Source organism: Manihot esculenta, chromosome 6 (genome assembly GCF_001659605.2).
Source record: "Manihot esculenta cultivar AM560-2 chromosome 6, M.esculenta_v8, whole genome shotgun sequence".
NCBI classification, from domain to species: domain Eukaryota; kingdom Viridiplantae; phylum Streptophyta; class Magnoliopsida; order Malpighiales; family Euphorbiaceae; genus Manihot; species Manihot esculenta.
Genome location: NC_035166.2, coordinates 150207 through 212864, shown reverse-complemented (window position 1 = coordinate 212864; position 62658 = coordinate 150207). Strand labels below are relative to the sequence as shown.

At 37.8% G+C, this 62658-nt stretch overlaps 2 protein-coding genes across 2 annotated transcripts; one reads left to right on the top strand and one right to left on the bottom strand.

The window, feature by feature from the left end:
• The first annotated feature begins 6464 nt into the window (after positions 1-6464).
• Positions 6465-7897, top strand: LOC110616644 (homeobox-leucine zipper protein HAT22). Its single transcript, XM_021759079.2, has 3 exons — positions 6465-6958; positions 7395-7474; positions 7557-7897. Exons 1-3 carry the CDS (start codon positions 6482-6484, stop codon positions 7765-7767), a joined length of 768 nt encoding a protein of 255 aa, XP_021614771.2. The 5' UTR covers positions 6465-6481; the 3' UTR covers positions 7768-7897.
• Positions 7898-13690: 5793 nt separating this feature from the next.
• LOC110617490 (nucleotide-sugar uncharacterized transporter 1) lies at positions 13691-29289 on the bottom strand. The gene is made up of 7 exons (XM_021760304.2): positions 28922-29289; positions 28676-28827; positions 28379-28584; positions 28156-28249; positions 27317-27483; positions 27030-27200; positions 13691-14060 (listed from the first exon to the last, which is right to left on the bottom strand). Exons 1-7 carry the CDS (start codon positions 29007-29009, stop codon positions 13784-13786), a joined length of 1155 nt encoding a protein of 384 aa, XP_021615996.1. The 5' UTR covers positions 29010-29289; the 3' UTR covers positions 13691-13783.
• Positions 29290-62658: the final 33369 nt, after the last annotated feature.

Sequence of the window (62658 nt, the reverse complement as noted above, 5' to 3'; positions counted from 1 at the left end):
AGAAGGAGCCAAGACTCGAAAAGACTCTCGAGAAATGTGATAAGCATCATATAAAAGGTCTACATCACGCTTTGAGAGGACAGACATGGTCTTACTAATTAAGCTACCCTCTTTTTCTAGAGCCTCCCTCAATGGAACGATAAGGGCTGGTACTCGAATGGGACCATCAGAGGAGGAGCTAGAGGAAGAACTCCCGCTAAGAGAAAGAGAAGAAGAAGTATTCTTATTCATATCAAAGAAAAAGAAACAGAATTACCGTAAGAAGAATAAGTCCATAAGGAGCAAAGAAGGAAAAAGAGTTGCGGAGCAAGTTTCTCTGAAAATAAAGGTTTGCAGAAGAGAGTAAAAATGGTACTTGGAGAAGATAAAGGGCTTTTACATGATGGTTTTGAAAGCAGGCTTTAAATGCGGTACGATAAGCATTACAGTCATCATTGATGGGCTAGATAGGTGAAATAGCGTGAGCAATAAGAAATCAATCTCAGGAAGTCATGTACCTCAGACCTCGATAATAGCGATCTCTTCCGAATTTGAAGAATTGGAGACCAGCGGGTGGACCTCTAAAGCTACATAACAATCATCCAAAGTAAGTTGTGAGCTATCATCACAGAACAAGGCCACATAGTAGGAATCTAATAAATGAGAAACACGGTCCAGCATGAGAAAAGGAAGATCTAGACACCTTAACATTCAGATCATCATCAAAAGACTCACCATTCCCTTGATAGCGCGAGTCTCGACACGAAATTACCGTTATCAAGCACATCCCAGTATATTCCCATTATGCCTATGATTGCGGGATTCCCACCTATTAGCTGGCGATATCCCTTATCAAGCAAACGACCACATTACTGTTGAATTATCGAAAAATACTATATTCATCTCTACCTCTTACAGTATAAAAGGAGAAGAATCACAAAGATAAAGGTACGTTATTCTCTAATACTACTCAACCTCTAAGCAATTCATCACATTCTCTTTATTTTTTTATGATACTGACTTGAGTATCGTAGTGATTGTTGTAGGCACCCACCACCACCTCATGTTCTTTTCCTTGCAGGTTCTAACAAATCATAGCGCAGCTCTATTCTGATCACGTCATCAATCTAATGTCAATAATATCACTTATCCAATTACTTAGAGACTTGAATGTGTCAAAAGGGTCCTTTTATTGATTGAAATCTTTATGCATATCATTATGTGTCATAACGCTTTCTCTCATACTGTAATTATAATTTCACACACACGCACTCTCTCTTTTTAAATTCAATTGAATACTCTGTTTTATCCTTCTTTTTTCATACAAAATACATTGGTCATATTATTGAAAATTTATCATAAAAAAATAAAATTGATCATATATACTACTTACTATACTCAAAATTTGTTTATTGCATTCTGAATTTTAAGTTGACAAAATTATATGAAAGTAATTATTATTATTTTATGAAAATTTAAAATTATATCAATCAAATTTCGAGTGCAATTAGCAATAGGTCGAACTATTTCTAATTACTTTTGACAAGTTATCAATAATATGATTAATTTATGTTTAATTATTATAATTTATGTAAATATAGGTGTTTAATAGATTAAAATTTAATTTAAGTTTTTAATGAAATAATCTAAAATAATACATAAGTGTAATTATATACTTGATATTTTTTTTATAAATTAAAACGATGAAATAAGTTGAGAAATAATCGAAGCAAATAAGAAAAAACATAAAATAAACAATAAAGCAAATAAATATAGATGAAAAAAGAATTTTATCTATCACTATGTTTTATTACCAATTGATGGAACTTTAAGATCAACTTGTGATCAAGAACCCCAGCACACAACTTGATATTGAAATACACTAAAAATAACTTCAAAGATTTTTCTTTTATTACGGCCCTAACCAGCTAATGTAATTAGAAATGTGGGCAATCAAGTGATAAACTCATTAGAAACACTGTAAATGGAAAATCCTTGATAAATTTGCTAAATGGAAAATCCTTGATAAATTTGCTAAACAGTGTGAATTACACACACAAAAAAAAAACTCATCTTTGTATCAAAATTAGAAGGATAAAAGTATCCATTGTCATAAACATAATACTAGAATCATCTATTCTTTTTCCAACATCTATTTAGTGTTTTGAAAGTCTAATCCTAATAGAAAAAGGTAAACAATTAATAAATCCTACTCATATAAGGAATCATATTTAAACTAGGAAAATTAAATTTAATCCAACTGAAACATGTAAAATAATCCTACTCTAATAATATAGATGAGTTTACATGATTTAATGGGCCTAAAAATATTAAATAATATTAAAATTCAAAATAATTCAAAGTTTAAAATTGTCACAATAGAAAAAATATGGGATAATATAAGAAAACACATGTTTAGGCCATATTCTGAGTCTATAGGCCATGTTATTAGTTGTTTTTCACATCCATGCTTTCTCATTCAATATGAAATGCGAGGCAAATCTCTAAAGCACAGGGTAGATTCGTGTGAAGCAAGATGATCTATATTCCTTTTCATCTTTTATGTTATGATGTGCTTTGTTAGAGATATGCACAAATACTTTTTCTTATACATTTTCTTGTTTTCTACGCATAATGTTCACCATAAATGACTCGAACACTTCTTAATTTTTTATGATTTGGAGGCTTTAAATTTGAATCCTTAAATATTGTCAGTCCTATATGCATCATGAAAATGTATATTCAATTTAAAAGAAGTTTAGTAAAAATTTTCAATTTTAGATAACTTTTCAATTCACTAGATTCGCTTTGTTAAAAATAGCCAATATGTATAATTTATCCCTCACGTTTACATGAAAAGTTATTTTATCCCTCAACTTTAACTTTGTTCTATTTACTCTTTCAACTTTCAAATGGTGAAATAATTTAATTTTTACGATTGACACATGATATTGACGTGCTACTACATCATAAAAATTAAATTATTCAATAATTAAAAGTTGAAGAAGTGATATATATATTCTCTTACTTTGTAGAAATTAAATTATTCAAAATTTAAAAATTAAAAGAGTAAATAAGATAAAAATAAAATTTTAAGAGATAAAATGACTTTTTATAAAAAGATGAGGAATCAAATTATGCATTTATGAATACTAATGACAATCATTCCATGTGCTTTGCAGAATAATGTTGATAGTGAGGATATATATAAAAAACTGTCTACTTCACTCATTTATATATTATTATTACTACTACATTATACAAATATTTTACAATTACATAGTTAATACTTATAGTATGAGAAATAATAATTCATGAAGTGTTTTAAAATTTCTACTTAAATAATTTTTTAAAACATTTTATTTAATTAAATATATATAAAATCGATCCTTTTATATTAAATATAATGAAATTTAAAATTTCAGTGATCGAAATTATTTTATATATTATATATAAAATACGAGTTTTTAAAAAATCAAGATACATGTATTAGCTCTATTAATTATGAATCAAAGGACTTATTAACTCTATCGGGCGAATAAAATGCATGACTCGCAGGAGTATATAGCCTCGCACCGAGCCCAATAGACTTTCAAAGTTCCAACTCTTTAAGCATTAAACCTTCGACCTCTAGTACGATACCTTAAATCCGTGTGCCATGACAACCTTGACATAACGTGTGTTAGAGATAATATTATTTTAGTCGGTTGAGTATTAAATGAGTCAACTGTTTATCATTAATAAACCGTTTGAAAATCCTGAAAAACATTGTTATCTTTACCAAAAAGACATATAACAGGGGAGTCTTGAACATATTCGAATATAAATACCTCTCTTATTCTCGAGGATGGAGATTTCACATTGTCTTCTCTAGACTTTCATAACTCCTCTGTTACTTCAACATATATGTAAAGAAAATACTAGCTCCTTATTACCTTCATTTACTAAGTCAAAAACATTACTATTCCAAACCTTAAAAGTCATGATCAACGTGTCTATATCTTATACGCCCTAGATCTCACGATCACCAATTATGTATTACATTATTTCCAAATATCGTTTATCATTTGTAGCTGATGAAATCAAATACGCCTCAACGATTAATAAAGCCTTTAAATTCACAGATTTGTTCAAAAACACAAGTAAATAAAGGATCTCATGCATGAATGTCTTTAAATGACAAATCGAGCGCAATTCGCTATATGTATTTAAATTTGATTAGAAAACATTTTAAATTTAAATACTTAATATTTAGAGAATATTGAGATTCTATTTGGATTGTAATTGACAGGAAAAAAAAATTAGAGAAATTAATATTTATTTTAAATATTTTCTTCAAAAAAGTTGTTAAATTGTTTTTGAAATTTGTATGCTATTAAAAATACATTTTCAATTAATATAATTGAAGGGTTGATTTTTATCAAGAGTAGAGAATAATAATATATCTCATTTTAGATATATTCAACATAGAATATTGAATATTCAATAAGCTAAGTGTCGTATTATCAATGGAAGAAATTAATGAGAAGAAAGAGGGAAAGTAATGTTAAAAAATTGACATTAATATTGAATTTATTTTAAAATTAAAAGATAAAAGGATTTATATAATTAATCTTAATTAATTTAAAATAAATATTTAGTTATTATATTGCAATCCCAAATACATAGACTCTTAACGTTGTGGGAATAAATAGAAAGAGATGGCAATTAAATGAGGAAACTGTACAGGTACTGTTAAATATGAGCTTCTACTTTACTTTGGGTTACCTATTTATAGGATGAAGTTGTACGTAGCTGATCATATATTTAGCTTCATTGGTGGCCATGTATCAAAATGTCTTACTTTATCTTTTTTTAATAAATTTATTATTTTGATTAATTAATTAAGAAAATGCAATTAGGGTTAGTATTTAGTCAGTTCGGTTTAAAACTGACTAGAACAAATTAAAAATTAAAATTTTAGTATTTATAAAAATCAAATCGAATCGATTTTGGTCAGAAACTGAATTCAGTTCTATTTGATAAATTTGAATTTTTAATAAATTTTTTATTTTTAACATTTTATTTTTAATATTTTAAAATTTAATTAAAATATTTTAATTTTAATATGATTTAATATTTTTATATTATTAAAAATAATATACTATTATTACTAAATTAATTTGATTTGATTTTTTTATTTTTTTTATTAAAATCGAACTGAATCAAAATAATTAAAATTTTTAAAATTAAAAATCAAATCAAACTGAAATAAATAAAAAATTAAATTAAAATTTTAAATTAATTCAATAAAAAAATTAAATCGAATAAAAAAAATTAAAATTTTTAAAATTAAAAATCAAATTGAACTGAAATAAATAAAAAATTAAATCAAAATTTTAAATTAATTAAATTTAATTAATTTTTCGATTTGAATATACAATAAAATTATTTTATTATGTCATTTAATTAGGAAGTCCTTGAAAATGATAAAGTCAAATATGAAAATTAATTACAGCTTTTTAAATGACTGTAATACCCACTTGTGAAAATTCATTAACTATAGTTATTTATTATTAACTTTTTATGTTTAATATAATAAATTATATAATATTACATTAAAAATACGATATCACAGAAAAAATATATAATTTGATACCTATGTAAAGTTAATAATAAAAAAATTGTATTTAACAAAATTAACAAATATAATATTGTACTTATTAGAAAAATAAAATTATAATAGCAGGGTAAAATTATGGAGAGAAATTAATTTTACTATTATTAAATTATATATATATTCGTGCAATCATTATGTACTTTTTAATTAATTATATACAAATTTTGATATAAAATATTTAATTTAATATAAACTCAATATTATATAAGGATAAATTTAATAACCGTTATATTAAATAATCATATCGAGATTTATAAAAAATTAAATAAAAATATGTATAAATATGTAAATAATGTTATTTTATCTTTTTATATGCATGTTATAATTAAATTGTCATTATTATTAGTGTACAGAATTAATTAAATAAATATTATTGTTTCATAATTTTTATTTATTTTATTATATATATATATTAAAAAATATAATTTTTTAAATTTTTTTAAATATATTAAATTTTATTAAATATTAAAAAATTTTAAAAAGTTTTTTTTTAAATAAAATAAATTAAATAGGATTATAATAATTTCTATTCTATAATTTTTATTTATTTTATTTTTTACACGTATTAAAAAAATATAGTTTTTTATTAATTTTTTAAATATATTTATTTTAAATATATTAAATTTTATTAGAAAAAAATTTTTTAGAAAAGAAATAAAATAAAATAATATAAAATAATTACAATGATAAATTTATATATTATTATAGTTTAAAAAAAAGTAAATAATAATTTTAGAATAATAAAAAAGTGAATAAAAATTATGGGAAATACTAAATATTAATTAACTGATTGAATTATTTATCCTGAATTATTGTATGGTCGCACCCCTTTCCATCTCTTATATGTATATCCATCTTTCTTTTTTATTTTTCGTTTCTCTCCATCTGTTCTCCTTTTCAATTCCTCCAAAAATATTATTACTACAGTTGGCATTGACCATGGAAGATCATGAAGATGAATACTGCAACACAGGGCTCGGTCTTAAACTGGGCATGACTCACTATGTGCCAAAAGGGCCAAAGAGGCGCAATAACGACAAGTCTAGGGTGTGCTTGGACCTCTCCTTTACCCTTTGCCCTAAGGAACAAGAAGGAAAAGGAAAAGACGAAGACGAAGAAGAAGAAGAAGAAAAGTCCATCAGCATACGAGGGTCAAGTTTCAAATCAGTTCATCATCAAGACGATGAAGAGCATGCAAATGATAAAGGAAACGACTTCATTAGCATAAACAAGAACAGTAGCAGAAAAAAACTGAAGCTGACTAAAGAACAATCCACTTTGCTCGAGGACAGCTTCAAGCTGCATACCACTCTCAATCCCGTATGCGTTATTATTATATATATATTATTTTATTTTCATTCCATTTTTTTGTATATAAATTATTTCATTAACACCTTGATTATTAAAATAAATTCTTAACTGCACTTTTAACCTCTAAATTATTTATTTATAGAACACTTCAATTACTCAGAATTATTATATGTATCTATCACCTAGGATTTGTTATGAATGAAAAAGGAGAGAAATTAAATGCAATATATTTTTATCTGATTCATGTTATATTTAAAATCTATAATTGTTTAAAATTTAACTATTTTAAATTAAAGAATAAATTATTTTAAAGAAATGAAATCACGTAAGAAAATATTTTATTTCATTTCTTAAAAAAAAAAAAAACTTCACTTAAAGATTTCTTTATATAGTGAAGCTAAAACGAGAAAAAGCATAATTTTTTTATTTTAATTTTTAAATGCAGATACAGAAGCTTGAACTTGCTGAGCAGTTGAATTTGACAGCAAGACAAGTTGAAGTTTGGTTTCAGAATAGGAGAGCAAGGTCAAGCTTTATAAATGTTATATATATATATATATATATTAGTGGTAGATTGGTTAATAACAAAGAAATAATGTTGGTGCAGGATCAAACTGAAGCAAACAGAGGTAGACTGCGAATTCTTGAAAAGATGTTGCGAGAGTTTAAGAGACGAAAATACTAGATTGAAGAAAGAATTGCAACAATTACGCTCTCTAGAACTCACCCGAGGATCTCCTTTGTGTCTCCATCTTCCAATGTGCCCGTCCTGTGAGAAAGCCGCTGCTTTTGGACGTGGTCCTCACCGCCAGCAATAAATATCGTAGCCCTCTAAATTAAAGATTTTATTAATAATGGGGTTTGCATTATAACCTAATAGTTAAGTTCCAAACTTTAATCGTAATTCAATCTTTATATTTAGAACTAGTATTTGAAAGGTGTGTTACACGTTATTTTACTCGTTACTGTTTATTTAATCTATTCTTTTATTTTACACGTTACTTTACATGTATGAATAGGACGAACCATCCGTAGACATTTTTCTTCGGAACAAAACAATTAGAATTAGATCCGGTCAAAACTTTATGGCCATCCTTCCACTATTTGACTCCATCATTTTGTAACTCCATTTATATATTTTAGCTTGTTTAAAGACGATTAAAACCTACAAACATTCGGTGACGGAGAATAAAAAATTTATATTTCAGTGTTTTAAAAATGAGGGAATCCAGTCGAAAAGTGTGACGTTTTCTCCCACTACAGTACCAAAATTTTTTGTTCTCTAGGATACCTAACTGGTAGCTAAGAGAACAACACACATTTTATTATTATATATTTTATTTAATTAACAAAAACTTTAGTTATTAATTTAATAGTTAAAAATAGCAGAAAAATTAATTAATTAGTAAATTTTTACAATATTAAACATGTTTTAATGTAGTCGAAAAATCAATTAATGAGTTCTTCGGGATTAAATAATAAATTTCTTTTAATCGAATGAATATGCATTTAAGGAAAAGAATAGAATTTGAGTGATGGATAAAATTTTAAAATTGTTAATTATAATATGATAAAAGTTGAAAAAAAAGGAAAAAATGGTAAAATGCAATCTATAATAAAAAAATCAATATTTATATTTTTAGTTTTGATCAGTTTTTTTTTATTTTAAAAACGTTTTCTGTAAATACTAATAATAAAAACATGACACTAATGGCCGTACGAATTATTTTTTTTATCAAATATAAAATAGAAAAACCTAATATATTGAAATGTTGAATATAAATGTAAAATTAGCTGACCTTTGAGATGCAAAGTCGAATTGAAATTGAAATTGGAAGAAAAAATGATTGGATGTTGGATTATAATAGAAAACAAATGTGTAATTGAACTGGACTAATAAAATACTACCTGAATGGAAATTGAATTGAGATTGCAATATGCAAGAATCGATTGCTGCTTTGAAATAAAACATGTTGTATGTTGCTGTATTTGTTGGAGTGGCTGGTTAACTAATTGGATTGGTGATTATATTGCATCTTAGTGATTAATAATTTATTTTAATAGTTAGGATCATTAGTTAATTTTGACATAGTTAAATTATATTAAGCGGAATACATATTTAAATCTATAATTAAACATTATCATAAAATTTTTGTGGCATTCTAAATTTTGAAATAATTTAATTACATAGTTTAATTATTTAAAAATAGAATTAATATAACTTCGAATTTCAATCAATAGGCAACACAAATTTTTATAGTATTTTTTATAGTATTTCTAGATCAATATGAATTCAAATAGAATATTTTTTAAATATAAATAATATGGAGCGAGTTTTAATTTCAAAATTTATACATTGTTTATAATTATTATTATTAAATTATTTATTTTAAATAGTGAAACAATGCAATAATTTAAATTTTATGAATATATCTCAGCGCATATTATTTTATACTAAAATTGTATGGTTATTTTAATTATAATTTTTAATAGTTTAGATCTATAATAAGACGTTTCAAAATTTAGGATGGTATATAATTTTTTTTAATAAAATTCATGAGCCTAAATATTATATATTATAAACAAATTCTTAGATCGTACATTATCAAATTGATTTTATATGAAAAAAAAAAAAGAATAAACATTAGATGAAATGTTTATATTAAAATTTTGCATACTCATTGCACATTAACTAATATATATATTACAAAACTAACTTTGATAAGAAATCATGTTTATTTTCAACATTCAATTTTTTTTGTTATTGATGTTACACAGCAATCACAAAGTAGGTAATAAGGTTGTTACCATAAGATAGAGCACGTGATAAAAATCTGATAAACTGATATATTGTCCCATCCATAGAAAGGAAGACCCGAGCGCTTCAGAACATATCAGCTTCAGGTCAGACAAACTCGCCCTCTCAACTTCAAAACGAGTCTCCATAAGGAAGTTATTGTTAGACAACTACAATCCAGCTGATTTTCTTTACACTTATGATCACGGGATTCTCTACCAATTATCCGGTGAATATCCCTTACCAATAAGCTGACCATATCATCGCCGGATTATTAAGAAATGCTATATTATCTCACTCTTCTCACAATATAAAAGAGAAAAAATCACAGAGGCAAAAGTACGCTATTCTCTCATACAAAAATTCTAAGCGAATCATTGCATTCACTCTCTTATTCAGTATACTGACTTGAGCATCGAAGTGGCTGTTGTGGATACTCACCACCTCACCTTAGCCAATCATAGCACAGCCCCATTTCAGCCACCTCATCAATTTGATTTCAGTAACATCATTTGGTTCTATTGTAGAGAGATCTGTTGAATTCTCTCTGTTCATTTGGATTAAAACCGGTCTATTATCCATTTTCTCTTAAAAAGAAATATCTCTTTTATCTTTAGAAATGGCCAACAATTTACGAATTGCTGCTAAGGTTGCTATCAATAAGGATGCTATCGTTTCTTCCGCTCCTAGCAATGAACAAGACACACCCCATGGTCAATGAAGTAGATCTTAACAATCTGAGCATTGAGCAAATATTGCAGTATGTTAGAAAGTTGCAGGTTATTTTCGAGCAATACAAAGTTCGAGAAGATGTGTTACTCATGACTCTTAGAGGGAGGGAGGAAGTTTCCTTAGAGACCTCAACAAAGACAATCCAAACTCAGTTCAAAGGGAAGAACAAGTCTGAGGAAGGGGAGCCATCAGATGATGTTCCCAAGGACGCTAGCTGAAAGCTGGTACGGGCTGCCCAAAGGTTCCATGAAGGATGGGAAGAGAACAAAAGGACGGGTTAGAAGTAAGGCCAAAAGCCGGAGAAACAACGGTATGAGGGAAACCATAAAAGTTACTCAGTCTTCCGAGGAAGGAATGGCCGAGGTAAGTATAAGAAATATATCCCATTAAATGACTCACGAACGCATATTCTAATGTGAATTAGAAAAAATAACAAAAAGATCAGGTGTCCTAAATTCAATCCTAAGAAAGCCAAAAAATGAGATAGGACTAGATACTGCTATTTTCATGAAAATCACGGACATGTAACAGAGGAGTGCCGGCAATTGAAAGATGAGATTGAAAGGTTAGTAGGGAATAACACACTTCGCAAGTTCATCAAAAAAAGGTAGAAAACATAGGAGGCCCCAGCTCAAGGTAACAATTCCCGAAAACACCATTGACAGTGAACTTGTGGGGATTATTCATGTGATTGCAGGAGGGCCGAGTGTTAATAGGGGTGACAATAAGAAGAATATTACAGATTTTCAGCTCCTGAGTCAAACTCTAAGTTTTGAAATCGGTCAAGTTAGATTACCGAGTTTGTTATTTTATCCTTAGAGAAATATTTGAGATTTTTTGAAATATTATAAAACTATGATGCATTCTTCAAGCTTCTTTTTTTATAGGAAAAATCAAAGTCATTGGATGGATGAAAGCGTGAAAACAAGAACAAATGCCATAAGGCAATTGCCAGGCCATCCGAACATGAGTCCTGTATATAATCCGGGCATTGGTCCATGGAAATAAACAAATTTATAAAAGGCATTAGTCCCGCCTCACAAGAATTTTCTAAGGCATTTGATACCAGACCTTAAGGCAAAAATACACCAGGGCGATCTTTCGGGTGTTAGGCGCTTCACAAAAAAATTCCAAGGCATTTGATAGTAGGCCTTAAGGCGGGTGCACGCTAAGCCAACCTTTCAGGTATTAGTCCCACTTCACAAAAAGATTTTAAGGCATTTCATGTTAAGCCGCAAGGCGGATATGAGCATAAGACGGGTATGAGTCAGGCCACACGAATGAGAGCATTGATTCTATCTCACAAAGAGAATCACAGGTATGTGTCGCTACTCTTACAAAATACTTTTGAAAATCTAAAACTTTTTATGAAAGAGGAAGGCCCATTATAGGCAAGCGAGACTTATTGACGATCGAAGGAGGCAGGACGGCTTGCCAAGTGAGTAAATGAAGTTTGCAAGAAGCTCGTCAGGACTGGAAAAATATCCGGAAGCTTGACAAGGCTAAAAAATACTTAGAAACTCGTCAAGGCATTACTATATCGCTGGGACCAATTCTTGCAAGATAATACCTTAGACCTGACTGGTCGGCAGGACATGTAAGAAGAAAGTAAGGATACCGTGCGCTTAATCTAGACAAACAAGCCACATGCCCTAGATCATGAAGATAACTGACACCTTTGAATCTAAATAATGAAAGACCAACGGGGAACCTCTGATGTTCAATACAATATTCATCCAAATTAGGCATGTCACCATAAAATAGGGTCACGTGGCAAAAATTTGATAAACCAATATGTAGTCTCACCCGTAGAAAAAAAGACCCAGACGCTTTAGGACAAATTGGCCTCGGGTGGGATAGACTCACCCTCTCAGCTTCAGGGTGAGTCTTCATGCGGAAGTTACTATTAGACAGTTACAATCCAATAGATCCCGTTTATGCTTGCAATCACGGGATTCCCGACCAATTAGCTAGTGAATATTCTTTACCAGTAAACCGACCACATTATTGTTGAATTATTAAAAAATGTTATATTTATCTCACTCTTCTTACAATATAAAAGAAGAAGGATCACAAAAATAAAAATACGCTATTATCTCATACAAAAAATCTAGGTGAATTATTACATTCACTCTCTTTTACAATATACTGACTTAAATGTCAGAGTGACTATCGTGGGATTCACTACCTCACCTTCTCAGTCTTGCATAACACAACTCCTTTCGACCACTCATTAATTTAGTTTTTCCAATGTCAATTATGCATGATTTAACTTATCTGATTGAAAAAAAAAATTCTTACATTTATGTTATTTTACATTTTAATTTAAATATTTAAATTTTAAATGAATTACCTCAATATTTATATTTAAATATAATTTTAATAAATTTTAAAAAATTTAAATGTGAGAGTTTAAATGATATGACATATGTAATATTTCATTATTTTTTAAATATAAACTAATTACATATATAAAAATAATATTAACACAATTAAAATTAATTGATATATTTAATTCAAAAATAATAGTAATAAATCATTGTTAAAAGTGTAAATTGTATATATAATAATTGAATTGTTTATTTTTAATTTTAATTTTAAAATTAAATTAAAATTATACTTAAATATAAATATCAAATCAATTCATCTAAAATTTTAACATAAACTAAAATTTAAATATGTTTATATTAAAATGTAAAATGTCGCAAATTGAGGCAGACATTGAACTTTTTGTCTCCAAATTAAACTATTTAATTTCCTCAACTAATCAATTTACATTCACATATTAAGGTAAATATTTTAAATGAATATTACCATATATTTTAATATTTTCATCGCACAAATTCTCATCTGTGGAAGTGATTTTTCTTTAAATGTTTGTTTGGTAGGAAAACAAATTGATTATTAATTTCTTCTTGTTAGAAGAGACACTCAAACTTGGACCAGTTACTAACTTCAATGTTTAGAAATATATAAATAGTTTTTAGTAACTTATTGCCCATAATTATAGCAAAACCATTAGTTCAAACTGCAATTTTTTTGTACCTCATCGACTCTTCTATATATATAACGTTCACTCACATTCAAGAGAGTAGAAATTAGCAAAGCACTGGTCAGTATCTACAGAATTAGTAGAGTTTTGCTTCAGATTTGCAGTACGCGGGTGGATATTCCTGTAACTGCCCTATGGACGTAGAAATTGATAAGCCCTAATCATAAAATTTAGACATCCACTTGTAAGCCAAAAAAATATATATTTGATGAAACAATACCTAGTTTAACAAAGAACTGTTTGACAAAGACAACTACACAGATTCCCCACCATATCCATCGTGGCTATCTCCATTTTCTCTACTCAACCTAGATTTTGCTGCTGCTGTTTTTCGGGGAGATGTTTTCCCTGCTTGTGATTTCATGCTGAACAAATTAAGGTATGTGTAAGCAGACATACCAGCAATAGCTGTGAACGCACCAAAGATGCTGGTCACCCCTGGATTGGAGCCAAACAGATAAAAATTTCCAAGGAGCACAACACATGTTTTGAATTGACCAAGAACAACATGTGAAATGGCAGATGTTGCCCTGAAAATTAAAATGAACAAATTCATTGAGAACCAAATATAAATTGACATCAAGACAATATTACTTTTGACTAATAAAATTTTTGTAATGCTTGGTTCATATGATTTTTAAAATCAGCAACATGGCATTGCTTTTAAACAGCAACTAAAAGATGCATCAGCCCATATGCGGTGCTCACCACACATCGTGCATTTTAGATCCACAGTGGACTAGGCCTATATAAGAATTTCTCACACGTTCACCTCATCTCATGGATACCAATTAATGTGCAGAAACACACCATGAAGAAGCTTGACTACTCTTGGCCGTGAAATTGGACAACATAAGGTGATTAATGAATGGCTAAATATACATTTGCACTCCTGTACTATTTAAAATTAACCCATAAACACTTGAAATAAAATAGTAACCTCGTAAACCCTAAACTTATAAAAACCATAACAATTAAATACAAATTAGTCATATCATTAATTAATTGCCAAAAAAATTATACATTATTGTTGATTGTAACTAATTTTCGTTGACTCTATTCTAAATTTTTATGAAATGACAAAGTTACTCTGTATACAAAGAGAATAACTTTGTCATTTCATGAAAATTTAGAGCATAATTAACAAAATTAAAGCACATTTGGGCATAAATATGATCATTTCTAACTTGTTTTAATAAATTATCAATAAAATGACTAATTTGTACTTAATTGTTATAATTCACAAGTACATGAGTTTAATAGGTTTTAGTTTTTATAATGGGCTAATCCAAATAGTACAAGGGTCTGTGTACGATTTGGCCATCAATGAATCCTGGAATGCATTAGATCATAGATGGCAACAATCTTCTTAGATCATGGGATTGTAACCCAATAAATTAATTTGAAAACCATTTCCAATACTGAATTTTCTCTCATCTTAATGGCAACAATCTTCTCAGAAGAGGGGAATGGAATTCTTTTGTGTTTTTATGTGATCCTACAGCAGAGGCATTAGATTTCTGCAAGGACTTCCAGGCAAAAATAGTAATAGGTCGGTTTTGTGGAAGATAAGTTATTGAAATCCATGGTCACAAAAGATGAAGAAAAAAAAATTAGCTAAAAATAATCTTCACATTTACCACCACTATAGAACAGGCAAATCAATTAATTTCACATAACTAACCAACTTGTAATGTTGACAAGAAAAATGAAGTAAATCATGGAAAAAATTCAATACAGGAAAACCAGATCATTCGTTTTAGTTGACATTTTACTTCCCATTTAAAATCGTGTCATCTATTGATTGTCAAAGCTATGGAATTTCTTTTTCAGACACAATATTTCTATAATGCACTTAAACATTTGCCAAAATCTACTGCCATAAATATAAGTGAATGCACTGGATTGCTTTGGTTGTGTCAAAGCAAATCCCCTGGTCCGGATGTCATATTGTTGGTATCCCACCCGCGTACATGGACCAAGTTCGTTCTGATCTTTTTTCTTTTTTCTTTTTTCAAGTGAGGCTTGTGCAATTAAACAAACAATGGAAGAAAAGCCAACCCATTTTTGGTCTTCAATGAATTGTTGATTTTAACCTGATCATTGATGTTAGTGATCAGTTGTATTATGAAGTAAAAGTGTAGATCATCAACATGCCGGGTATGGTAACCATCTCTCAATTTTAGAAGTTGCTACACTTCAACCCTTTTTCTTCAATTTGTTACCCCAAAAATCCCTCACTTTTAAAAGAGTTATATAAAAATCTCTCAAGCCATTTTTTGTTCATCTGGCAAAACTCATATCTAGCAGTGCCACAACGTAAAATAAGAAATTAAAAAAAAAATTGCCACATAAAACATTAATAATGTTCTCTCCTCACAGACTTCTAATTTTTTTCATTTCTTACTTTTATACAGTGGCAATGCCACATATCAGTTCTGTCAGATAAAAGGCCAAAGGGATTTTTATGTAACATTTTGAAAAATGAAAGATTTTTATTTAATGCTTTTAAAGATGAAGGATGTTTATGTAATGATTATAAAGATGAGGGATTGTTGTAGAAATAAATTTAAGACGAGAGAATGACGTGTAATAATCTTCAACGCGAAGGGATGATTGGTATGAATTATCCTCAACTAAGAACTAAAACAAGGGGAAACAACTGAAGGAGGAGAGAAGGATCAAAAGTACACAAATCAGCAGCTCCAAAGGAATTTAATACACCTAAGGGCTTGCCAGACTCTCCATAACACACCCCAAGGCACGCCTAAGGCAAGAAGACCCTATAAGCCTTAGCTTGCGTCAACACACTCTGGGCATGCTCTAGAAAGTCCTACACACCCTAGGGCATATTTTTCTCGGGTCAAATATGGACCTTAGGTCAAACAGCCCTAAAACAAGTTGTTTACATCTCTACGTGGATCCCTAACAATCCTAATATAATCCATCCTTCTACCTGTTTTAGGAGAGTTTTTATCCTCCAGTTTATAAGATGATGTTTCCTTAATCATTTAGGATTAGTTATTTAAATTTCCTGTTTTAACTAAGATTTAGTTTTCCTATTTAGTTTGGATCTTTCTATTTGTATTTTAGTTTATCTAAAGTTCCTAAATAGTGGTTTTATATTCTTATTAGTTTTAGGAGATTAAAACTCTAAATAGGCCTTAAATCTTTGTAATTTCAGTATTTTATTGAATAAAATTTCTAGTAGAGAATTTCTCCTAATTTTTACTCTCATTTGCAAATGTATGTTGCTCTTGGGAGCTTTGCAGCATCAGTTTGCTTACCATTCCCAAAGAATGGTTTGGCAGCACAGATTTGAATAAGGAGGTTTCGGTTTTAACTTCTTTAGTGGGATGTGTTAGGTTCAATTAGCATTTAACATACTTGGAGTCCCTTGGCGTTGTAACCATGGGTTAAATGTCCTTTTGGAATCGAATTATACCTAAGATTGAATGACTTTATATGCTAGGAAAGGAGCTTGTGTTAATCTCATTTAGGCTTTGCTAATGTGGTATTCCTATGCCATGTTCTTATTTATACTTCCAATATTAAGCTATCCTCTATTCCTCATATTCCTTATTTTTCTATTAATCTTTTATCTGTCAGTGCTTTTACTAAAACCCTTAACTGAATTTTTTCCTAATCATTGTGTTATTTAAAACCTTCAAACTGGGAAGAGGATTAGTTATGGCAGACTGCAGAATGGCTTATATATAAATTTGGGTTTGAATTCAACTCGGACTCTTTTTGGAAGAAATCAGGATGTCAACCAGAAAATCATATAGTGGCATCGAAAGCTAGGGCACCCATCCTTCTTTGTTTTAGAGAAACTTTATCCTGATTTATTTTTCAAGACTCAATGTGATTCTTTAGTTTGTGATGTTTGTGAGTATGTTAAGCGTACAAGAACTTCTTATCCCTCTAGTAAGAATAGGAGTACGATCCCTTTTGTGATCATCCATTCTGACGTTTAAAGACCTACTCAAACGGTCTCACTATCTGGTAATCGTTGGTTTGTTACTTGTATTGATTGCTACACTCATATGACTTGGATTTATTTGATAAAGGCAAAGAGTGATGTGTTTTTTTGCTTTCAATCTTTTCACAAGATGGTACTCAATTTGATACTAAGATAAAAGTTTTGAGAACTGATAATGGTACAGAATACATGGATGAACGTTTTTCTACTTATCTAGAGTTTAATGGGATACTGTATTAAACTAGTTGTTCTTACACTACTAGACAAAATAGTGTTGCTGAAAGAAAAAATAGACACATGTTTGAAGTAGCTCGATCTCTCCTTTTAACCATGAATCTCCCAAAAATCTATTGAGGAAATGCAGTCTTAGTCACAATTTATCTCATTTTTAAAATGCCTCTCAAATCTCTTACCTTTGAAAGCCTTTTAGAGATGCTATAAGAAAAAAATGTTTATACTGTTCCACCAAAGGTGTTTGAATGCACGTGTTTTGTTCATATTAGGACAGGTGGGAAGCTCGATTCGAGAGCTCTTAAATGTGTTCCTTGTTGAGTACTCTAGAGGAAACTGCCATACAGAGGGAGACTACTTAAATGTGTTCTTTGTTGAGTACTCTAGAGGAGACTGCCATATAGAGGGAGACTACTTAAATGTGTTCTTTGTTGAGTACTATAGAGGAGACTGCCATACAGAGGGAGACTACTTAAATGTGTTCTTTGTTGAGTACTCTAGAGGAGACTGCCATACAAAGAGAGACTAATGGTGATCAGGAAAAGATAATAATTGGGCGTTTGGATAAATCAGATTTAAGGAGATGCTCAAGAAGAGACACAACAGAAGCAGAAAAGTCATTGTACAGTCTACTCAGTATCATGAATCTTCCTCTTCTCCATCTGGTGAGTTATCCTTAAACCTTGAGTCCATTGATAATCTAGATAAACTAATTGTTCAAAGAAAAGGAGTTAGGTCTTGCACAAAATACTCTATTTCTAACTTTTTTCTCTTATGATACTTTGTCTCCATCCTATAAAGTTTTTGCCTTATCTATTTTCTCCGTGTCTATCCCACAGGATTGGAAGGAAGCTCTCAAAGATTCTAATTAGAAGGGAGCAATGGTTGAAGAAATGAAAACCTTGGCTAAAAATGAGACCTGGGAGTTGATGTCCCTTCCACATGAAGAAAAAAAAAGAAAAAAAAAAAAAGAAGCCAATTGGCTGTAAATGGGTGTTCACTGTGAAACACAAAGTAGATAGATCAATTGAAAGATTCAAGGCTAGACTAGTTGTCAAGGAATACACTCCAATCTATGGCATGGATTATCATACAACATTTGCCCCCTATTGCCAAAATAAACTCAATCAGAATATTGCTATCTTGCGTTGCCAATCTTAATGGAACCTACAGCAATTTGATGTGAAAAATACATTCCTCTGCGGAGACTTGGAAGAGAAAGTGTATAAGAAAATCCCTCCTGGATTTGCTAATGAAAAAATACAAGAAAAGGTGAGCAGACTAAAAAAGGCTTTCTATGGATTGAAGCAGTCACCCAGAGCTTGGTTTGATCGATTCAGCAGAGCTATGATTTTCTTTGGCTATCAACAGAGCAATGCTAACTATACTCTATTTACCAGACATCATAAGGGTAAAATTACTCTTCTCATAGTCTATGTTGTTGACATAGCAATGATAGAGGATGACAATGAAGAGATAATTCAGCTGAAAATTTCAGCTTTGGCTCAGGAGTTTGAAATTAAAGATTTAAGAAAATTTCAATATTTTCTGGGAATTGAGGTTGTTAGATCAAAGGAGAATTTTTATTTCTTAAAGAAAATACATTTTGGATTTTTGAAAGGAACTGGTATGTTAAGCTGCAAACCAACAGAAACTCCAATTAAAAGCAATCAAAAGCTACAAGCAGAGATTGGTGTATCAGTGAATATTGACAGATATCAAAGGTTGGTAGACAAATTGATTTATCTTTCATATACTCGACCAGACATAGCATATGCAATCAGCTTAGTCAATTTATACATGACCCTCATGAGTCTTACATGTAAGCTTTTTTTCGCATTTTATGATACTTAAAGCCTACTTCTGGAAAATGCCTCCTATTCTCTAAACACGATCATCTCATATACACGCATTCACAGATGTAGATTGGGCTGAATCTCTTAATAATAAGAGGTCGACTAATGGTTACTGCACACTTTTAAGAGGAAACTTGCCACTTAGAGAAGCAAAAAGCAAAATGTTGTTGCTCGATCAAGTGCTGAGGTAGAGTATAGAGCGATGACACAAGGTATTTGAAAACTCCTATAGTTGCAGAGATTGCTAGAGGAATTGAAATTGTTGGAGGGACAAACTCCTCTTATATTGTGACAACAAAGCTACCATCAGTATATCTTACAATCCGGTTCAACATGACCGAATAAAGCACATAGAAATTGATTGACACTTCATTAAAGAGAAGTTAATAAATGGTGTCTTGAGATTAAATCATGTGACTTCAGATGAGCAGCTAGTTAATGTGTTTACCAAGAACTCAGCAACAAGACTATCACACCTTGATTTGCAAGTTGGACATGTGTGATATCTATACACCAACTTGAAAGAGAGTGTTGACCAACATAAAAGGTTCCTAATTACGAAAATTCAGATTTTTGGGATTCTAATTAGGCTTGATTATAGGAATTTTATTCTTATTATAAATATTTCTAATTTAGATTGATTCTTTATGTCTAAATACTCAAACTTATAAAGATCAATTCAATTAGAATAAAAAATTCCTCCCAAAATTCTTTAGTCACAAAAATTTAGTGTGAGAATTATTTGACCAGAGAAAAATGGTTTTTGTTCATAGCTTATCTATTCTCCTTTAGCTTTTACTTACATAACAGTATTGGATCACAGACAAGAGCTTAATAAAGGAGCTGATGGTTGACTGAGACTGAATTAGGTGTGCTGTGCTAAGTACTTTAAGTTTGTTATAGAGAATAACAAGTGTGTTAGCAGAGAGTAAAGCTAGAAACTGGAGGGAAGGAATCTGGTGAGAGGCAGTTATTCCTGTCTCTACAGTCCCAAGAATCAATAATGAAATATTATCTTCTTCCCCTCAATTGTGCTTCTTCCTCTGTTTTACTACCCTTTCTTTCTCCGTCCTCTCTAATTTCTGGTCTTTTTTGTGAGTAAGAATGTGGTTACAGAGAAGATGATGAAAGCTTGTTTACAAGTGGTCTTGAGTTGAAAAATGGTTCATCTGAATTGCTTCATGCCTGAATTTAGGTTTCTTTCTGCACTTTTATCTCTTTCTTCTTTTCCTCCAGATTCTTCTTTCTTTTTACCTGAGATTTATCTTTTTCCCATTCTTCTTCCCTGAAAGTTCTTCACTTTCTTTTCTCATTTCTTCTTTCTCTTCCCTTTCCTTTCCTTCAGTTTCTTTCTTTTCTGTAATAAAGCTCTATTCTTTCTTCTCAGCATGACTACTACTACTACTTCTTCCATTTTTTCTTTCTTCCTTGAATCCAAATTTCTTTCTCTATATTTCTAATTTCTCCTTTCTGAAGAATCCAGAAATTAGGATCTCTTTCTTCAATTCCGGAAACCCCCCTTTCTTCTCAAATTTCAGCTTCATTCTTGAAATTCTTCTCTATTTTTGTCTGTTCTTCATTATTTTATTTTCCTCTGCTCTTTCTCATTTTTTTGCGAGTCATTCTCTTCTATTCATTCCTTCAATTCCTTTTGGTTTCTGTAAAAATACCAATTATTAGCTCCATGAACTCTGTTAGGGTTTTTTTAGTATAACTCTTCATTATTTTTTTTTTTCTAATTCTCTGTCCTTCACAGGGCTCTTAAGCTCCAATCCTATGTCATCAGATCATGTAACTAGAAAGTTATTCTGGGTATGCTTGAAACTATCCAAGGATGGGCGAATAGGGGGAAAACTAAGAAGTAAATTCAAGAAGAAACAGGATTCCAGGTTTCTGATATGAATCATTCGGCTACAAAGAATAAGAGGAATAAAATTAGTGTGGATGTAACAGTCACATGGAAAGAGTGAGGATTTTGTTACGCCAGCTCAAGAAGTTTTAAGTAGAGCTGAAGAGGGAAGAGCGGGAATACAGGTTGTAATAGCTATATAGGCTTGTTATCAGATGAAGAAACATATGCATATAAATCAATTGAAAGAATGAATTGTTGAGTTCCTGTGGGAATTTCTTCTCTCAATCCCTAGTTTCTCTATTTCCTCCATCTTTGAATTTTATTTTATTTTATTTTTTTTTTGCATCAATTGGTAGCAGAGATGGTTGATTCTCAATCATGGTGGAATTACATGTTTCTTGTTTTGTCCCCTGAAAACTCTCCCCTTTGACCTTCTTCATTTCCTTCTATTTCTTTCCTGAAACATTTCCTTCTCTTTGTCCTTATTTGTTTACTATGCTTCCACTCTTGTTTTGCTCTACTCTTCCTAGTTGTTCATCAAGTGCCATGGATTGTGTTCATTTTTAGTCACCAAGACCTTGTCAGAATTAAATGAAAAGAGGGAACAAGGTCTTTATCTTTAGTTTGAAGAAAAGTATACAATAAATCATAGTTGTAATATCTGATACTCCAATTCTTCATTTTGTCATGTCACACCCATGTCGACACAACACTTAATGGGATACGACATGAAATGTGTCCAACAAATATTTGTGCACTTGGACACTTGAGTGACATATTCATGCATAGTTGATAGAGCATTTTTTGTCTCTGAAGGTGAAAAACACATTTAGATAAAAATAGTTTTTTATTGTATTTTAGATGATGCATTTAGTTTTATTTGATATTTATTTAGACTATAGTTATTACTATATAACTTTATATTTTTTTATTCTAGTTTATTTTATATTACATATCCAAGTACCCATGTTTAATCTTAGATCCATGTCCTCGTATTTTCTATTAAAAAAGTTGACAAGTTAGGCATTGGGATATGCACCCATTTTTGACACCCATATCCAAGTCCAAGTAACATAGGTTGTGATAATAAACCAAATTGGGTTACAAATATAAATGATATGAAAGATGAGGAAGTCACTGAAGATTTTGAATTTAGTGAAGAAAATGGGAAGAGCAAGTGTGGTTATTCGAGAATTATTTTGGTCATGTGCATATAAACTAAAAATTCAAAAAGATCAACAAAACATGAGTCGATACAAATTCAAGGTGCAAGTGCAAAAGAGATTGATATTACCATGGCTTTGCTTGGAGGAAGTGTAGATGAAAATTGGATATTGACAAACAGTTAAATCCAAGTATATCGCAATAAGTGATGAGCCAATGGACGAACAGTCCTATTACAAAGCTTGACAAAACAAGAAAAAAGGACTTAACTAAAACAAGAAAAAAGGAATTAACTAGGTTTATAGAGAGATTGCATCAGAGTGCTGAAGCAAGATCAAGCAGTTGATGTTGTTGAAGAGACTACAATCAGGTGATGTGCTAGATTAGGAACGCCACAACAACGCACAGGTTTATACTTTTTCTTTGGTCCAACTGTAGTGGTAAAACAAAGATTACTAAGCCTTTGGTTGAACAATACTTTCATGAAGAGAATCAATTGCCTAGTTGTAATGGTAGCCTTGAGTAGATAAATCATAATTCCATAGTTATTAGAGGCTCAAGGCGCATTAAGGCACCAAGGAGTCTTAGAGGCTAGGTGCGAGTGATGTGAGGCTCAAAATTTTTTTTTTAAAAAATATTAATAAATTCATTAAAACTGAGCACCATAGGTTTAACTAAGAGTATTAATTACATATAAAATATATGTTATATATATGTCATTTTTATTACCCTTTTTTTTGGCTTTATTACATCATAACTATTATTTATCAAATTATATAAGTTAGAGAAACTTATCATTAAATTATATTATATTAATTTTATTATCACTCAAATAATATTAAAAAAATAATAGTTTTACTTTGTAATTATAATTTTCATTTGCATGATATATTTAATTTAATATTAACTTAATATTTTTTTTTTAAAGATTCTAAATATGACTTAAGATAATTTAAATTAAATTTTATAAATTTATTATGAGTAATTATGTATTCAAAATAAAGATGACTTCCATTTAATATTCAATTTATGAAAATTAGAGTTTAAGAAACTACACGCAAAAATACAATAATAAAATAAATTAGATCTAAAAGCCAATTGTTGAGCCAACCAATAAATTTTCTATACTCAATTAGAGTTCAGGACAAAGTTGCAAAGCCTACCAATAAAAGCCCAATAGTTAAGTGAGACCAGAGGCATGCAGCTGTTGCCATGCTAGAATGAAAGGTTTTGAATGAGTTGCCTAGGTTTGTTGAGGTGCCCATGGACACGCCTCACGCCTGGGTGCACCTTTTGAAGATCACCCGCCTGGAAAGTGCGCAGACCTTGGAGCCTCATGTGCCTCGAGCTCAGGCATGCACTTTAATAACTATGCATAATTCAAAGCTACTTGTCTGTCTGTCACTTGCAGCCCCAAAATCACTTGGTCTATTTTCTGGTTGGATTGTCAACAAGCTTAAAGACCAGTTAATTTCAAACTATAGATTTAAAACAGTACAATTAATTGGGTTTTGATATTTGCTAGATACTCCAAAAGCTGGTTATCCTCAAGAAATTTCCGCAACTTTCTTTAACTTCCTCTCTACCATTTGTTTAGGTTTGGTTCTGGTTGTAGTGGACATGCATTGGAGTTGAACTAATTCTTGAACAGAATTAAGTGCAAGACGAAGCAAACATTGAGTAAAAATTCAATAGGGCAGTTGAATAAGAGTAAATGCAAGATGATCGTCTTCCTAGAGGACTAGGAACTTTTCTAAGGGAAAGTATGGATACAAACCATTTGGCCACAAAGAATAAAAGGAATAAAATTAGTTTGGATATATGTTACTCAGACTCAAGCACGAGTATGAGATATGGGTATATATCCCTGTGTCTAACTTATCTTCTAAAATACGAGGGTATGGATCTAAATTTATAAAGGGGTGTCTGAGTACGTTTTGTTATACAATAAAAAATTTACGCAATAATAGGTACAGCCTAAATACGTCATCAAACACAACCAAATAGTTATTTTCTATTTAAGAAAAAAATTGTTATCCATCCTCTCAATCTTGAGAGAGAGACTACTCTATTAGTTATGATATTCATCTTAGAGTTCTTTGTAATATGAGCATCCAACTGTATGAATATGGGTCGGACACATATTCCATGTCGTATCCCATGCTGTGTCATGTTGACACAGGTACGACATGGCAAAATGAAGAGTTGGAGTATCAGAGGTTTGGACGTAACATTCAGATGGGAAAGAGTGAAGACTTTGTTACGCCAGCTCAAGAAATTGCTGCAAAGCTGGTGGGAAGGGTGGGAATACAGGATAGCTACATAAGCTTGTAATCAAAATGAAGAAATATATGCATATAATTAATTGAATGAATGAATTGTAGAGTTCGTGCATGAATTTCTTCTCTAAATTCCTGTTTCCCAAATTTAACACTCTATTTCCTCCATCTTTGAAAATTTTTGTTTGCATTAGGTTTTGAACCGAAATTAAATGTCCAAACCCAAGAACCTGTGAATTCTTGGATTAATATTGTTGGAGATGAAGAAGAGGAAGAGGTTGATATTGTTGGTGATGGAGAAGAGGAAACAGTTAACATTATATTTATTGGTAATGGAGAGGAGATGGTTTCCCATCAATCAGATTCAATAGAAAACGAAGACATGGTTGATGATGCTCATGAAGACATACCCATCAATGTTCAAAAGGCATCATTCATCTGCAGCTGGGATAAGTAGAAAAACACAAAAGATCAGTTTGAGGATCTCAGGATCTGGATAAAGAGATTCTCAGGGCTTGTCACCTACAGGAATAATGAGGAGAAAAAAAGACTCTTTTGGGAATAACAGAGCATACAGCATTAAAGCCCCGGCCTGTGAGCAGCTGATACACAGGCAAAGGTGGAGTTCCAATCTCCAACACTTCTATAATACCATGGAATCAGTTGATAATGTTCCAGCAAGTTATGCTCTTTCACAGGAGGGATTATGTCAGTAGCAACACTTGGATTAGGGTTCAACTGCAACAGAATTAAGAGAAGAAGAGTATAGAGACAGAGAGAGAGAAGAGAATATTAAGAGAGAATATCTGGTTGTATTGATTCTGGAACGAATCTCTCGGTACAGGTATTTTCCTTTTTATTCCCACAGTAACTGCTTGTAACTAACATTTACATTTCCCTCCAAAACTAACAACCAGCTAACTAATTCTTTATTCCCTCCAAAACTACTACTTTCTCGACCCTTCCAGAGTCTTCTACCTTTTTCTTCCACTTCCTTCACTTATATGTGACAGATTAGCCTAGCCATTAACTAGAGAGTTACAATTGATTCTCAAAGAACGACTTGCCATCCTTGTTTTGGTAGCAGATGGAAGAAAACTAATTTCCGTCGATGTTTGTGAACCAAGTCACTTGGAGAGCAGAATCAGTTCAATTTGGATCTTGGAGTAACAGAATTGGCAAGCCTTGATATATTAGGAGTGGATTGGAATGGATGAGTGTAATTCAGTTGGAAGGACTCAAATGACTTTATTTCAGAGGACAACAAGCCATGTATTAATCATCAGCAAATAATGCAGGAATTCTCAGAGTCAAAGAGGATATATTCTCATGAAGGAAATACTTGGGTGGTTAAGGCAAGCTGTTAACCCAACAACATTTCACTACTGCAGGAATTTTTGGAGAGGATAAAATGCAAAGTCAAACATCTGCTGAGTGATGGTTCAATTGGTCATTTGGTGGAAGATGAAGAAATACTTGTGCCTAAACTGTATACATTCGTGCAATGCAAAGCTAAACTCCTGATTTTCCACCTTCTTGGGGGAAGAAGGTTCTCATTGGCAATGAATTACAACATACAATACAATGGCTGAATAAAGGAGCTGATGGTTGACCAAATTTGGATTAGTTGTGCAGACTACTGAGAGAGTGTTAGTAATAGCCTGGAATTGGAAGGAAGGAATCTGGTGAGACTTGAGAGGTTGTTATTCCTGCCTCTGCAGATCAATGTATAAAGAGAAAAAATAATTGTACTTTAATTCAGTCAACCATCAAAAATTAAATGTTATTTTCTTCTCTCTTTGATCCCTCTCTGTTTTTCTTCCCTTCGTTCTCCATTCTTTTCTATGGGTAAGAACCTGGTCACCTTATTTTGCCTATCTCTTTTCTCATATCTTTGGCCTTCCTTCTTTCCATACTGTTTCTCTTGGTTTTATGCATGATAAAAGTAGCTTCTCCTGGAACCTTTAACCGTATAAGAATGTTAATGATATGGAACCATATAATCATCTTTGCTGCTTGCTTTATTGGATGGGAAAATTTTACCAATAGTGCTTGAATTGTCACTTCATTATTCATAGTGAAACTGAACTATTGTGAAAAACAGAGGATGAAACAAATAAACAGAAGTTGCTCACCCGAGCGCCAAAGCGCCTGACCACTGAAGCAAGAAGCCTAGAAAAGCTGATCCAAGAATCAGCAACGTGTTGATGGCATTCCACTGGTAGGCGAATACACCTGGGGGATCCAAGAAAGGAACCAAAGAAGCCAGAAAAACCAAAGTGATTGGAGTGGTCTTCCACATTAACCTGTTCAAAAATTTCACCGACTCAAGTGAGAAGCAAAAATTTAATTTAGTAGAAAAAGAAGGTCAAAGAGAGTTCAAAACAGAAAGGATGAATACTAGATGTAGCATGAAACATACGCCAGCGCTGTCCAGTTCTCTCGCTGTTGCAGAGTGGACCAAAGGATCTTGTTGATAGCACTAGGAATTATCCATGCCAATGCTACACATGCACCAAAAAGGCTGAACTGCAAATCAGTTACTGTAGCCACAGCAACACCTACTGACACAACTGTAAGTGCAACCACCTGAAAGATTCCAAAAACAGGGGTACCAACAGACAAATTAGCATATGCTATTAAGAGAAAATAGTCACTTCACATCCAAAGAAAACCTCATTATACAAGTCACACTTGCAAGGAAACTTAAAAGCATCTATGTTTGCCAAAATTTTTATGCACCCAACCGAACATCTTGTGTCTATGGATTAGTGAAGGACCAAAACTACCAAATAATCAGAATCTTCACTATAACCAATAGAATTGGATGAAATCCAAAAGATAAATTAATAGCAACAGGAGATAACCCACACCTAAAATACAGAGCTAAAGGTGACACCCTCCAACAAGGTAAATGATTACTGGAATAGAAATCCTTCCTGAACTTATGTATGCTCAATCATTCATATAAGTAAATCTGTTAAGCCAATTTTGGACAATCAGCATAGACAAATCATCAAAGCTGATCCATATCTTCAATATATTTCATTTGGTGAAATCAAGAAGAAACAAATTCGCCACAAGTCCACATTTGCGACAAGCTAGCATCTGTTTATGATTTGATTAATGAAAAAATGCATTTATTGACTCAATTAAATAGTCAGACTACCTTGTTACTCATGCTGTTGTATTTAGCATAACCTGCATACTTCTAAAGCAATTGTATAATAATACATCATTCAAATAGGAACCAAAATTTACCTTGGAGACAGAAACGCGCTTTTTAAACCATACAAATTCCAGCAAAACAATTGAAGGCGTAACAGCAATCTTAGCCATCTGGTAGAAACCCACACTGAATTTATAATTAAAAGAAAAAAAAAAAGAAGAAAAAAAATAAGAGAACATCAACAGCAACATTTAGTGGATAATTACAAACAGGAATACATTATTGAAACAAATAGGAACACACAGCATATCTAACCTGTTGTACTTTAAGCTGACATTAGCTAGGCCAGTAGACAGAGACATAACAAAACCAAGAGTGAATAAGGACAAAATACTCGATTTTGAAGGAGGGGATGCAGGAAGAACAGAGAGGGCTTTCAGAATGGCCATCAGAGCCCAGCTTATTGAGTAGTGAATAAAACTGAGGCATATGGGGAAGTGAAATCCAACTCCTTGAAGCACCTGAAGCAAACAAAAAAACTCAAAATAAAGCAATTGACAGATTTGAAGGGGAAAAAATTTAATCAGATTAAAAAAACAAAAAATAATTTACCCATTTATTCATGAAAATAATGCTAATGGCAACGAGGAAATTGAAAGAAAGAGCAACAATAGGATGACATAAACGTTGCTCATGTCGCTTTGCACTTTCATGGGAACGAAATTTGTTGAACAAAGAGGCACGCAACTCTTCTAACGCTCTTCCTGAATTGATTAGCCAAAAGAAAGAAAATGGAGATTGATACAAAGAAATATCTGGATGTGATTGAGACCCAAGAAATTAAAAAGCCAAAATTACCTCTTTCCCCAGCATCACTGTCTTTGCGTTTGAGTATCTTCCTCGCATCTTTCCTTACCAAGAAATTCAAAATCTCACGACTGAACATCTCTCTCTCGCTCGCTCACACACACTCGCACTCACTTCCACTCTGAAAGTTTTAGTGAACAGATAGCAGGTCTTAGGACATGAAATTTTCAAAAAAGGATTCACACGTGGAACGAAAACAGCGTTGATAGCGGAACTTTGAAGCTGTTTGTGTCGAGATAGAGGCAGAGACTGAGATGAGTGTAAATCACGCCGTCACTCTACTCAATCTCACCGACCAAAACAGCGTCAAGAGCCCGAGAGTGCGAGTGAAATGTGTCTTTCCCTTTGTCGGTATTTTTTTATTTTTAGATTATTAATAAATAAGTCTATACTTTTTTAATTTCATCAAGACATCTCTCCTTTTACTTATAACTACATAGTCCTTACTACATACTCCTCCCATCCATTTACTTAGAAATATATCTTACAAATTAGATTTACATCCTTTTATAAAGAGAATTCATTCGATTTTTCATACTTTTATATTATAAAAATTTATGTAAAAATTGTAATGAGTCTAATGTAAAGATTTTAAGAGATCTCACCTATATTGAGTAATTAATATGGATTGTAAACACATAAATTGAAAAATTGAAAAATAAAAAAATTATGATGGTAAAAGTTTTATAAAATCTCTATAATATGGAAGAGTCTACTTGAGAGACTAGAGTCTATGTAATACCCGGCTAGATTCAGACCTCGGAATTTCTACCGTCCGGTGGAATTCGAGGATGTCAGAGGTCTCTGGAAGGGGAAGAGAAAGTTTTCTAAAATGATTTCAAGTGTTTTAAAGGGTTAGAGTGAAAAAGGATTGAGTTTGGAAGAGAAAAGGCCAAGGAGGCATTCTGCCATGTTCAGCCGTCGAAGGTAAGTTCGGCCGCCGAAAGTGCCCAATGTTCGGCCCCCGAAGTTCAAGTTCGGCCCCCGAATGTGGCATGGTTTTGCATGCGATTCGGCAGCCGAAGTTGAGTTGGTCAGCCAGCTATTGTGCACTCCTCCGTCGGTGAAATGGCCAGGTGTTGCTTTGGCATCACAGACAGAGGATTAGGCCACGTCTCTCATGACTCATCTGCAGGATTTTATCACACCATGCTCAGGTGTGGTGTTTTTCAAGTGAGTTTGAAGGTGTTGGGTCAAAAGGAGAGGTTGGTGGTTTGGAGCTTTGGAAGAGGTGTTGGTCCATAGATCAGCTTTCAGGTTGTTCCTCTTCTGATTTCAGAAGGTAAGGAAAGGGTTTGACCTTCTTTTACTGATTTATACAACTTTTAAAAAGGGTAAGGGTAGAGTTGCATATCTAGGGTTTAAAGCTTAGTTTTTGATGTTTTACTGGTGTAAGCATGATTATGTGTCTGTTTGTTGTTTGTGTTGGGGTTGTTAGGTAGTTTTAGACCCCTTTGAGCATATACTTAAGTATATGTGAGTTGAGGGAGGAGTTATACAGGTGTTGAGCGTTAGAAGGGGATGAAGGAGGGAGGTTGTCGTCGGGGCTGAGTTCTGGATGAACTCAGGTTCGGCAGCCGAAGGAGGATTCGGCCGCCGAACATGCCAGACTTTCGTCTCTGGAGGAGACATTCGGCCGCCGAAGGTGCTGCCGAAGGTGCCCTGTCCAGCCTTCCTTTGCTTGTTTTGCATGCATGTTTTGAGGTGTTCTAGAGGAGTTTTGGGAAGTTGTTTTATCAGTTGCATAGAGTATGTTTGGTGCCTCATTTGCATCCTCCATTGTAGGATTGGACCCGAGGAACCGAGGTGTTTAGCAGTAGTAGCTGCTTCAGAGTTAGAGTTAGTCCAGAGCTAGCCACTGCGTGGCTACAGGTGAGTGGAACTAAACTTAATCTTTTATCTTGAGAAATAACACGATTCTAGCATGATCCATGCATCATAAACTGCCATGTTATGGATTAGGTTGTGTTGCATTAGAATTCACGAATATGATGCATTGCATATGTTGTTGTTCCTGTGGATGAATGTTGGATGATCCTTAGCCCTTGATAGAGATCAGATACAGAGTTATGGCATGAGATAGCCATACCAAGTCGCCCCTGGATAGGCCAGGTTGCTCCTGGTACTATGGTCAGAGCAGAGTTAAGAGTAGACCAGGTGATGATATAGTCTCATTGGCACAGTTGGTCATGTTATGATATCAGAGCAGAGATAAGAGTAGACCAGGTGATGACATAGTCTCCTTGGCACAGTTGGTTATAGTATAACAGGTAGTTGAGGGCTATTGGTGACAAATTCATCTGTGAGATGATATGTTTGTGATGTGATACATTTCATGAAAACATGTAATTAATGAACTGTTTTACTATTCCTCCTCACTGGGCTCTAGAGCTCATCCCACTCCCTTAATCCCAGTTTTGCAGGTTCTGAGATAGCTATGGGAAATCAAAGTCAGCAAGAGTACAGAGGAAAGTTATGCATGAATGTATGTTGTAATAGTATCGTGGACATGATGTAATTAAAAGCTTAGTTGTAATTTAATATAGATATGGACTGGCATATACTGGATAGACTTGTGCTTTCCCTAGTGTCATTGCTATAGTGTGATGTATGATTAATCCCTTGTACATGAATCCTGTTTTACGTTTCTTGATGAGAAATGTGTGAGTTAGGCTTAATGTATGGCTTTGATGTGATACCAGTGGATTGTATTACAGCTTAAAAGGGTTTCAATCCCTTGACCCACAGCAGATAGTAGTCCCTGGTATAGGCCCTGAGGGCCATTTCAGATTGACATATCTGAGTAGCAGTAGTTAAGCCTACAGAGTTTTACAGGATTGCTGAGTGGCTTTGTATCATGTATGAGATTTATCAGGTACACAGAGAGTATAGTTGGCTGACTACGGGTCCTGGCGGCCTTAAGCCGATCTGGATCCTAGTGCCAGTGATGGTTCGGACCGTTACTAAGGGGTACCGGTTTCCGGGTCGTTACAGATTGGTATCAGAGCATAGGGCCTCAAGAGTACGATGTGTTGAGCAACGATGCTCAAGGACGAGAGATATTCCACATCGGAAAGAGGTGTTGTCTTGTATAGGAGGGAAGCACAATAGGTAAAATCATGTCCACTAGGATAGGATGTGAGTCCTGTCTTGCATGATGATGTGAAATGCCATGATGAGCTGCATGTGCCTTATTGATATGCTTGATATGTGCTGAGGATTCATGTGTTCTCACATGGATCATTTGATGATATTTTTGTGTGTGATGTTGTGCTTTTCAGATGAGAGGAACTCGTCGATCTGCTAGATTGACAGGAGCTCCGCCGGAGAATGAGGACATGGATGTCCATCTCCCCGTTCTGCAAAGGGCAACATCAGATAGTTTAAGCAGAGAAGGTACATCAAGGGACCCTAGAAGGTCTGTTGATGAGAGTAGAAGGGGAGTCGTTCAGTGTAACGACCCCAAAATGGACCGTCACCGGCGCTAGGATTCAGGTCGGCTTAAGGCCGCCAGAACCCGTAGCAAGCCTGCTATACTCTCTGTGTACCTGTAAACCTCATACATGATCATACATTTTCTGTGAAAATAAAACTCTTTTCTGAACCAAGGCTTAACCTGTGCATGCACTATCTCTGTATTCTGTACTCATGTACTCTGTACTCTGTATCCCTGACTAGAGCTTACTCTAGAGGGGTTAACTCATACCTGTTAAGCCTGGTTTTCACATACAGGAAAACATATATACATATACAGATCATGTACAACACATACATTACTAGGTCAAGCAACAACTATTACATCTCTTTAATATTACATGTCCACTCTAAGCTATTACAGATCTCTTTACTTTTCCTGTACTCTGCTGGACTGTCCCTGTATATTGTACCCTGAACCTGCAAAACTGGGGTTAAGGGAGTGGGATGAGCTCTATAGCCCAGTGAGTAGAACAGTAAAACATCTCAGTAAAATATGATCTCATGGAATGCACCATATCACAGACAAGCCACATCAAGAGTAAACCTGTCACCACATAGTCCCAGTAACTCTGTGTCAGGGCGTAGAATCGAGCACCTGGTCTTCCTGTCATATATGTATATGTGTATATAACACCTCTGTACTTACCATTGCCAGGGCGTAGTCAAAGGCTCCTGGACTTTGCTATACCTGCCAGGGCGTAGTCAAAGGCTCCTGGACTTCGCTATACCTGCCAGGGCGTAGTCAAAGGCTCCTGGACTTCCTGTCTGAGACTATTGGATCATTCAGCATTCACTCACATCAACAAATAACTATGCAATGCAACATATTTGTGAATACTAATGCAATCAACCTATGGCATAAACATGATGCATGAGATATGCTAAAAGCAGTTTGTGGTTCAATTAAAAGTCATAAGTTTAGTTCCACTCACCTCTGGCTATATGGACTGACTGACTCTGCAGGCTCTGAACCTCTGGAGCAGTACTCACTGCTGCTCTCTCTAGTTCCTCTGGTCTGTACCTATACAGATGGACTCAAATGAGGGACCAAACAAGCGTAGAAATAACTCTCTTAAACTTCCCCAAGAATCCCTTTAAACTCACTCAACTATCCATGCAAAGCATGCAAAAGAAAGCTGGACAGGACACTTTTGGCGGCAGGTTCGGCGGCCGAAAGTCCTCTCCAGAGACGAAACTCAAGCACCTTCGGCGGCACCTTCGGCGGCCGAATCCCCCAAACAGAGCCGAACAGGCAAAAACACTCGGGGGCAAGCTGTGGCAACCAAGCCACCATGCAGGAGGTTCGGCGGCCGAATGAACCTTCGGCTGCCGAACCTGAGTTCATCCAGAACTCAGCTTCAACGGCAAACCATCTTCTCCTTCCCTTCAACCACTCAAACCATATATACTCCAATTCCTCAACACACATATATGCACGTATATGATCACAGGGGTCCAAAACTATCTAATAACCCCAAACAACAAATCAAACATAACACAGAAACATGTATACATGCATAACTCATCAAAACCACTACTTCTCACTTAAACATGCATCTCTCTCCCTTAACTTCCATAAAACCTTCAGAAAACACATAAACAGGTTCAAGAGCATTACTTACCTCCTGTAATAAGAAGCTGAACACTCTGAACTAAGGACAACGGACCAACACTCCTCAAACTCTCAAACTCTCACAAACTTAGCTTTTTGCTTCAAACCATTCAAACCCTTGTGAACGATCAAAACACTCTGCATGAGCTGCTCAAATACAGCAACTAAACCAGGAGAGACGTGGCCAATTTCTGGACATGATCTGGTGATAACACCTGTCCAAAATGCTGACTAAGGGATACAAACCTGCTGGCTAAGCAACTCAGCTTCGGCTGCCAAATCGCATGCAAATCCATGCAACATTCGGGGGCCGAACTTGAACTTTGGAAGCCGAACATTGGGCACTTTCGGCGGCCGAACTTACCTTCGGCGGCCGAACTTGGCTCCTCTGCCTTGGTTCATTTCAACTCAAAACTATCGAACTGTAAAACCATAAAACACATCATAACACTGAGAAAACATAACGCCTACCCTTATATAGAATCCCAACACCCCGGATTCCACCAGACAACAGAAATTCCGGTGCCGGATTCTAGCCGGGTATTACATTCTCCCCTCCTTAAGAACATTCGTCCTCGAATGGTCCTAAAACAACAAAAACAAAACACGAGGAGGAAACTAACCTCAAAACAGATGTGGATACTGCTGGAGCATAGACTCTCGCGTCTCCCAGGTGCACTCTTCTAGATTATGGTGGTTCCATAGAACTTTCACCATCGGAATCTCCTTGTTCCTTAGCTGTCTGATCTGCGTGTCCAGAATCCGCACTGGCTGCTCTATATAGGTGAGATCCGTATGAATCTCCACCTCAGGCTCACTCAGAACCTGATTCGGATCTGACACAAACTGTCGTAGCATAGAAACATGAAATACCGGGTGAATTCTCTCCATAGAAGCAGGTAAATCCAGCTTATACGACACATTTCCGATCCTCTGCAACACCTCAAAGGGTCCAATGTACCGTGGAGCCAATTTACCTTTCTTTCCAAAACGAACCACTCCTTTCATTGGAGACACTTTTAGCAATACCCAATTACCCTCTTGAAACTCTAACTGCTTTCTGCGAACGTCTGCATATCTGAGCTGTTTTGATTCTCTCTCTGATCATGGGCACCATTCTACTGGTAATGTCTACTAACTCTGGCCCTGCAAGAGCCTTCTCTCCTACCTCTTCCCAGCAAACAGGGGATCTGCACTTCCTCCCATACAAAGCTTCATAAGGAGCCATCCCGATGCTCGCATGATGGCTGTTATTGTAGGCAAACTCCACCAAAGGTAGATGCTGCCTCCAAGAACCGCCAAAATCTAACACACATAGTCGAAGCATATCCTCTATGGTCTGGATGGTCCTTTCTGACTGTCCATCAGTCTGTGGGTGGAAAGCAGTACTAAAATCCAATCTCGTGCCCATCGCACTTTGCAGACTCCGCCAAAAGCGGGAGGTAAATTGAGGTCCTCTGTCTGAAACTATAGACACTGGAACTCCATGTAATCTCACTATCTCATCCAGATAGACCTGTGCCAACTTATCCACAGCATAGTTACTCCGTACTGGAAGAAAATGAGCAGATTTCGTGAGTCTGTCCACAATCACCCATATCGAGTCTATCCTGTTGGACGCTATTGGTAAACCCACTACAAAATCCATGGCTATGTTCTCCCATTTCCACTCTGGAATCGGTAATGGGTTAAGCATTCCGGCTGGTTTCTGATGCTCTAATTTCACCCTCTGACAAACCTCACAGGCTGTCACGAACTGCGCCACTTCTTTCTTCATGGCTGGCCACCAATAGACCTTTTTCAGATCCTGATACATCTTGGTGGCTCCTGGGTGAACACTATACCTCGCATTATGAGCTTCCCTCATAATGTCTTCCTTCACACTGCCCCTATCTGGTACACAAAGTCGACTCCCATAGCGAAGGATCCCTTTGCTGTCAAATCTGAACTCTACACTATTGCCTAACTGAACAGTCCTGGCAATTTTCATCAACTCAGGGTCCTCATGCTGTCTCTGAGCTATCTGCTCCAGAAACACAGGTGTCACTCTCATCTGTGCTATCAACGCACCTGTACCAGACAACTCTAGCTGTAATCCCTCGTCAAAGAGCTTATAAAGCTCCATCACAACTGGTCTCCGCTCTGCTGCTATATGGGATAAACTGCCTAGTGACTTCCGGCTTAGGGCGTCTGCGACAACATTCGCCTTACCCGGATGATACTGGATTTTACAATCATAATCACTGAGCAATTCGACCCACCTTCTCTGCCGCAAATTCAGCTCTCTCTGACTTAAGATGTACTGTAAACTCTTGTGATCGGTGAAGATCTCGCATTTAACCCCGTAGAGGTAATGCCGCCACATCTTAAGTGCAAAGATAACTGCTGCCATCTCTAAGTCATGGGTAGGGTAATTCAACTCGTGCTTCTTCAACTGTCTAGAAGCATAAGCTATTACTCTATCACTCTGCATCAATACACAACCCAATCCCACTCGAGACGCATCACAGAACACTGTGAACTCTTCATTACTGACAGGCAGAGCTAACACTGGTGCTGTTGTCAATCTCCTCTTGAGCTCCTCAAAGCTCTCTTCACACTGGTCTGACCAGATAAACTTCTGGTTCTTCTGAGTTAATTTGGTCATAGGAGCTGCTATCTTTGAGAAGTTCTGAACGAACCTCCTGTAGTAACCTGCCAGTCCCAGAAAGCTTTTAATCTCAGTCACTGTCGTGGGTCTGGGCCAGTTAGCTACAGCCTCTATCTTCTTGGGGTCTACCTCAATACCCTCTGCTGATACCACATGTCCCAAGAAGGCAATGCTCCGTAACCAAAACTCACACTTCGAGAACTTGGCATATAAACCATGCTCTCTCAGTGTCTGCAAAACGATCCTCAGATGCTGGGCATGCTCCTCTGCATCTCTGGAATACACTAAGATATCATCGATAAACACAATGACAAAGTGATCCAGAAACTCACTGAATACCCTGTTCATGAGATCCATAAATGCTGCAGGGGCGTTAGTCAACCCGAACGGCATCACTAAGAACTCATAATGCCCATATCTGGTTCGGAAAGCTGTCTTAGGCACATCTGCCTCTCTAACTCTCAACTGATGATACCCAGATCTCAGATCTATTTTCGAGAAACAACCTGCTCCAGCTAGCTGGTCAAATAGATCATCAATCCGAGGTAAGGGATACCTATTCTTGATAGTGACCTTGTTCAACTGTCTGTAGTCGATACAAAGTCTGAGGGATCCATCCTTCTTTCTGACAAAGAGCACTGGAGCACCCCAAGGTGAGGTACTAGGGCGGATGAAACCCTTATCTACCAAGTCCTGCAACTGTTCTTTCAACTCTGTTAACTCAGCTGGCGCCATCCTATAGGGAGGAATAGAGATAGGTCTGGTATCTGGCAGTAATTCAATTTCAAACCCTGTCTCCCTCTCAGGTAGTAGTCCTGGCAAATCGTCTGGGAACACATCGAGAAACTCTCGGACTACTGGTACTGTAGCTGGTTCCCTCACCTGACTGTCTAGCTCTCTCACATGAGCTAGAAACCCCTGACAACCCCTCCTAAGCAAACGACGAGCCTGAAGGGCTGAAATCATACCTCTGGGTGTACCTTTCCTGTCTCCTCTGAAGACACACTCTGACCCATCCTGGTCTCTAAGACTCACTAGCTTCTCTCTACAGTCCAACGTAGCACTATATGTAGATAACCAATCCATCCCTAGAATGACATCGAAATCCGTCAAATCTAGAACCACAAGGTCAGCTGGAAGGTATCTACCCTCGATAAACACTGGACTGAAACGACAGACTGACACTGCCACTGATGGGTCACATCTAGGTCCACTGACCCAGAGAGGATACTCTAACTCAGAACTGATCAAACCCAATCGCTCTATGGCTCGCGAAGCAATAAAGGAATGAGAAGCACCGGGGTCCATCAAAGCATACACATCTGAACACCCAATGATGAGATTACCTGACACCACTGTGTTCGACGTGTTAGCCTCCTCCTGTGTCACTGTGAAAATCCGTGCTGGGGCTACCGGATTTCCACCTCGGGAACCTGCTGCTGAAGTAGAGGCTACCCCTCTCCCTCTACCTCTGCCACTAGTCTGAGGCATGACTGGAGCTGCTGGCCGTACAACTGGCTGTACCACACTGCCTGAACTCATCTGCTGGGATGGTGCAAAAGTCATTTGCGGACAATCCCGAGCAATATGCCCTTCCTGTCCACATCGAAAACAAGCTATAGATCCCAACCGACAAACTCCTCCATGTGGTTTTCCGCATCGTCTGCAGACTGAAGCTGTGCCAGAGCTTGAGCCACTACCTATTCCCAGACCTGACTTGACTTTACTCCAGAACTTACTCTTTGTTCCTTTTGCTCTATCCCATCTTTTACTGCTTGGAGTGGGGGCTTTAGAACCCGAAGCCTGTGCCTTTGACTGTTTCTGAATATTGGCACTAGCTTCTATTTTCCTGGCTGCGTCTACTATGGTATGGAAACTCTCCTTTTCTGCTGGAAGAATCAAGGAAGCATACCTGGGATGCAGTCTCATAGTATATCTCCTTGCTTTTTTCTGATCAGTATCATAGGCTTGACCCACGTACTGAAGCAGATCCAGAAACTTATCTGTGAATTCATCAACACTCATCTCATCTGTCTGTCTCAATTGTTCAAATTCAATTACTTTCATCTCCCTCGAACTGTCAGGAAAAGCCCACCCTGCAAACTCATTGGCGAACTCTCCCCATGACATGCTGTCCATTCTAGGCTCCACATAATTCTTAAACCATTCTCTGGCTTTCTTGCATTTTAATGTGAAACCTGCCATCTCAATGGCTCTCCTATCATCTGCTCCCAATTCACTGGTTATCATCCTAACTGCTCTGAGGTAATCAAATGGATCATCTCCTGTGTTGTATTTAGGAGCATCCAATTTCAAGTACTCCGTCATTTGGACTTTACTTCCAGATGAGCTAGGTTCATGTCTGTCAACAACAGGGGCTACTGGTTCTGGTGATAGTACTGGTTCATTTGGCTCTAGGTGTGCTGCACTTGGATGAGTAGGGGAAGATGGATACATAGGATATGGTGGGTAGTAAGGATAAGGCATATAAGGCATATAAGGAGGATATGGCACAAAACTCGAGTACTCCGACATACCTCCCATCGGATACTCTGGATAGCCAAAACCTGAGGTTTGAGCACCTCCCTGCGACTCTCCCATACCTTCCTCAAAACTGCCTATACCCATGCTGTCATCTCTAGACTGATCAATCTCCATAGCGTCCCTCCTTTCCTCTGATCTTCCTCCCCTAGCTGTTCCTCTTCTGCTCTCGTCGACAGACCTTCTAGGGTCTATTGACGTACCTTCCCTGCTAGATCTCTGAGACCTTGCCCTTGGCAATGCAGGAGGACGAGCAGCTGGTCTCTCATTCTCTGGTGGGACTCCAGTCAATCGAGCTGATCGACGAGTTCCTCGCATCTTTACTCTGGAAACACAACATATAACATACCACTTTAGCACATAAACATCACATATCAATCATACACATACAACACTCATGGCATATCATAGCAGATAGGACTCAAGACCCTATCCTAGTGGACATGATTTCCTATTGTGCTTGACCACTTCTAACCTGTCTGAGCCCAACACTGTCTCTATTGGTCCGATCATGTGAACCTAGGGCTCTGATACCAATCTGTAACGACCCCAAAATGGACCGTCACCGGCGCTAGGATTCAGGTCGGCTTAAGGCCGCCAGAACCCGTAGCAAGCCTGCTATACTCTCTGTGTACCTATAAACCTCATACATGATCATACATTTTCTGTGAAAATAAAACTCTTTTCTGAACCAAGGCTTAACCTGTGCATGCACTATCTCTGTATTCTGTACTCATGTACTCTGTACTCTGTATCCCTGACTAGAGCTTACTCTAGAGGGGTTAACTCATACCTGTTAAGCCTGGTTTTCACATACAGGAAAACATATATACATATACAGATCATGTACAACACATACATTACTAGGTCAAGCAACAACTATTACATCTCTTTAATATTACATGTCCACTCTAAGCTATTACAGATCTCTTTACTTTTCCTGTACTCTGCTGGACTGTCCCTGTATATTGTACCCTGAACCTGCAAAACTGGGGTTAAGGGAGTGGGATGAGCTCTATAGCCCAGTGAGTAGAACAGTAAAACATCTCAGTAAAATATGATCTCATGGAATGCACCATATCACAGACAAGCCACATCAAGAGTAAACCTGTCACCACATAGTCCCAGTAACTCTGTGCCAGGGCGTAGAATCGAGCACCTGGTCTTCCTGTCATATATGTATATGTGTATATAACACCTCTGTACTTACCATTGCCAGGGCGTAGTCAAAGGCTCCTGGACTTTGCTATACCTGCCAGGGCGTAGTCAAAGGCTCCTGGACTTCGCTATACCTGCCAGGGCGTAGTCAAAGGCTCCTGGACTTCCTGTCTGAGACTATTGGATCATTCAGCATTCACTCACATCAACAAATAACTATGCAATGCAACATATTCGTGAATACTAATGCAATCAACCTATGGCATAAACATGATGCATGAGATATGCTAAAAGCAGTTTGTGGTTCAATTAAAAGTCATAAGTTTAGTTCCACTCACCTCTGGCTATATGGACTGACTGACTCTGCAGGCTCTGAACCTCTGGAGCAGTACTCACTGCTGCTCTCTCTGGTTCCTCTGGTCTGTACCTATACAGATGGACTCAAATGAGGGACCAAACAAGCGTAGAAATAACTCTCTTAAACTTCCCCAAGAATCCCCTTAAACTCACTCAACTATCCATGCAAAGCATGCAAAAGAAAGCTGGACAGGACACTTTCGGCGGCAGGTTCGGCGGCCGAAAGTCCTCTCCAGAGACGAAACTCAAGCACCTTCGGCGGCACCTTCGGCGGCCGAATCCCCCAAACAGAGCCGAACAGGCAAAAACACTCGGGGGCAAGCTGTGGCAACCAAGCCACCATGCAGGAGGTTCGGCGGCCGAATGAACTTTCGGCTGCCGAACCTGAGTTCATCCAGAACTCAGCTTCAACGGCAAACCATCTTCTCCTTCCCTTCAACCACTCAAACCATATATACTCCAATTCCTCAACACACATATACGCACGTATATGATCACAGGGGTCCAAAACTATCTAATAACCCCAAACAACAAATCAAACATAACACAGAAACATGTATACATGCATAACTCATCAAAACCACTACTTCTCACTTAAACATGCATCTCTCTCCCTTAACTTCCATAAAACCTTCAGAAAACACATAAACAGGTTCAAGAGCATTACTTACCTCCTGTAACAAGAAGCTGAACACTCTGAACTAAGGACAACGGACCAACACTCCTCAAACTCTCAAACTCTCACAAACTTAGCTTTTTGCTTCAAACCATTCAAACCCTTGTGAACGATCAAAACACTCTGCATGAGCTGCTCAAATACAGCAACTAAACCAGGAGAGACGTGGCCAATTTCTGGACATGATCTGGTGATAACACCTGTCCAAAATGCTGACTAAGGGATACAAACCTGCTGGCTAAGCAACTCAGCTTCGGCTGCCAAATCGAATGCAAATCCATGCAACATTCGGGGGCCGAACTTGAACTTTGGAAGCCGAACATTGGGCACTTTCGGCGGCCGAACTTACCTTCGGCGGCCGAACTTGGCTCCTCTGCCTTGGTTCATTTCAACTCAAAACTATCGAACTGTAAAACCATAAAACACATCATAACACTGAGAAAACATAACGCCTACCCTTATATAGAATCCCAACACCCCGGATTCCACCAGACAACAGAAATTCCGGTGCCGGATTCTAGCCGGGTATTACATTCAGGGTGGTATGTCAGGGTTGATGAGAGAAATAGAGGAGGATGAGCAGAGCAGAGATGGTAGCTTTGGCAGGAGCAGGTTAGGAGGAGATATGGGTGAGTCCCAAGGAGGCACTCAGGCCTCGAGGTTTGTTCCACCTCAGTATCCACCCTACCCGTGGGAGGTAGAGTACCCGATGGGTGGTACATCAGAGTTTCCTAGGTATAACCCATACCCCACCTTTATGCCCTATCCTCCCTTTTACCCGCCATATCCACAGTATACCATGTTCCCACCTTTCTTTTGTTACCCAGGTTCAGCAAACCCTACCCCAGGGAATGTTGCACCTCCTCCACCACCAGTAGAACCAGTAGCCCCAGTTATCCAAACACCTAAGCCTAGATCACCTGGAGGAAGTGTGGTACAGATGACAGACTATTTGAGGTTGGATGTTCCCAAGTTTGAAACAGGTAATGACCCTGTTACGTATCTCAGAATGGTCAAGATGATAACTGATGAGTTGGGAGCCAGTGAGAGTAGAGTCATTCAGATGGCAGGGGTCACAGTGAAATGTGAGAAGGCAAGGGAATGGTTCAACCAGTATGTGGACCCTAGGGTAGAAAGCTTATCCTGGGTGCAGTTTGCTATAGAGTTTGCAGGATGGGCTTGTCCAGATAGCTCAAGGGAGAGTAAAAAGAGTGAATGTGAGCAGTTAGAGCAAACAGAAAACATGAGTGTAGAAAATGACCCAGAGAATAGTGACCGTTTTCCTTTGGGTGAGACTGCTGCAAAGAATAAAAAGAAAGTGAGAGGCCTGAAAGGGTCAAAGAAAAGAGAGTTCTGGAACAGGGTCAAGTTTGGAATGGGTTTTCGCGAGGGTTCGAGTTCTAGTTGGGATCGGTCTAGCTGTGCGAGGTGTGGTAGGAGGCACAAAGGAGTCTGTCGGGCTGGGACAACAGCATGTTTCAGGTGCAGACAGGAGGGGCACATGGCACGAGAGTGTCCCATTATGATCGTACCAGCACAGTTCCCGCAGACATCCTCAGACAATATAAGTCCACCAGAAGCTCCAGCCTCGGTGCAGGGCAGAGGTAGAGAAAGAGGGGTAGTCCCTTCTTCAGGAGGTTCCTTAAGTGGAAGTCCGTCAGTTTTGGCTCGGATTTTCACCCAAGTTCAACCAGAGACAGACACACCGAACACAGTGGTGCCAGGTAAGCTCACTTTTGAGTTTTCTGATATGTATGGTTTTCTGGACACCAGTAGAATAACAGTTGATGTGAGAAGAGTAAAGTGTAAGATGTTCTGAGATAAAGGTTCAGAGACGAGTGAGTCGTGAAAGGTTAGTGAGCCAGGAAAGAGCTCGAGAGCTATAGCTGTGGATGTTATACATCCAGATAGAGAGCCAGATAGAGAGAGAGTGAGCTCTTAGCTCTGAGTGTAGACCTTAAGTAAAGAAATAAGGCAGAGAATAGTGTAAGAAAGGGAAAAGTAAGAACAAGAAATAAAAGTAAGTAAGAGAAAAGGAAGCAAAGAGAAGAGTAAATGAGGTAGAATAGAGCAGAGAAAGAACAGAAAGAAAGTTGAGAAAGAGATGTCAGGTTAGTCTGGGATTAGATGGCGATTGAGCTCTAGTTCAGATTAGTCTGGATTACGTGAGGCGTGGAGTGTACACAAAAGTAGTCTGTTGGTATGGGACTACGGCATGTATAGATGCGAGCAGGAAGGACTCATCTTGTGTGAGTGTCCTACTGCGGCCCTGATTGGCACAGTCCCAGCAGCTGACTTCTAGTAGTGTAACTCAGCCTGTAGCTCTAGCCATGTTTTAGGATAGTGGTTGAGGCAGGAGGAGAGAGTTCTCCTTTTCTTTGATCGGTTCCCGAGGGAAGAGTCGTTAGCTTTAGCTTGGATCTTCATCCTGACTTAGTAGGAGACTAACACATCGAACACGGTGACGTCAGATACGTTCACTTGAGGGTGTTCAGATGTGTCGGTTATAGTGGACTCTGATGTTTCTTTCCCTGTTATTTTGAGAGCCGTAGATAGAGAGGGCTTGATACCTTCTGGGTTTAGAGTGTTCTCTTTGGGTCATGGGCCCAAGAGTGATCCATCTGTGGCAGAGTCAGTCTGTCGGTTCAGGTTAGAGTTTGTTGTGAGTAGTAGATGCCTTCCAGCTGACCTTATGGTTCTAGGGGTGACTGGTGATGTCAACCTAGGGCGGATTGGCTAGCTACTCGAGGTACTACCTAAGTCTGCAAAGATAAGATAGGAAAGTTCAGAGTTCAGAGGCTCGGATGGGTCAGAGTTAGTCCTTTGAGGGAACAGTCCTACCCAGAAATTTGATATCAGCCCTACAGGCTCGTGAATTCTTGAGAAAGAGTTATATGTGTTATCCCAGACAAACGAGCAGGGTTACCATTGGTAACACAATAGAGAGTCGGAAAGTGAAACAAGGATGGAGATGAGACTCATCTTCACCTCTTCCTTCGACATGGTATCTGTAGCATGTCAGAGTGGAAAAAGCTGTAAGAGCTAGAAAAGCAGTTGCAAGTTTGAGAGAGATATTAGAGCAGTTGTGAACTTGGTAGTTAAGGCTTCTATCCGACTTAGTACTACACCCTGGAGTGTTCCAGTGTCGTTGTGAGAAACGAAGGATGAAACCATGAGATTTTGTCACAACTGTGACTAGTTGCACAAAATCACTACCAAGGACAGGTGTTCCCATGTAGAATGGATGATCTATCGGACCAGCTAGTTCCGTATGATCTGAGAGTTGGGAACTATATGTCGACAGTTAGAGAAAAGTCAGTTTAGCAGTTGCGTAGAGATGAGATCTGTAGTATAGTGACGAGGCTAAACCAGAGGTAAGGAGTAAAACTGCTCAGCGACTTTGCGTATACAAGACAGTATTGACTGGGTAAGGCAGACGAGATGTTAGCTGCCCTCAGTCAGAAGTCGCTTATCAGTTTATCCTACAGAAACAAATACCTAGAGAGCTAGAGAGCTAGGGATAGTCTAGTGTAGTTAAAAGGGATTAAAAGAGAAGAAGCCAGTATAGTAAAGAAGAAGAAAGGCGGGTAAGGATCAGAGTGACGCAGCAAAAGCATAGAATCGTTTAGAGAAACAGAGAAGCATGCCCATTATCTACTAAGTGTTATAGAGTTTACGAGAACATGGCATAGAGGCCACGTTCTGTAATCTGAGTTCGATGTCGGGGCAGAAGAGGTGAAGCTAGAGGCAAGGTATCTAGCATGTCCTTAGCGTTGTTGCTCCTCTAATCTGGTTGAGTAAAGAAAAGCAAAGATTAGTGTAACCAGAGTAGTGTAAATAAAGCTGAGAAGAGTCAAAGAGAAAGGAAGAGCAGTAGTCAGATGAAAGATGCAAGTCAGTTGTCGTGTACTGACAGAAGTAATAAGTAGGGAAAAGTCAATAGAGTCAGGAAGCGTAGACAACCCGGGAGTTTTACTCCAGTGGTATCCGTGTCTCTTCTCAGAGGAAGGTGTTAGGCTTTCCTTAATTGCTTGTGTGCATGTATGTTTATTGTTGTTTTCAACATTCGAGGACGAATGTTCTTAAAGGGGGGAAGAATGTAATACCCGGCTAGATTCAGACCTCGGAATTTCTACCGTCCAGTGGAATTCGAGGATGTCAGAGGTCTCTGGAAGGGGAAGAGAAAGTTTTCTAAAATGATTTCAAGTGTTTTAAAGGGTTAGAGTGAAAAAGGATTGAGTTTGGAAGAGAAAAGGCCAAGGAGGCATTCTGCCATGTTCGGCCGCCGAAGGTAAAGTTCGGCCGCCGAAAGTGCCCAATGTTCGGCCCCCGAAGTTCAAGTTCGGCCCCCGAATGTGGCATGGTTTTGCATGCGATTCGGCAGCCGAAGTTGAGTTGGTCAGCCAGCTATTGTGCACTCCTCCGTCGGTGAAATGGCCAGGTGTTGCTTTGGCATCACAGACAGAGGATTAGGCCACGTCTCTCATGACTCATCTGCAGGATTTTATCACACCATGCTCAGGTGTGGTGTTTTTCAAGTGAGTTTGAAGGTGTAAGGTCAAAAGGAGAGGGTTAGTGGTTTGGAGCTTTGGAAGAGGTGTTGGTCCATAGATCAGCTTTCAGGTTGTTCCTCTTCTGATTTCAGAAGGTAAGGAAAGGGTTTGACCTTCTTTTACTGATTTATACAACTTTTAAAAAGGGTAAGGGTAGAGTTGCATATCTAGGGTTTAAAGCTTAGTTTTTGATGTTTTACTGGTGTAAGCATGATTATGTGTCTGTTTGTTGTTTGTGTTGGGGTTGTTAGGTAGTTTTAGACCCCTTTGAGCATATACTTAAGTATATGTGAGTTGAGGGAGGAGTTATGCAGGTGTTGAGCGTTAGAAGTGGATGAAGAAGGGAGGTTGCCGTCGGGGCTGAGTTCTGGATGAACTCAGGTTCGGCAGCCGAAGGAGGATTCGGCCGCCGAACATGCCAGACTTTCGTCTCTGGAGGAGACATTCGGCCGCCGAAGGTGCTGCCGAAGGTGCCCCGTCCAGCCTTCCTTTGCTTGTTTTGCATGCATGTTTTGAGGTGTTCTAGAGGGGTTTTGGGAAGTTGTTTTATCAGTTGCATAGAGTATGTTTGGTGCCTCATTTGCATCCTCCATTGTAGGATTGGACCCGAGGAACCGAGGTGTTTAGCAGTAGTAGCTGCTTCAGAGTTAGAGTTGGTCCAGAGCTAGCCACTGCGTGGCTACAGGTGAGTGGAACTAAACTTAATCTTTTATCTTGAGAAATAACACGATTCTAGCATGATCCATGCATCATAAACTGCCATGTTATGGATTAGGTTGTGTTGCATTAGAATTCACGAATATGATGCATTGCATATGTTGTTGTTCCTGTGGATGAATGTTGGATGATCCTTAGCCCTTGATAGAGATCAGATACAGAGTTATGGCATGAGATAGCCATACCAGGTCGCCCCTGGATAGGCCAGGTCGCTCCTGGTACTATGGTCAGAGCAGAGTTAAGAGTAGACCAGGTGATGACATAGTCTCCTTGGCACAGTTGGTCATGTTATGATATCAGAGCAGAGATAAGAGTAGACCAGGTGATGACATAGTCTCCTTGGCACAGTTGGTTATAGTATAACAGGTAGTTGAGGGCTATTGGTGACAAATTCATCTGTGAGATGATATGTTTGTGATGTGATACATTTCATGAAAACATGTAATTAATGAACTGTTTTACTGTTCCTCCTCACTGGGCTCTAGAGCTCATCCCACTCCCTTAATCCTAGTTTTGCAGGTTCTGAGATAGCTATGGGAAATCAAAGTCAGCAAGAGTACAGAGGAAAGTTATGCATGAATGTATGTTGTAATAGTATCGTGGACATGATGTAATTAAAAGGTTAGTTGTAATTTAATATAGATATGGACTGGCATATACTGGATAGACTTGTGCTTTCCCTAATGTCATTGCTATAGTGTGATGTATGATTAATCCCTTGTACATGAATCCTGTTTTACGTTTCTTGATGAGAAATGTGTGAGTTAGGCTTAATGTATGGCTTTGATGTGATACCAGTGGATTGTATTACAGCTTAAAAGGGTTTCAATCCCTTGACCCACATCAGATAGTAGTCCCTGGTATAGGCCCTGAGGGCCATTTCAGATTGACATATCTGAGTAGCAGTAGTTAAGCCTACAGAGTTTTAAAGAATTGCTGAGTGGCTTTGTATCATGTATGGGATTTATCAGGTACACAGAGAGTATAGTTGGCTGACTACGGGTCTCGGCGGCCTTAAGCCGATCTGGATCCTAGTGCCAGTGATGGTTCAGACCGTTACTAAGGGGTACCGGTTTCGCGTCGTTACAGTCTATACTTAGACAGTATCCTCATCTCTTTTGTAGTAAGTTGTTGGATAGTTTTATGTGTTTTCTTCTTGTGTATGCTAGGTGTTTATATATATGGTTGAATATTCGGGAATGAACATTCGAGGATGAATATTCTTAAAGGAGGAAAAATGTAATACCTGACTAAACTCCGGTGTCAAAATTTTAACTTTTCGATGGAATTTCTATTAGAATCCGGAATCTCGAAATCGGAAACTTTAGAAGGTAAAATGGATTTTTATAAAATAAATTTTAAGCATTTTAATATGTGTTTTAAAAAAGAGAATGATCTTTTCAAATAATTAAGGTTCGGCTGCCGAACCTCTCAGGTTCAACCAGTGAATACAAGCTAGTAGATCTAGCTATAAAAGGCCTCAACTCGATTTTGAGAGGAGTTTTTCTCTCTTCTTTCCGGAAAAAGTGAGTCTAATACCTCTTAATGATTTTTATTTTGAGTTTTCTATAAATCCTTTAAAAATGCATGAGTTTTACCTTTATTTTGAAGAATCAAGTTGAATTTTTGAAGCTTTTAGCCATTGGACCCTTCAAAACTCATCTCTTTTCAGGCAAAGGTGAGCCTAAGACCTCTTGATGATTTTCACTTTGAGTTTTCGATAAATCCTTTAAAAATTTATGAGTTTTACCTTTATTTTGAAGAATCAAGTTGAATTTTTGAGGTTTTTGGCCATTGGACCCTTCAGAGCTTATCTCTTTCTCCTCCACAACTTCCTTCTTGCTTTGTTGTGCCTTCTTCGAAGAGGTGAGTTGAACCTTTATCTTTTTCTTTCAGTTTTGAAAAATTTATAAACTATTTTAAGTGTTTTCATTGCATGCAAGGGTTTAGAATTGAGTTTAAAGAAAAAGATTGAGGATGAGATGAGTTTCCTTGATTTGATGGTTTTATTGAATGCATGATTAAGTTTAGGTTAGTTTTAAGTGGTTCTTAATGTGTTGAGTTGTATATGTATGCTTTTGAGTTATTGCATATGAGTTTAATTGCATTTTGGTGGTTGTTGGTTGAGGCAGAATCGGGTTCTGAATTTCAGAAGAACCCAAGTTTGGCTCAGGTGCCGAACCTGCCTGTGAAGGTTGTCGTTTGGCTGCCTAACCAGCCTCCGAAGATTTGACCTTCGGATCTATAAGGGAACTTTACGCCAGCGAACCTGCTACAGAAAGTTCCCTGTCTAGCCATTGTCAGCCCATTTTCCACATATTTTTTTTATATATATTTTTTAGGGATTTTATGGGGTAGTTTCAAGTATTATAAAAGTTATATTTAGTCCCTCATTTAAGTCCATCTGTCTAAGATTAGACTTGGGAGACTGTAAAGACTGGCAGTGCAAAGCTAGGCTTGTTTTAGCAGAGGTGAGTAAAACTAAACTAAACTATTATTTTAAAGAAATCAAAAATTTTAAGTATGTTCATGCATTACGAATGTCATGTGTATATGATTAGGTTGTTTTGCATTAGAGTCCATGAATATGATGCATTGCATAAGTAATTGTTGTTGTGGTGGATGTTGGATGACCCACTAGCTCTCGAGCATGTTATGATATATTATAACGGATATAAAAAGACCAGGATTGCCCATTCTATACTCCTAGAACTATGGATATATTATGTTATGTTTTAAGAGGACGTCCTAAGGAGCACCCATTGTGGACTGGGCACTATTGAAATTATGGAGGGTTACTAGTGATAAGTCCATGTTGATGTGAATTGTTTATGTTGTGACGCATTCATACAATCATATATCTTATTAAACTGTTTTATGATTATGTTTCTGTTCACTAGGCTCTAGTAGCTTATCCCTTTCCCCCTAACTCCAAGTTTGCAAGACCAAAGTTAGTTTGCAAGGTCATCAGTGTTTTATGGTATAATTCTAATATAATAGTTATAGTTGTAGACATGTAATCCTTTGTGGTTTAGAATTGTACTTTGCACAAGTTCTTTCTTTTATAATCCTTTGTTCATGATGAGAGCTCTAATATGAGTTTTATATTTTCAGTTATATTAGTATATACATATCAAGTTTTGGTTCATGAAATGGAAATATTTTTATATATTTTTAAGATCATATTTGGGATTATATCTTTATGTTTTCAGTTATATTAGTATATACATGTCAAGTTTTAGTTCATGAGATTGAAATATTTTTATATGTTTTTAAGATCATATTTAGGATTACATCAAGATATATAATAGGCTTACTACGGACTCCAACAACCTTAAGTCGATCTGAATCCTAACACTAGTAGCAGTTCGATTTCTGGGTCGTTATAAAAATAATTGTTCACTGAGTTGAAAACTCAAAATGGCAATTCGAGGAAAAGTTAAGTAATAAATAAAAGAAAACTTTTATTCTTCTGCTCAATTTATACACTGTACTCCATTAGCTAATTCCTTCTATCTCGCTAAGGGATCTTCAAGGTGTAATTCGCAAGGATTGTAAGATCGAGTTAATCTTAATTCTCTATCTTTATTTTTAGTTTCTATGTGATTCCTGTATGCTTAAAATTATTATTTGTTTCGTTGACTCAATCTAGTTAATTGTTCAATTGAGTGAATAATATATAATCATTCAAATTTATTAAATCTGTAATTACTTGCTAAGTTTGATACTCATGACATGCAATATTATTTATTACGGGATAATATATTCTAATTTTATTAGCCGCTCTGGTGTGAGTTTCTTAATTAGAGTTAGATCTTCCTAATTTTTAATACTATTAGCAAGTTAAAATCTTATAAAGTTGATCATAGGGTTTGTTTGTTAATTAGGGATTAGTTTGTAATACCCGTCTAGAGTCCGGCATCGGAATTCTACTTTCCGGTGGAGTCCGGGATGTCGGAAGTCTCTAGAAGGATTCGATTTATGTGTTTCTAGCATGTTTTGATATGTTTATCAAGTTTTATGCATAAGGAAATGAGTTTGAAGTTTGGAGCGTTTGAAGGCAAGTTGCTCCAAAACTCCACGTTAGGATCGTTCATCTTCTTGATTTCAAGAGGTAAGTGAAGATCCTGAGCTTGTTTTTATGTTTTCTGAAGGTTTTATGGGGTTTATGGAGAGAGTTGCATGAATAGGGTTATTTGTAAGGTTTTGATGATTTTGTGCATAGAGCTTGTTTCTGTGTTGTTGTGTTGTGTGTTTGGGGTTTTTAGGTAGTTTTTGACCCCTTGGAGCATATACATGAGTGTATGCAAGTGGAAGGATTGAGGTGTGGGAGGTGGAGTGAGTTGTGTGCATTGAGCGAGAGGCAGGGCAAGTTTCTGCCCTGCTGATGAACCCAGGTTCGACAGCCGAAGGTATATTCGGCCGCCGAACCCCTGAAGAGGTGTGAGGAGGTGGCTTCGGCTGCCCAAACTTGCCCCCGAGCTTTTGGACTTTCGGCTCTGGAGGGAAGTTCGGCCGCCGAAGGTGCCGCCGAAGGTTAGAGACTTTAGTCTCTGGAGTGCCTTGTGGCCTCCGAAACTTGCTCCCGAAAGGGTTCGGCTGCCGAAAGTAGAGATTCGGCCGCCGAAGGTGCTTGAGTTTCGTCTCTGGAGAGGACTTTCGGCCGCCGAACCTGCCGTCGAAAGTGTTTTGTCCAGCTTTCCTTTGCATGCTTTGCATGGATATTAGAGTGAGTTTAAGGGGATTCTTGGGGAGTTGAATAGAGTTGGTCATAAGCTAGTTTGGTCCCTCATTTGCATTTATCTGTATAGGTACAGACCAGAGGAACCAGAGAGAGCAGCAGTGAGTACTGCTCCAGAGGTTACAGAGCCTGCAGAGTCAGTCAGTCCAGATAGCCAGAGGTGAGTGGAACTAAACTTAACTCTTTTACTTGCACAATGGAATGTTTTAGCATATCTCATGCATCATGATTATACCACAGGTTGATTGCATTAGTATCCACGAATATGTTGCATTGCATCGTTCTTTGATGATGTGGGTAAATGCTGAATGATCCAATAGTCTCAGACAGGAAGTCCAGGAGCCTTTGACTACGCCCTGGCAGGTATAGAGAAGACCAGGAGCCTTTGACTACGCCCTGGCAGGTATATAGTAAAGACCAGGAGCCTTTGACTACGCCCTGGCAATGGTAAGTACAGAGGTGTTATATACACATATACATATATGACAGGAAGACCAGGTGCTCGATTCTACGCCCTGGCACAGAGTTACTGGGACTATGTGGTGACAGGTTTACTCTTGATGTGGCTTGTCTGTGATATGGTGCATTCCATGAGATCATATTTTAATGAATTGTTTTACTGTTCTACTCACTGGGCTATAGAGCTCATCCCACTCCCTTAACCCCAGTCTTACAGGTTTAATGTATAGTGTACAGGGAAGGTTCAACACAGTGTAGAAAGAGAAAAGAGATATGTAATAGTTTAGAGTGGACATGTAATAATAACGAGATGTACTAGTTGTGTTTTCAGTTACAGATGTGCTTGACTTAGTAGTTTGTGTTGTAAATCTATTGTTATGTACATGATCTGTATATGTATATGTTTTACTGAGTATGTGAAAAACCAGGCTTAACAGGTATGAGTTAACCCATCTAGAGCAAGCTCTAGTCAGGGATACAGAGTACAGAGTACAGAGTACAGAGTACAGAGATAGTGCATGCACAGGTTAAGCCTTGGTTCAGAAAAGAGTTTTTATTTTCACAGAAAATGTATGATCATGTATGAGATTTACAGGTACACAGAGAGTAGAGCAGGCTTGCTACGGGTTCTGGCGGCCTTAAGCCGACCTGAATTCTAGCGCCGGTGACGGTCCATTTTGGGGTCGTTACAGATTGGTATCAGAGCCCTAGGTTCACATGATCGGACCTATAGAGATAGTGTCGGGCTCATAGAGGTTAGAAGTGGTCAAGCACAATAGGAAATCATGTCCACTAGGATAGGGTGGTGAGTCCTATCTATGCCATAAGTTATGCATGTGCCTTATTGATATGTGATGTTTATGTGCTAAGTGCTCTGTTATGTGTTGTTTTTCAGCGAGTAAAGATGAGAGGAACTCATCGATCCGCTCGATTGACTGGAGTCCCACTAGATAGTGAGAGACCAACTACTCGTCCTCCTGCATTGCCAAGGTCAAGGTCTCAGAGATCTAGCAGGGAAGGTACGTCACTAGACCCAAAAAGGTCTGTAGACGAGAGCAGAAGAGGTACAGCGAGAGGAGAAAGATCAGAGGAAAGGAGGGAGGCTATGGAGATTGACCAGTCGCGAGATGACAGCATGGGTATAGGCAGATTTGAGGAAGGGATGGGAGAATCGCAGGGAGGTGCTCAGACCTCAGGTTTTGGCTATCCAGCCTTTCCGCAGGACCCAGAGTATCCGATGGGAGGTATGTCGGAGTACTCTAGTTTTGTCCCCTATCCCCCTTACATGCCATATATGCCGTATCCTCCTTATTACCCACCATATCCTATGTATCCATCTTCCCCTACCCATCCAAGTGCAGCACACCCAGAGCCAAATGAACCAGTACCACCACCAGAACCAGTAGCCCCTGTTGTTGACAGACATCAACCTAGCTCATCTGGAGGTAAAGTGCAAATGACAGAGTACTTGAAATTGGATGCTCCTAAATACAACACGGGAGATGATCCATTTGAATACCTCAGATCAGTTAGGATGATAACAAGTGAATTGGGAGCTGATGATAGTAGAGCCATTGAGATGGCAGGGTTTACACTGAAATGCAAGAAGGCCAGAGAATGGTTCAAGAATTATGTGGAACCCAGGATGAACAGTATGTCTTGGGGAGAGTTCGCCAATGAATTTGCAGGGTGGGCTTTTCCTGACAGTTCCAGGCAGATGAAAGTAATAGAGTTCGAACAGTTACGACAGACAGATGAGATGAGTGTTGATGAATTCACAGATAAGTTCTTGGATTTGCTTCAGTATGTGGGTCAAGCCTATGATACTGATCAGAAGAAGGCAAGGAGATATACTATGAGATTGCATCCCAGGTATTCTTCCTTGATTCTTCCAGCAGAAAAGGAGAGTTTCCACACTATAGTGGACGCAGCCAGGAAAATGGAAGCTAATGCCAATATTCAGAAACAGTCAAAGGCACAGGCTTCGGGGTCTAAGGCCCCCAGTTCAGGCACTTCAGGCAGCAAGAGATGGGATAGAGCAAAAGGAACAAAGAGTAAGTTCTGGAGTAAAGTGAAGTCAGGTCTGGGAATAGGTAGTGGCTCAAGCTCTGGCACAGCTCCAGTCTGCAGAAGATGCGGAAAACCACATGGAGGAGTTTGTCGGTTGGGATCTACAGCTTGTTTTAGATGTGGACAGGAAGGGCATATTGCTCGGGATTGTCCTCAGGTGACTTTTGCACCATCCCAGCAGATGAGTTCAGGCAGTGTGGTACAGCCAGTTGTTCGGCCAGTAGCTCCAGTCATGCCTCAGAGTAGTGGCAGAGGTAGAGGGAGAGGGGCAGCCTCTACTTCAGCAGCAGGTTCCCGAGGTGGAAATCCGGTAGCCCCAGCACGGATTTTCACTGTGACACAGGAGGAGGCTAACACGTCGAACACAGTGGTGTCAGGTAATCTCATCATTGGGTGTTCAGATGTGTATGCTTTGATGGACCCCGGTGCTTCTCATTCCTTTATTGCTTCGAGAGCCATAGAGAGATTGGGTTTGATCAGTTCTGAGTTAGAGTATCCTCTCTGGGTCAGTGGACCTAAATGTGACCCATCAGTGGCAGTGTCAGTCTGTCGTTTCAGTCCAGTGTTTATAGAGGGTAGATACCTTCCAGCTGACCTTGTGGTTCTAGATTTGACGGACTTTGATGTCATTCTAGGGATGGATTGGTTATCTACATATAGTGCTACTTTGGACTGTAGAGAGAAGCTAGTGAGTCTCAGAGATCAGGATGGGTCAGAGTGTGTCTTCAGAGGAGACAGGAGAGGTACACCCAGAGGTATGATATCAGCCCTTCAGGCTCGTCGTTTGCTTAGGAGGGGTTGTCAGGGGTTTCTAGCTCATGTGAGAGAGCTAGACAGTGAGGTTAGGGAACCAGCCACAGTACCAGTAGTCCGAGAGTTTCTCGATGTTTTTCCAGACGAACTTCCAGGACTACCACCTGGCAGAGAGATAGAGTTTGAAATTGAATTGCTGCCAGATACCAGACCTATCTCTATTCCTCCCTACAGGATGGCGCCAGCAGAGTTAAAAGAGTTAAAAGAGCAGTTGCAGGATTTGGTAGATAAGGGTTTCATCCGCCTAGTACCTCACCTTGGGGTGCTCCAGTGCTTTTTGTCAAAAAGAAGGATGGATCCCTCAGACTTTGTATTGACTACAGACAGTTGAACAAGGTCACTACCAAGAATAGGTATCCTCTACCTAGGAGTGATGATCTATTTGACCAGCTAGCTGGAGCAGGTTGTTTCTCGAAAATAGATATGAGATCCGGGTATCATCAGTTGAGAGTCAGAGAGGCAGATGTGCCTAAGACAACTTTCAGGACCAGATATGGGCATTATGAGTTCTTAGTGATGCCGTTCGGGTTGACTAATGCCCCTGCAGCATTCATGGATCTCATGAACAGAGTTTTCAGTGAGTTTTTGGATCACTTTGTCATTGTTTTCATCGATGATATATTAGTGTATTCCAGAAATGCAGAGGAGCATGCCCAGCATCTGAGGATAGTTCTACAGACACTGAGAGAGCATGGATTGTATGCCAAGTTCTCGAAGTGTGAGTTTTGGTTGAGGAGCATTTCCTTCTTGGGACATGTGGTATCAGCAGAGGGTATTGAGGTAGACCCCAAGAAGATAGAGGCTGTAGCTAACTGGCCTAGACCCACTACAGTGACTGAGATTAAAAGCTTTCTGGGACTGGCAGGTTACTACAGGAGGTTCGTTCAGGACTTCTCAAAGATAGCGGCTCCTATGACCAAACTGACTCAAAAAAACTAGAAGTTTGTCTGGTCTGACCAGTGTGAAGCGAGCTTTGAAGAGCTCAAGAGGAGATTGACCACAGCACCAGTGTTAGCTCTGCCTGTGAGTAATGAGGATTTCACAGTGTTCTGTGATGCATCTCGAGTGGGATTGGGCTGTGTATTGATGCAGAGTGATAGGGTGATAGCTTATGCTTCTAGACAGTTGAAGAAGCACGAGTTAAATTACCCTACCCATGACCTAGAGATGGCAGCAGTGATCTTTGCACTTAAGATGTGGCGGCATTACCTCTACGGGGTTAAATGCGAGATCTTCACTGATCACAAGAGTTTACAGTACATCTTGAGTCAGAGAGAGCTGAATTTGAGGCAGAGAAGATGGGTAGAATTGCTCAGTGATTATGATTGTAAGATCCAGTACCATCCGGGTAAGGCGAATGTTGTGGCAGACGCCCTAAGCCGGAAATCACTAGGCAGTTTATCCCATATAGCAGCAGAGCGGAGACCAGTAGTGATGGAGCTTTACAAGCTCTTAGAAGAGGGATTATAGCTAGAGTTGTCTGGTACAGGTGCGTTGATAGCACAGATGAGAGTGACACCTGTGTTTCTGGAGCAGATAGCTCAGAGACAGCATGAGGACCCTGAGTTGATGAAAATTGCCAGGACTGTTCAGTCAGGCAACAGTGCAGAGTTCAGATTTGATAGCAAAGGGATCCTCTGTTATGGAAGTCGACTTTGTGTACCAGATCATGACAGTGTGAAGGAAGACATTATGAGGGAAGCTCATAATGCGAGATATAGTGTTCACCCAGGAGCCACCAAGATGTACCAGGATCTGAAAAGGGTCTATTGGTGGCCAGCCATGAAGAAAGAAGTGGCGCAGTTTGTGACAACCTGTGAGGTTTGCCAAAGGGTGAAACTAGAGCATCAGAAACCAGCTGGAATGCTTAACCCATTGCCGATTCCAGAGTGGAAATGGGAGAACATAGCCATGGATTTTGTAGTGGGTTTACTAGCAGTGTCCAACAGGATAGACTCGATTTGGGTGATTGTGGACAGACTCACGAAATCTGCTCATTTTCTTCCAGTTCGGAGTAACTATTCTGTGGATAAATTGGCACAGGTCTATCTGGATGAGATAGTGAGATTACATGGTGTTCCAGTGTCTATAGTTTCAGACAGAGGACCTCAGTTTACTTCCAGATTTTGGCGAAGTCTGCAGAGTGCGATGGGCACGAGATTAGAGTTTAGCACTGCTTTCCACCCACAGACTGATGGACAGTCAGAGAGGACCATCCAGACCATAGAGGATATGCTTCGACTGTGTGTGTTAGACTTTGGCGGTTCTTGGAGGCAGCATCTACCTTTGGTGGAGTTTGCCTACAATAACAGCCATCATGCTAGCATAGGGATGGCTCCGTATGAAGCTTTGTATGGGAGGAAATGCAGATCCCCTGTTTGCTGGGAAGAGATAGGAGAGAAGGCTCTTGTAGGGCCAGAGTTAGTAGAGATTACTAGTCGAGTGGTGCCCTTGATCAGAGATAGAATCAAGATAGCTCAGAGTAGACAGAAAAGTTATGCAGACGTTCGCAGGAAGCAGTTAGAGTTTCAGGAGGGTAGTATGGTATTGCTGAAAGTGTCTCCGATGAAAGGAGTGGTTCGTTTTGGAAAGAAGGGTAAATTAGCTCCACGATACATTGGACCCTTTGAAATTTTGCAGCGGATCGGGAATGTGTCGTATAAGCTGGATTTACCTGCTTCTATGGAGAGAATTCACCCGGTATTTCATGTTTCTATGCTACGGCAGTTTGTGTCAGATCCGAATCAGGTTCTGAGTGAGCCTGAGGTAGAGATTCTTCCAGATCTCACCTATATAGAGCAGCCAGTGTGGATTCTGGACACGCAGATCAGACAGCTAAGGAACAAGGAGATTCCGATGGTGAAAGTTCTGTGGAACCACCATAATCTAAAAGAGTGCACCTGGGAGACGCGGGAGTCGATGCTTCAGCAGTATCCATCTCTGTTTTGAGGTTAGTTTCCTCCTTTTTATGTATGTATTGTTTGTTTTAGACACATTCGAGGACGAATGGTCTTAAGGGGGGGAGAATGTAATACCCGTCTAGAGTCCGGCATCGGAATTCTACTTTTCGGTGGAGTCCGGGATGTCGAAAGTCTCTAGAAGGATTCGATTTATGTGTTTCTAGCATGTTTTGATATGTTTATCAAGTTTTATGCATAAGGAAATGAGTTTTTGAGTGAAATGAACCAAGGCAGAAAAGCCAGGTTCGGCCGCCGAAGTTGAGGTTCGGCCGCCGAAGTTGAGGTTCGGCCGCCGAACATGCATGGCTTTCGGTTTCACGTGTGGCCACCGAAGGTGGTCTGGCCAGCCACCTATAAATGGCCCTCAGTCGGTTGAAGCGGTAAAAGCACCGTTTCTTTCACTTGCTGAGGTGAAACTCTGTCCTTTGTGAGTCTTTCTTCATGTTTTCATTAAATCATGCAAAGATTTGATTAGTTTTCATGATTATTTGAAGGTTTTAAGCTAAACACTCAAAGGTTTGAAGTTTGGAGCGTTTGAAGGCAAGTTGCTCCAAAACTCCACGTTAGGATCGTTCATCTTCTTGATTTCAAGAGGTAAGTGAAGATCCTGAGCTTGTTTTTATGTTTTCTGAAGGTTTTATGGGGTTTATGGAGAGAGTTGCATGAATAGGGTTATTTGTAAGGTTTTGATGATTTTGTGCATAGAGCTTGTTTCTGTGTTGTTGTGTTGTGTGTTTGGGGTTTTTAGGTAGTTTTTGACCCCTTGGAGCATATACATGAGTGTATGCAAGTGGAAGGATTGAGGTGTGGGAGGTGGAGTGAGTTGTGTGCATTGAGCGAGAGGCAGGGCAAGTTTCTGCCCTGCTGATGAACCCAGGTTCGGCAGCCGAAGGTATATTCGGCCGCCGAACCCCTGAAGAGGTGTGAGGAGGTGGCTTCGGCTGCCCAAACTTGCCCCCGAGCTTTTGGACTTTCGGCTCTGGAGGGAAGTTCGGCCGCCGAAGGTGCCGCCGAAGGTTAGAGACTTTAGTCTCTGGAGTGCCTTGTGGCCTCCGAAACTTGCCCCCGAAAGGGTTCGGCTGCCGAAAGTTGAGATTCGGCCGCCGAAGGTGCTTGAGTTTCATCTCTGGAGAGGACTTTCGGCCGCCGAACCTGCCGCCGAAAGTGTTCTGTCCAGCTTTCCTTTGCATGCTTTGCATGGATATTAGAGTGAGTTTAAGGGGATTCTTGGGGAGTTGAATAGAGTTGGTCATAAGCTAGTTTGGTCCCTCATTTGCATTTATCTGTATAGGTACAGACCAGAGGAACCAGAGAGAGCAGCAGTGAGTACTGCTCCAGAGGTTACAGAGCCTGCAGAGTCAGTCAGTCCAGATAGCCAGAGGTGAGTGGAACTAAACTTAACTCTTTTACTTGCACAATGGAATGTTTTAGCATATCTCATGCATCATGATTATACCACAGGTTGATTGCATTAGTATCCACGAATATGTTGCATTGCATCGTTCTTTGATGATGTGGGTAAATGCTGAATGATCCAATAGTCGCAGACAGGAAGTCCAGGAGCCTTTGACTACGCCCTGGCAGGTATAGAGAAGACCAGGAGCCTTTGACTACGCCCTGGCAGGTATATAGTAAAGACCAGGAGCCTTTGACTACGCCCTGGTAATGGTAAGTACAGAGGTGTTATATACACATATACATATATGACAGGAAGACCAGGTGCTCGATTCTACGCCCTGGCACAGAGTTACTGGGACTATGTGGTGACAGGTTTACTCTTGATGTGGCTTGTCTGTGATATGGTGCATTCCATGAGATCATATTTTAATGAATTGTTTTACTGTTCTACTCACTGGGCTATAGAGCTCATCCCACTCCCTTAACCCCAGTCTTACAGGTTTAATGTACAGTGTACAGGGAAGGTTCAACACAGTGCAGAAAGAGAAAAGAGATATGTAATAGTTTAGAGTGGACATGTAATAATAACGAGATGTACTAGTTGTGTTTTCAGTTACAGATGTGCTTGACTTAGTAGTTTGTGTTGTAAATCTATTGTTATGTACATGATCTGTATATGTATATGTTTTACTGAGTATGTGAAAAACCAGACTTAACAGGTATGAGTTAACCCATCTAGAGCAAGCTCTAGTCAGGGGTACAGAGTACAGAGTACAGAGTACAGAGTACAGAGTACAGAGATAGTGCATGCACAGGTTAAGCCTTGGTTCAGAAAAGAGTTTTTATTTTCACAGAAAATGTATGATCATATATGAGATTTACAGGTACACAGAGAGTAGAGCAGGCTTGCTACGGGTTCTGGCGGCCTTAAGCCGACCTGAATCCTAGTGCCGGTGACGGTCCATTTTGGGGTCGTTACATAGTTAGTGAGAAGATCCTTGCTAGTCTAATAATTAAGAAAAGATTAGATTGTTAGACCATGTCAATAATTATAATGGGTTGATTAGAAAGTAATTTGAAAATATTTGCATTTGTGATCAATCCTAATAATTAATATTGAGATATTCCTGAAACTATATGCATTCTTAATCTGATTATTATTTTAATTACTTGCTATTCAATTAATTTACTTTATTATTCAATTAAATTTCTCCAATTGACAAACCTTAATTTTATATTTTTTTGCTATGTTTTTATCAAGAAATAAAATTAAACCGTTCTCAGTAGATTCAACCCTACTCGCCATATTTATAATTATTTGTGATAAAGAGTATGATTTATTTTTAGTGGATTCGATACCATCAGTATAACATGAAATGATGAACCTCCGGAGAATATTTCTATCAGTATGTGAAAATTTAGAGGTGACCATATAGAGACTCATAAGATAGCATACAAAACACAGTTTCATAAAATATAATGGCAATAGAGCATAATATAGATTGTGCAGCTAAAGCAAATTTGCTTTCCAATGTATACAAATATAGAAAGTTTGCGACAGGACTGATTGCTCTTATCTTTTTTAGTAATATTCCCTACAGTCAATCTGTTGGTTATAGTTAGATATTATTATTTATGTATTTTAAGTAGTTAAATACATTTTATAAAGACTATTATTTATCTTTAGTGTTAATTGAACCTCGAATAAAGATCAAGTCTATGAGCCTGTTGGAAGAAAATTATAATGTGGTTATAAATGTAAGATTCCTATTGTATTTTAGTAATGTCTCCAAATGTTTCTGGTCGATATTCTTATCATAATTGGACAATGATTAGAGTTGTTGAGACTTATATATATTATGTTCTTTCCTTTTAGAGAAAGCAACTGATCTCATAGGTTGAGATATGTGAGATATCTAGAACTAATATGTAGGTGTTTATTTTATAAATAAGTACATTGAACTGATCCGCCTGAGAAATTCATATGAAAAATAACTTGTGTCTATAGATTACTCAAGTGATAGTTGTATAAGTGATACTTTGACGTGAAATCAATAAATAATCTTATATAGGGACTTTTATGTTTTGATTCATCTTACGTGTTACTTGGTTTATGAGTAACAAATAGTGATGAATTGGATATATTAGAAATTGTATGAAGGTGTTTATATAATTGAGATATGATTCATCACCCTAGGTTAAATTATGAGATTTTGCCTTCTCCAGCAAGTCGATGGGTATGGTTACTTTTTCGAAACTTTTTGCAGGGTGTTCATAATCTTCTTTGGCTAACCTTGGACTGCCTCGGACCACTGCTATTCCCCTAGAAGCTGGAAGCTTAAGACACATAGTACCCATATTTATAACAATATCGTGGCAGTTCAGGATCGGTCGGCCGAGTATCTTATTGTATGCAAATGGGATGTCTACCACTGCAAACTCTCATACGACTCTCGCTTATACTTTTCATCCCCGAGTACTAGGGGAAGTTGATGGCACCCAGCACTGCCATAGTCTTATCTCCTAATCCCACTAAAAGATAGGAGACTCTGACAAGACTGTTTTTATCCAAGTCTAACTGGTTAAAAACATTTAGGATGAGGAGGTTTACTGAACTACCTGTGTCCACCAGTACCCTCCTTACCTCATACCAATTTAAGAGGATCTTAACGACTAGCGGATCATTTTGGAAGAATCCGATCACTATATCAGCGGCGCTGAACCTTACCTCTTACCTGACTCATAGTTCTTGATTGATTGATAAGACATCCTCTACTACCCGCTTATTTTTTCTTTTATCTTTATTAGGTCCTTTGGTGATGACATGTACAATTCCAGTCATTTTCAAGAATAGAGAAGAAAAGTTCATTCTTTAGAGAGAAAAAGAAAACAACAGCCCGGCGTAAACCCAAATGAATAGAGAGCATCCAATGGAGTTCCCCGCAATGAAACCAAATGATGTTGCAAAAATTAGATTGATGACGTAGCCGGAATGGAATTATGCTACGACTGGCTGAAACCTACAAGAGAGGAAATGCGAGGCAGTGGTGGGTGCCCACGGCAGCCACTCTGACACTCAATCAGTATCTTGAAGGGCAGAGAGAATACAATGGATTACTTAGAGCTTGAGTGGTGTTAGAGATAGTGTACCTTTGTCTCTATGATGCTCCTCCTTTTTATACTGTTGGAGGTAGAGATGACTACGATATCTTTCTGATAATTCGGCAGTGATGTGACCATCTGTTTGATATGGGGCATCACCAGCCATTAGGTGGAAATTCCATGATCATAAGCATAATGGAAACATGCTAGGCTGTGCTTAATAACAATAACTTCATATGGAGGATCGCCTCATCAAGGAAAGGGCGAGTCTTTCGGTAGTGACTCGAGTGCTGAAGTGTTTGGATCTTCTCTTCCTTGTGATAAACTGTGTTTTCTACGTATATGATCCTTGCCACGTGTCCTTGCTTAGTAGTGACAGCTTACGCCTTACTTTGGGTGGATGTTATGTACCATCAGAGGTCCCCCTGATAATCCTATGAATCA

Coding starts and splice junctions, on each gene's coding strand:
- LOC110616644 (XM_021759079.2), top strand. CDS start 6,482: ATGTATATCCATCTTTCTTTTTTATTTTTCGTTTCTCTCCATCTGTTC. Junction 6,959..7,394: donor TGCATACCACTCTCAATCCC/GTATGCGTTATT, acceptor TTTTAAATGCAG/ATACAGAAGCTTGAACTTGC. Junction 7,475..7,556: donor TTTCAGAATAGGAGAGCAAG/GTCAAGCTTTAT, acceptor ATGTTGGTGCAG/GATCAAACTGAAGCAAACAG.
- LOC110617490 (XM_021760304.2), bottom strand. CDS start 29,009: ATGTTCAGTCGTGAGATTTTGAATTTCTTGGTAAGGAAAGATGCGAGG. Junction 28,828..28,921: donor CAGTGATGCTGGGGAAAGAG/GTAATTTTGGCT, acceptor TAATCAATTCAG/GAAGAGCGTTAGAAGAGTTG. Junction 27,484..28,155: donor AGCGCGTTTCTGTCTCCAAG/GTAAATTTTGGT, acceptor GGAATCTTTCAG/GTGGTTGCACTTACAGTTGT.